Genomic DNA, 69436 nt, shown 5'->3' with positions numbered 1-69436 from the left:
CTGAACCTTCAAGATATTTGAATATCGTCCAATCTGTAAAGTAAAATGTACATAATTAATAGATGGGCTAGTAGGTAGATAGGTAAATATATAGGTAGATAGGTTCGTAGATAGATAGATAGATAGGTCTGTGTCTGTGGAGTCTGGTAATCATGGATAGTTCTGCAGGGAAGAATAGACTTAGATGTATAAGCAGGAGATGGAAAAACAAACAGACAATCATAATTTCAGAGATACTAAGATCTGAATTTATCCAAAGAATATGCATGGACGAACAAAATTATATGTTTACAAAATAGTGAATGTTTGACATTTTCGTCACTTCCGAATACATTTTCAGACGCTGAGCACGTAAAAGCAAAATTAAAAGTACGTATTCGGCATTATTTTCACTTAAAAGTATCCGTTGCAACATTTTTGATGCACTAATTTGCTCATTAATGAGCACTCTTAACTGGACAATGCTCATATCATCGAAACTGGCCACTTTAGTTCTAGTGCATTCTAGTACCTTATTATCATCATGGCTGGGATCCAACTCCTTTTTTTTTGTCATTTCCTCTTCTTTCGATGCATCGGCCCCTGATCGCTTTAGTCTTAAATGTAATCTGAACCTTTGCCTTAAACTGAGATCATCAATCTGCATTGACTTTCGCAAAATCTCTGTCTGCCTCGGACTGGTCTTAGGGTAAGATTTTCTCCTTCTGTTGTCGTCATCTGATGTTCCACTGCCATTCCTTGAAATGCTAATCGGTGTTAGCAAAAGATGATGGGGACTTTGTGGCGTTTGATTTTCCTCCAAACTCATCATTGCTTTATATATCGTACCATTGCTACTACTTTTCCCGTATATTTTAACGTAGATTCCATCTAAGGTGTTAGATGTTGTCCAGGATAGTATTAAGGGTGGTGCTTCTGTTTGCACCAAATATTTAGCTCAGCACATCAGAAAATCTCTTTCATTTGCAAGGGGATTAAGAAGAGTGGGGACATACAATGTAAATTGGCAAAATATAGAGTCCTTATCTGCATTTATTATCGCCTTGTTTTGTGTCAGGTGTAATAAATTGCCATCGTTAAATAACTGAGTGAAGGGTTTAATATGTTTTTTATACAACACATAGCTCGCTGTTTCTGGAGGTAAAAACGAAAATAATTTCATAAAGGATATAAATTAAGCATTTTTAAAACAAATTATATCGTTTGTACCACTGGTGGGTCTCTTATCGTTGAATTAAACATGTCGAAATGTACTCATGATCGTTAAAACGAAATGTGGGAAGTAAAAATAACTTGTTGAACATACATCGTGTTTGTCCATAATAATATTGAATCTATACTACTGAGATAAATACTTTTTACATATAAAATACTATTTCTATCATCATTCGGGCACGCACGGTCTCCGTGTAGACCCTCAAAGTAAACATCGTGTTTTTTGAAAAGGAAGCTTCATCGCTTCATTTTATTTGATTAGAATTTTAATAATAAACACTTCATCAAAATGAAAATATCCATATACAAAATCCATGCTGTGTTACAAAAGATTATTTTACCGTAAAATGGGATTAGTCTGGATTTCAATGAAGCCTCGCATCACTGAACAATCATTTCAAAAGCACATGCATGTCCATGAATATCTTATTACATTAACTTTCTGATACAATGACAGTGTTCATAGTCAGAAGCAATTTCACCCGAGTACAAAATACACAATTTTCCATAAGTTGGGTAAGGCAAGGATTTCCACTGAATTCTGATTTGAATGGCAACACATAATTTTTTTTTAATAGAGTAGTCTTTTAATCATTTAAATTATGGTATAACAAGTTTACCTTGAGTCCTGTAACAATTATCCATCTTTTTGCCAGGCATATATTTATTTATGTTCATAAATTGAATTAATTTATCAAGATATATTAGCAACGTGTAACCGCATGTCCAGCCAACAAATAACGCTAGCGCATTCTACGTTCGTGCAGAATTTAAAAAACTAGCCAGCGTTACTTTTTTCTCCCTGCTTTTGTAAATGAACGATTCACGTCTGACTGGACACAAATTTACCCATGCTTTGTATATGGTAGTAATAAAAAATACCAGTCAAAGGTTGGCAAGTTTGTAACTCTTTTTCTTCATAAAAATGGAATCAACCTACCGTCGTGTGTCTCTGCTTTGGTATTAATTAAATTAAATATTTAGTGCAAATTAGACAGTAATTAAAATTATTTACCAAACCGCTGTAACAAGCACTTGGACTGATTAAAAGCGCATCATGTGCCACAGAAAAATTTGATGTTATTGGTTCATAAAATCAGAATGGAAATAAAAATGTATTCATGCACATTTATTGTGTGTTGTGACAGTATTTGTAAACAATGGAGAATATTGTTTTGATTTTTATTTTTTTAATACTTTTATTATTATAGTTATTTCTAATTATACAGTTTCACTTAATATTTTACGGGAATCATGAAGTCGTAAAGTTTGAAAATTGATTACACGCTATACATAAAACTCTAAACATAACCTGTCGTCACTTCTCCGTGGCAATTCATGCAGAGCGTAAAAATATTTCAAACGTTATGACTGTATTAATCATGTAAAATGTGAAGCTTAGTCCTTAATAGATAGCAACTACACATATGCATTTTAAGTGTATGTAATAAGTTTTATATTTCCCATTACATTTTTTAAATGTTTTTCAATTACACCTATTACAGTGTCGTTTTTCAATTGTTATTGGACACTGAAATCACTGAAGACGGTATTGGATTGATGCTTTACGGCAAAGCAACATAACTAGGTTATTTAGTGCCGAGGCAATTGGAGTAAACTGCCATGCTCAAGAGCACAGTACGGTACTGAATCAGGCTCGTCCGATGGCAGGATTTTAACCCGCACCATTTCGGTCTTGAGTCCGGCATGCTAACCACCAAGCCACCGCATCTCGCGTGAAAACGGCTATAAATTTTTTAACTACGGCCTCGCAGTCTTTGGCAGCCAATGACTATTGTTATTATTGATCTTGTAATTAGATTTGTAAGTAAGGCATAAGTTAAAGAAAAAATAGCAGTTTGGACTCGAATCCAAGACCACTGGTTTCAGAGATAAGCTGTTGCATTCAGTCACCTAATCCCAACGGTTATCTCTGATTACACATACTAGGGAATATGTACTTACTGTTTGTGTTTCCACAAGTGCTGCACGTAGTCTTTTAATTTTCTATTTGTGCTCCAGATGCAGTTAAACTGCATTCACGGATTGTCAAGTTTGCGCAATGGAACTAATATTGCTCCAACTAAAGGAATGTTATTGGAGCGTACAAAAGTTTGTCTTTTACGGGTTGTCATATACGCGTAGCGGTGATAAAAATAACATATTTCCGCTGAATATCATTATTGCGGTTTTATTAGATGTTTACTCGTTGCAAAAATGTTTACATTATTACCATGACAATCGGTATTTTAGAAAGTCCCTCGTATAAATGCACAGTTGCACCATGACCGGTTGCGACCAATCGGACTTTAAATTAATGATGTGGGCTTAACGCCATTTTTCAGCATATGATATGTCATAGATGACGGCCAGTATATATGGTGGATGAAGGACCCGGGAAATGCCCGGTTGGAACCATTGGCCTACGGTAGCTGGCAAGCTTTCTCACACACCCATGTTAACCGAGCCCACACTTGAATATTTTGCTTAGCCTGTTTGAATACTAATACAACATAGATTGAGTACAACTTGACTACTGTATTTTATAGCCTGTTGGACTCCTATTACAGTACAGACTGAGTACAATTTGAATATTTTGCATAGCCTGTTTGAATACTAATACAGCACAGATTGAGTACAACTTGACTACTGTATTCTATAGCCTGTTGGATTCCTATTACATCACAGACTGAGTACAATTTGAATATTTTGTATAGCTTATTTGATTACTAATACAACGCAGATTGAGTACAACTTGACTATTCTTTAGCCTGTTGGATTCCTATTACAACTCAGACTGAGCAAAACTTGATTATTTTGTATAACCTATTTGATTCCTAATACAACACAGACTGAGTACAAATTGAGTATTTTGTATAGCCTATTTGATTCCTAATACAACACAGATTGAGTAGAACTTGACTATTCCATAGCCTTTTTGGATTCCTATTACAATACAAGTTGAACATAACTTAAGTATTTTATATAGCCTTTTTGGATTCCTAATACAACACAGACTGAGTACAAACTGAGTATTTTGTAATAGCCTATTTGATTCCTAATACAACACAGACTGAGTACAACTTGACTATTCCATAGCCTTTTTGGATTCCTATTACAACACAAGTTGAACATAACTTAAGTATTTTATATAGCCTTTTTGGATTCCTATTACAACACAAGTTGAACATAACTTAAGTATTTTATATAGCCTGCTGGATTCTTATTACAGCACAGATTGAGTATAATTTATGTATTCTATATATCCTGTTGGATTCTTATTAAAACTCAGACTGAGTACAACTTAGGCATCTTGTATAGCCTTTTTGGATTCCTATTACAACTACAACTTGAGTTTTCTGAATAGCCCGTTGAATTCCTATTACAACTCAAATTATTCACTTTTAATTAAAATCCATCAGCCCTTAACACGTTTACTACCGCAGACGTATGTGATGTGTATACGTAATTACACCTGAAAGTTTTATTTTTTGGATGCATTGACTACATTAAGTATTTTTTGTTATCAAGATCTAAATTTGACTTTATTTTACTGACGTTGGAGTTGTCAAATACTCCAAGGTTAACATGGGATGAGTACTATTCCCAACACAGAAAAATGAACATCAAAGAAGTTTGATGCTGTTGATATGAAGTGAGAGTCGGCAGTCGAACGAAGGGGACATAACCTACGAATCAGTCAAAATGGAAATGACCTACGTAAAGCAGAGTTCCAACCGCTATGCAAAACATGTACAGCTAGGAAGAAACTTTAAACTGATGGGACAAAAATATAAAAATTCCTGGTTAGTTAAACATGTAAATGAAACAACGACTATGCGAATTTTGAAGGTTTCCTTTAGCAAGTGTACTTAGATAAAACCGAGAGAAAAAATATGCAGTTATAGGAATTAGATACACAGACCAAAATAACGTTTACTCGTTTAAATTAATGAATTGGACAATTGATAATAATTGCTTCCTAGAAGATTCGGCTGTGGTCATTTAAATTTACATTTGTGCAGATGTGCACAATGACAATTAAATAGAAAAACCAATTTAAATACCATTATGTTAGCTTAATTAAATGATTAAATACTTTTATGAGCTACAGTATTCGAGCATGTTGAATAAATGGTACTAATAACTCCGAAGAGGATTTCTTTTATAGTAAGTTTAGATCTACCTTGATACAGACATACACAAAGACAGATAAGTAAAAAAAGAACACTCAGTCCATTATGACAGTTTAATTAAATATTTCGCAAATTAATAGCGATAATATCTGAGCATATAACTAAATTACTACAAATCTAAAGTGTACAAGCTATGGCTTACTTCATTTTTTTGCCAGATAGTCACCAATCTTGAAGGCAGTCAAGTAAATTAGAATCTCTCCCAAAAGTAGCTTTATCTTTGACATACATAATGCGTCCATCTTTTTCCTTTGAACTGAAACTGTCGACTTCTTATGTTCCAGTCCTAGCTATTAGTAAGCATTATTGGGTTATTGTATTTTCGACGACTAATATAAAACTAACGATATCAATAATGATAGATTATTGTGTTGTACCCTTTAATAGTTGTGGTATATAATATATAGATTATACTGTTTGTACTGTTGGATAATATGGCCTCAATCGAAGTGTGTCGTGGAACTCGCAAACTCACCCCGTCCTGCTTCGGTCTCGCTTACATTGTCCAACAAATTCTCACTTATTATGACGCAAAACTACACAAAATGGCGATTTTATCGGTTTATGCACAAAATTTGTCTAAATTTGTTAGAACAGTGATAACGATAATGCATTTGAGAATTGGAGATTGTTAACGATGGCTTTAACGCGCATGTTGCCGGTGAAATCAGATTGGGAACAATAAAACCAGAATTAAGTTATCTGAAACCTCAAATATGTTTTAAAGACTGAAATTACAATAAACCAAAATAACCTTCTGAACATAAAATGTTTCTTTTCCGAATGTGTTCTCTTTAAATCAAACAAACCTTGTCTCAGTAAACGAAACCCCTCAACTCTGAACACCAAACGAAAGTTTCGTTCGAAAATTATATTTTACAACGAACCACTAAAACTGTTTTTAAAAAGTCGAAAGCTACGCAGGGTATGATAAAACACAACATAAGACACCCACAGATTTAATGGAATCCTGATAAGCACATATCTCTGTTTTAAACATTGAAGGGCCATGGATACTTTCTCAAAACATATGAACATTTGCTAGTATGTTAGGTGATAAAAGACAGTATAAGCAAACCAAGTGTAGCCATCCGTTAAAAGAACACTGCAAGATGAAAGATAGGCGAGTGTCCCTGGAAGCATGCAAGAAGCAGCTCCCTGATAAGAATGTTTACTCTAAACAAATAAAAAGTGAATTTTTTTTTATCTTGGTGTGAAGAAAAGAGTTTATTTAAATTATTTTTTTCACTTTGATTTTTAAAAATAAATGTAAATCCTGTTTATTTTTACTAAACATATTTTATCGCCTGAAAATAAGCGTCTGGGTTCACGAAATCCTGGCCCGTAATACTTATTTGATCACATCGCCTAAATGTAAATCAAGAATAAAGACTGTTACTTCTAAACCCACGAAAAGGCGGCGCCTACAACTACGAAAGGTATTGAATCGTAGTCTATTGGTGAATCATGATAATATAATCCAAAATTATCTTGAATGAATTCAAAATAAATTCCGAGATAATGATATAGTCCGAATATAATAATGATCACTTTGTAATTCCAGTGAATAATATTTTGAATAAACAAATCCACCCAAACTAAAAACTGAATACAACAATAAGACTGATTCCATTTCAATTGTTCAAGTAGGAATTTGTAATTTTTCAACTAAACAAAAATTATATTAAAATAAAACACAAGAACACAGACATGTTGTTGGCTAGTTTCCTTTCTAAAACATTAAACGTTGTCAACAACTTTATCAATTTCCAAGTGGAAAACTAATGTCCTAGTAATGTCATAGACTCAGATTCAAATAAACATGTTTATTTCCAGTAATAATAATCTGAATATTTATTACATAGTCATAGAGAAATATTTAATATGTATTATGTTGTTTACAAAATAGATGTCACTAGTCAGGTTAACCACTAACTTTATTTGGGACTAAGGTCAGTTTACAAAATACTCCCCTCATATATATATACACACACACACACACACACACACACACACACACACACATATATATATCTTCAACCTTTGTGTCAACTATCCAAGAGATACCTCTGCGTATTGCATTATTCAATGCCCAATCAGTAGGACCACCGGAAAAGCGCACATAAATAGTTAATTTTATCAACAGTCAGAATATCGACGTCTTTTTACGGACAGAAACATGACTAAAAACATTAGGTGATGATCCCAAGTGCGCGGACCTAACACCCACCGGTTACTCAATCAAGTCGTACCGCCGCCACTCACGCGGAGGTGGAATTGCTGTCATCACAAATAACTCCATGATCAAACGTCTTAACCACACAACAATTTTCAATTTCTACTACACATCGTTTGAACTAGTCCAAACCACACTTACACTGGAACAAAGGTCATTCCATTTTTTCTACCTATACCGTCCTCTTCCTAGTAGAAAAAAAATAAGCTGATTGAATCTCTCTTTTTGGAGCAGTTTCCGAATCTCCTGAAGTATAGACATTCAATAGGTGGCAACCTGATTATTCTTGGAGATTTCAACTTTCACTTTGACTGTCCCGGAAACCCAAACACATCAAAACTCCTAGATTCCATTAATGTTTTCAACCTCAGACAGTCAGTTAACCAACCCACCCATAAAAATGGTCACATTTTAGACTGGATTCTTCATAGACCTGATAATAATATTCTGCGTTCCTCCCTGGTATCCCACGAACTTGCATCAGATCACCTCTGCATTATATGCCATCTTGACGTTCCAGTCCCTAACCCTCTACCTTTATTTGCTACTAAGAGAAACCTCCGTTCATTTCTCGACAAACATGCCCCAGCCACCAAGTGCAGAATATCAATTCAAAAGTGTTCTCCATGGTATAGCAGCGTTAATGACCAGCTTCGCACTGCTAAAAGATACCGCCGTAAAGCTGAGAGGCTTTGACTTTCCACCAGACTCACTATTCATAAGCAAATCTATGAAGCTGCTAAGAAAAACGTCACAAACATAGTCCATGCAGCGAAATTAGCCCACTGCAGTACTAAGACATGGAAAGTTTCAGCTGAAAAAGGTCTTCGAGATTACTAACAAGCTAATGTCAAGGAACAACTGTACACCACTTCCAACTACCTTCTCTCTAGTCGACCTTCCGGGCCTGTTTGCAAATTTCTTCCGTGACAAAGTACAAACCATTAGAGATAAGCTTGACAACACAATTTCAATTGACTCGTAGTCACCATACAGCTGGGATACAGAATTTCAGCGCAACCATTAGCAGCATTTGAACCTGTCTCTAGGGATTTAGTACGTACAATCGTTATGAAGAGTGCACCAAATTCATGTGAACTTGATCCAATTCCAACATCACTGCTGCTTGAGTGCTTAGATCCAGTATTGCCTTCACTAACTGATGTTATTAACACCTGTCTCTCATCCGGAGAATTCCCATAATTTTTCAGAACTGCCATTATAAAGCCTCTGCTGAAGAAACCAACACTCGACCAAAACGATTTAAAGAACTACCGCCAAGTTTCTAACCTCCCATTCATATCAAAAATCTTTGAAAAAGTTGTTCTATCCCAACTTGTATCTCATCTGAATTCAAACAGTCTTCTTAGCAATGTACAATCTGCATATCGCCCTTGCCACAGTACTGAACTACTCTTCTAAATGTAGTTAATGACATTCTCTCTGCTTTTGATAGCGGAAAGATTACAGTTCTCACCTTCCTTGATTTGTCTGCAGCATTTGAAACAATAGACCATGATATATTACTTCAGCATGTATTTGACATTCATGATGCAGCCTTAATGTGGTTCAAGTCCTGCTTGGTCAACAGAACACAAATTGTGTCTGCAAATGGAATACACTCCAGCCCAGTTAATATATGTAGTGGTGTTCCACGGGGGTGGGGGTGGGTGGGGTTTGGACCTGTTATCTTCATTATATACACTCAGCCGCTCTCAAGTGTCATAGATCATCATCCAGTGTCTCACCAACTGTACGCTGATGACACCCAAATATACAAATCTAGCCACCTAACTGAAGTTGATGCTACCATCCAAGGTGTAGAGACGTATATTTCTGATGTGAAATCATGGATGACATGTAACAAGCTGCAGATGAATGGTGATAAACTGAAGCCATTCTGATCACAACACAAAGACTTTCTCCGTCACATCCTTCACCTCAAAAAATAAATAACAGTAACACCAACATTAAATTCACACAGTCAGTACGAAACCTAGGTGTCATTCTGGACAGTAATCTCACGCTGCACCAACATGTCATGAGCATATGCAAGGCTGCATATCCTGAGCTGAGACGCATCAGCTCCATTCGCAAAAATCCTTCAGCTGATGCCATTAAAACTCTTGTGTGTTCATTAGGACATTAAAGACTGGACTATTGTAACTCAGTTCTGTCTGGTTCTTCTCAATGTCTACTCCAGAAACTTCAAAAGGTTCAAAACCTCTGCTCGGATCATCCTTAGAGTACCACGATCAGAGCACACTTTCCCCTGCTCGATACCATACACTGGCTATCCATTCGATCCATAATCAAACACAAAATTTGTTCTCTGTGCTACGTTTCACTGACGGACTCTGGTCCAACATACCTATCTGACCTCACCCATGTGTACACACCAGCAAGATACTTACACTCCTCTTCTGACAATCTTATACTCATTATTCCCACTACGAAAACGAAGTCATATGGACAACGTTCTTTTGCATACCAGGGCCCAGCAACGTGGACAAAATTGCCCACTGAACTTAGACACAAAGACACAGTGATCTCATTCAAGAGTGCTCTTAAAACTCACTCATTTCGACTGCAAGAACAAACTTAAAGACCTAATAATGTTCCCTGCCTTAAATATTTTCAGCATGATTTTATGTTTTCTAATTTCATGGTGTTTGTTTTTGTAATAATATCATTATATATGTCTTTTATATTATAGGTGTTGTCTAATGTTGTAAAGCGCTTAGAACTTCTAAAGATTAGGCGCTATACAAAGTCCTCATTATTATTATTATTATTATTATTATTATATAAATAAACGTTCTGTTGGCTGGATGCAAGACTTTCTCATCCTATTGCTCGGAGCAGTACTTCAATAGATGCACCAGTCACAATTCTGGTTGCCTCATATTTTATGAGTTCTCTTTTCTCGAGTAATGTGCATTTGTCTCAAACCACGTTATCATATTCGAGAATGGGTCGTACAAAAAACGTAAATATAATTTCTACAGATTTCTTGTCAAGCTGGGATTTGAGTCGATGAATTACATTCATTCTTGGCCATGCCTTTTGTTTATACCGTCTATTTATTTTTGCCATCAGCGGTCATTTGAGACTATAACTCATTTTCAGCTTATGAAGGAGTCATTTATGCCACACTCAGTCAAAAGTTTTTTTTTATGTCGAAAACAAATTTTTAATTTCCATCCCGGAATATATTGCTTTGTAGAACGTATCATAGAGGACTATTAATTGATTAATTGAAACGGTTTGCTTAATTACATGGAAAATCCGGCTTTTAACCTTATTACACTCTGTTGATCCTCGTTGAATTCTAAACTAATTCATTAATGTTCATAGGCGTGACTATTCCAATAATCAAGATATAAAGTCGATATTTAATTATGCCAGAAGGCACCATACTGGGGTTATCCAGGTAATCAGAGACGAACTGAATGCACTCCCTTTCTCTGTCGGTCACTTCGCACTGTCATAACTCTCTGATGAAAATGCAGGAGATGTGCACGTTTTATTCAAGTCTGTATTGCTTCCATATTTTTGTATTTATTAACTTTATTCACGCTATATTTATTAAGATGTCTACTGATTAAGACAAACGAGTGAGCTTAAGGATTCTACATTTTTTTCAAGAGGTAAATCAAATCTTTTTCAAACATAATTTTACAAAATCCATTCAAGAGTGACTTTCTAAAATTGCAAATTTAGAAACAGCTATTTTTGTTTCAGGAAAACAAATGCTATTATTGCCATGTTGTTTATTTTTAAATTTAATTTTATTGGTTAGTGTGAGTATGTTAAATCATATTTCACAAACATGGTCAAAAGAATGAACAAGAATAGAACATGTTATTCTTACATGCTTAAAGTGTGTGGTCGTACATCATTCACAGCACGTGCCAGATTTCGTGTCTTAATGACTGTATGCAGGATCAATTAGACTGGCTCATCCTTCACATTATGTTTCGTATTTTATAATACCTTGTATTCGATAATTTGCAACTAAAACTTCAGCGAGCGCGTTTACTCGCACATTCAAAACTAGTGCACACACACACACACACACAATAGACCTGGCAGCATTAACACGACTGTGACCAGAAGATCCGGTTACTTTTCACAATTGCAGCACCCTCGAATAGAAAATAGATAAATTACTGTGTTAGATAAATTGCGTTAAAGACTGAGTTCTCCGAAACTAGATAAATTACTGTGTTAGATAAATTGCGTTAAAGACTGAGTTCTCCCAAACTAGATTAATTACTGTGTTAGATAAATTGCTTTAAAGACTGAGTTCTCCCAAACTAGATGAATTACTGTGTTAGATAAATTGCGTTAAAGACTGAGTTCTCCGAAACTAGATAAATTACTGTGTTAGATAAATTGCTTTAAAGACTGAGTTCTCCCAAACTAGATAAATTACTGTGTTAGATAAATTGAGTTACAGACTGAGTTCTCCCAACCTACCCGGTAGCTAAATTACTGTGTTAGATAAATTGAATTAAAGACAGTTCTTTGGCAGTACTACTTATTTCCCATTATTTGATTATTATTTGATTTATTGTTTTGAAAAATAACTCTTGGATGAGCTGATGGTTTTCTTCCTTTCTAAAGACTTCATAATGCTTGCATGTTCTACTTCAAACTTACTTGTGGTCATTCCGGTGTGTGTATTAAAAGAGAATGCTCTCAAATCTCAGGGACATCTTTACAATAAACATTTACAATATCGTTTAGTCTTCTTTTGGGATATTGCTTGTCCGAAAACCTGCTCTTGAAGATGAATTTTTGAAAGCTTTTGAAATGTTTCCTATTGAACTTCATATTTAAAAAAGCAGACAAGAAATTATGAGTATCTATCATTACCTCGTGATGAAGTTAGTTAAGTACATATGAAAACTTCAAGTGTTTGTTTTAATTTTCTACGCTCACTCTCTGCAGTTACTAGGGTTTAAAGTGCGGTAATGTAAATATGATATCAGTTTCATTTCGTGCCACATTTTATCTTTAGTTTCTTTAGTTAATGACTAACCCCTGATATGCCTTTGTTCACGATTTATAACTGCATGAATAAGGGTGGCGCACTGCATACATAACCAGTGTCTTATAAACGTATCACTACGTTACAAACTTTAGATGAGTGCTTTTGTGTCCTAACTGTGTTAAAAATCCATGTGTCAAGGTCTGAGCTTGATGGTCACATCCAAACACAAAATGATCCTTATTATCTTTATTCTAAGAGATTGCATGCTATATTATATTCCAGCTCACGCTGAAATAGCTAAGCGCAAAACATATTTATTTTATTCTTTATCACCTTCTGAATAATGAAAGTTGGGTGTGGATGAAAATGTTGCACGTCACTTATTTTTGTACATGGGTATTCGTATTTTTAATGAAAAGTATCCATCAAACGATAATGCGACTACTTCTAAAACATAAATAATTGTTGAGTTTAAAATGTCATGGGTTGATGAGAAATCTTTATCTTTTCACGACTTTTTAATGACACCTTTCTCAAGTACGAATAGAAACCAGTTAACTTGACACATTTTATAAACATTTAATGTACCAATATAAAGAAATGTCCCATGATAATAGGCCAACCTGTAAAGGCAATTTCGTCGGCAATTAGGTAGAGATCGAACTTATGCAGGGAACGTTATCTACAATGTTGAGAAAAGACATGGTAATGTTGGGGAATAATTATCTATTCGAACGAAACACGACTCCCTTTGTAAAACAAAATGCAAACCATCAAAACCCTTCTGTATTTTTAGCTTAGATTTAGTCTGGTCCACCGCACAGCTGTGAACTGTGTCCGCTACTGGTCAATAAATAATGATAATGATTACTTTAAAGGAGGCAAATAAAATGTTCCAATTAGAGATCACCTATCCTCTTGAAATTTCATTATACCTTATAAAGGAAGAAACAAATATCTTTGTGTGGCTATAAATGTGTATCTTACAGGCACTAAAGTGGTCAAACAAATTGCAATTTAAATAAAAGTCACACCTTTTGATGGTAATTTTAAAATTGAACTCCGTGCTTATGTGCACATTAGTATTGAAATGAAAATGTCAATCAAGTCATTGTGATGGTTTATTTAAAATATTTTAGCAGTCAAAAATAGCAATAAAAATCGGTTACACGACGAAAATCACAACAAATAAAATGAATACGAGATTACAAACCTCATTGCTTTTTGCATCTCCAGATAGTCATCGTGTTTGGCGGCAATTAATTTGATTAGAAACTTTTCACAAAGTTGTAAATACTGTTGAAATGTCTAATGTGGTCCTTTCCTTTCAATCAAAATGGAACATGTCCACATATTAACCCTCCAGGTGGCATATTCGTGCTATCGACTTCTTTCATTCCATGTGTTAGAATTTTGCAAAGCTTTCCGAAGCATAAATCAGTCTAGAAATCCAAAAGTACACATACTGTACCTAGGGACAGACAAGAATGATGAATACGTTAAAGCGGTCGCTCTGGAGTCTTGTCCCTCATTATTCGTAGTGAATACTAAAGGTGGCCATTTCACTAGTCCTTCAAGCGATGTACTACTAATATATCAAAATTTGGTAAGCGTAATAGTAATAATTTACTTCGTACATCTTTTTCCGTTCGTTCGTCTGTCTGGTGTAAACTTTAAAATTAAACTTTTCAAAATGTTTCTATCAGCAGTTTAAAAATGTACGTTATCATTATGTGTGGAGGGAGTTGGGGAATATCATACTTGTACAACCTGTCAAACTCTATTATCATGAGAAAGTGCTACATAATGGAAGGCAAGACGTTCAATTTTGAATTTTAATTCCAAAGCGCTTCGATGGAGCGTAAGAGGAAATGACGTAATATTATAGTTAACGGTTATGAAATAATCAAGGACTTGTTTTAGCCACATTGATTAGAAACATGTTTCATTTTTGCGTTCTGTACATCGTCTCTTTTCGATTAGAGACGATTCTCGGTCTGTGTTTGGTCCAAAGTGCAGTTACGACCGAGCATTGTTCTCGGTTACAATAACGTTGCAAGATGGCAGGAAGCATCTCACTCATTTATTCTCTCTCTCTCTCTCTCTCTCTCTCTCTCTCTCTCTCTCTCTCTCTCTCACACACACACACACACACACACACACCCACCAAGGAACAACACATTCTGGGGTTAAGAACACAATCTGGGATAAGATCTTACTCAAGATAAAGATAAATTAAACTGCATTTTTTGCATTGGTTATATAAGACAGAAGTGCACAAATGTTTGTATACGTGACTAATGTGCTACTGATGTTAAGATGCCCACATTATAATTTCATACATCTAACATGTGTTATAAATCGTCATGACGTCACAAATGAGGCATCCGAATAATTTTGATCTTTTTCTCCCCAAGGTTTACAAAAGATAAATTATTCCACAAGTTTCATAAATTCCAGTTGACACGAATACTCATGCAAGATTCTTTATACTACAATTAGCCTTATATACTTAAAATAATTTTAAGTTTTGGCGCATTTTCAATTATGGTACAGAGCACAAAGTCTATCTATCTACATACTGATCGGTTAATTAACTAAAACTGCGTTTGTTTTTATTGCTAGCTTTGTGCCGTAATTGTACTGGACTTTTAACGCACCAACACATGTTTGATTTAAGGCAAGGATAGTTAGAATTCATGGATGTCCGTTCAAGTGTTTTTTTTTCTTCTTTTCTTTTCTTAATTTTAAGCAGGCAAGTTTCATTGCTCCTTTTGGTGATACTTGCCTTTTGTAAAGTCATATTTATTCTAAGAAATAATAATAATAATAATAATAATAATAATAATAATAATAATAATAATATTAACATTCGTTGAGTTTACTTACACTTCCGGATCGTAAATTTATAATGGATCCTCTTCTGTCAGTCCTAGGTTTATTTAAAACATCGCTATATATTTTGTTGAAGTCCGGTTGAAGAGAATATCTTTTACGTAGATTTGGTCCTCTTTTGTCAGCCTTTATTTCATTCGAAAAATCCCTATTTCTACTACTAAAGTCCAGCGTCAAAGAATATCTTTTGTTTGAGTAAACTCCTCGTATACCAAAAACGTCAACACTGGAAGCATTGCTTTTTTTCTTGCTGAGGTGTGGCGACATTGACTTCGGTATTCTCGAACTAGAAACTTTTGTCAGAGATTCGTCATCTTTAAAAGCCACACTTTTTCGTCCGCATGGAATTGGTACCCATTTCGTTTCATTGGTCTCCCGTACCATTGATATTCTTCTGCTTGCTTTCAAAGCGGGTCCATCTCCACCAGCATACATTGGCGTATAATGGTTTACTTCCGATGAAAGTTATACTGTTTACATATTCTTCTCAAACAAACTGTTTGAGTTTGAAAGTTCAACTCTAGTTGACAATTTACCTTGTTACGAACTAATGCAATTTGTTTGCGAGGACATTACCACTGTCAAGCTACGTTGTCACAATATCACATTGTCTGCTATCTGGTTACTCTGTAAACTGGTTGTTCAAAAGCCTTTTCTTAAAGTTATACTTTCGTTGAAAGGAACATACCTTATGCACTTGAAAAGATATACGTTGAGAGCGACCATGAACATATTCAGACAAAATGCATGAAATTATGATAATCTGTATTTGAGTTTTATTAAGATAATAAATTGCTGATATTATCATAGATTCCTACTCACATTCTCTATAATTGTTATCAATTTTCGGTAAGTAAATGAAATATAACCTGAGTTTCAATAAACACTTCAATTAACAGGTAACCTCATTCATTGAATAGTTACATAGGTAACCCTGAATACGATTTATGATTTATGACTGCTTGAAAGAGGGAGGGAGTCACATACATATGGCATTGTCTTGTAAACGTTGCCAAAGGCGTCCGGAGGAGCAGGGTGGGTAGATTAAAGCATGTGTCAGCCCCCCTCCCAATTTGTAAAAGCTCCGTTGTGCAATAAATAAATATATCCCTTTAATTTGGTTTACCCCCCTCACCCCGTGTTATGGCTTCCTCCCCCCACCCCTCCGGGAAAAATGTATGTGGACGCAAACGAACGCAGCCTGTAGTTTATACATCATCTACAATGTTCATGTGCTCATTGCACCGCTTCGGTGGCCTAGTGGTAAGAGCATCCGCCTCGAATGCGGGAGATCTTTGGTTCGATCCTCGGCCGAGTCAAACCAAAGACATAAAAATGGTAATAACAGTTGCCTCGATTACAAAATGTTAGGACTGGTCAGCCTGGAGTCAGGATAATATGACTGGGTGGGACATCGTGCTACACGTCTGCGGCGTGATGCCCCAGTGCTAGACATCACTATAAACTGCCACACTGCAGACATTGTAGCGATATTACTTAAACCTGTTAAGGCTACGTTATAAATCCAAATCACACACACACACACACACACACACACACACACACATGTGCTCATAGTGTGTCACAAATATCATCATTGAATTGTTAAGCATGATCATCATATCCTTAACACATGCAAATGTGGTCGTGTAATGTTTAGACTTTACACGACACACACACACACACACACACACACACACACACACACAGAGGCAGACTGACTTATTACACAGCTTAGCTCAACAGGGAACATGAAAATAATCCAAAGACTCAATTTACTTGCACGCTCCAAAACCTATCTACGGTTAGTAGAAGCAGACCTTTATTAAATTTAATAAAGTCTGTTATAACATATATTTACACATGGCTACGTTTAATACCAATATATACTCAACCTCCCACCAAGATGTATTGTAGCTGCTTATTCAAATTAATCTCATTTATTGCATACCTTGTGTCATCCGATATCATCGATAGACACTTGATTAGTATATTGCATGCGATTTTCACAACGTGTTTGTTGTTGTTGCTTTTTTATTTTTGGGAAATGACATAGAGCTAGTTCAAAAACTACATCTGAACTGAGTATATAATGTACAATAATGTATACCCACCCTTAAATCTCTAGAGAAAATGTATTTTCTTAGGCATGAATTACAGAAAAACTTAGATACGATAATTTAACAGAAATAGATAATAATGATCGACTAGCAAAGAAACAGTCATCTCTTTCATAAAAGTTAGTCAGCATACCAATGACCCTCTCCCTAGCAATTAATAGTAGGGATGGACTGGTACCTGACCCCGGTCGGATCTTTAACTACCCGGCCCGGCCTGGTATTAAGATAAAAATTTGATCTTGTAGGGTCGCCTCCTCTCACTCATCCCCGTGTTCATTATAAAAACAAAACAAAACAAACGAAACAAAAACATTTTTTTTTATGGTTGACAAAAATGTGGGTGAGAGAGGAGGTTAGGAAACATGACAAAATGGGAGTGGAGAAATCCGACAAGCCTTGAAGTTTCCTGCCGTGCACCCGTCCATACTTAATAGTCATAACAATGTTGCTAAGTTTATGGAGTTATCATCGATCTCTGATCCTAACGGCTTACATTCCTCAAAGTTCTGACTGTTTAATTAGGAAAAATGAATCTCCACTAAGAATTGGTACAATTGAATATTTACGGAACTAAAATGGTGAAAACGTCATTATGGACATTTTTAATGTAATAATAGACTCCTGGGACGGGTATTATGAATCCAGGTCTATACTGACGAACAAAATTACATTGAAAATGAATACATCAGCCAAGTCATTATAATTGTTTAATGGAGCAATGTAATAGTTTGCGATATGCGACTACAAGGTACAAAAAATGCGTGCATTAAAACCAGACTGGTATTTTATTGTTAATCGATGTTGAGAAACTCTAGCAGAAGTCGCCTTTTTTCAATATACATCCTTTCGATGGCAAAAAGTCTTATGTCCTACTTTTACAGGTTAAATTACGTCATATTCCTTCTTAAATGTCTTTCCTAATGAGCAATAAAGGTCAGCAAGTTTTATTCTTGTATCATCTGCTATGCTTATGAAACAGAAGATATTAGCTATACAAAGTTTTATAGATCTACCCATTTGATTCATTTTAACGACACTTTTTCCTCATTTTATTGGTGAATTAATATGGAATATCACACATTAAGCATATCACGTATTGACTGAAAGGTCAATGACAAAGGTCACAAAACTGAAGACGGGGCGACAGTCATTTAAACTCTAAATGTTAAAATGTATTCCCCCTTCCCCAACCACCCTCCAAAAACAAAGAAACAAAGAAACAAAACAAACAAATGGTCTGAGAGTTCTGAGAAGGTGAATCAATTTCCTTTTCTCTTCTGGTTTCGACGTTCCAGTTTTGATTGTGGCATATGCACATGATTGTTGTAACCAATACGTTTCCTATGTTTCAAGCACTTAAACGCTGGGTCACCCTTTTCTAGAAACGCATAATTTATTAACGCCATTGTGTTTGTAATTGTTTTACGTTGTGTCGTTGTCTTTGAGAATGGAATCCATAGATCTTTCAAGCTCATGTCCAGTTTCTCAAACTTGCTGCACCATGCTTGTTCATGCTTGTTTCCTCCGTCACAGAGAGAGAGAGAGAGAGAGAGAGGTTCGTATCATTACTTGCAATTAACTTATATATTTATACGAACGATATACATATGTGAGGCTATCCCATTTCTCCAATTCATTTCAGACCATTTTGCCACGCTACAGCTCGACATGGCCATGATCGCGCCCGCTTCAATATGCAAGTAAATCGCATTGAAAGGAATACTGCCCTCTTACTGGTCGACTGAAGACTGAAGACCAGGTTAACAGCAGGCGCAGTACATCGTTTTCGGTCAACCATTAGGAGGGTATTATATAATTCATCTCTCTGCACTTGCATAGTAAGCGGGCGCAATCATGGCCATGGTGAATGATAGCGTGGGAAAATGGTCTGGCATTCCTTAATGTTGAAAACGTAAGTCAAACTTTGTGTAAGCATAAAAATTCGAATGCTTGAGCTAAAGATTGGTAAATTGTAAGGAAACTATACTAGCCCCCGTGCATATTTATGGACACTACGAGGTCGAAACAGCACTATGTAATTTTATTAGAATGTCCACCCTCCGGCCGTCATGGATTGGGCCAATATGTGGTCTTACGAAAATTAAATTAAAAAACGTCAATATGATTAACATTTGGGGCCACGATTGGGTCCTAGGAGAATTTAACAGCAGCAAAGTACTTTGGGGTCCAATGAAAATTGACATTGTTTGTCACTATAGGGAAGGGGAATTTAATGTTATAAACCTGTATAGGTTTAACATTGTAGGCCCATTTGATCTCAATGGAAATTTCATGTTAAAAATGTCAGTAGGTTTAACAATCTGTACCACTATTTGGTCTAATGGGAATGGAGTAACGTGGGCTGATGATATAAAGCCACTGGTGTGCCCATACTCTTAATATGGAAAGTTCCTTTGGCTCAGTGAAATTCTAAATGGCTGCAGTATTGAGGTTTTGTAATTGAAACAGGTCTACTTGAACACGGTAGAGCACATATATTTAACATTATTGCCGTAATAAAAGTCCAAAATCGAAATGGAAAATAGCTTTACTAAAGTGAAAGATAATAAAATTACTACTAAAAATAAGAAAACAAAATTATAAAATATTTTTTTTATTAACACGGCAAAGACTAATATGTAAATTGCGAAACGGACACGAATGCAGCTGAGTTATAAAAAAATGGGATCGGAATATTCTATTAAAATAAAAGTAAAAGAGTAAAAGTATTTTTTTTAATCAGAAAATGACGCAGTATGTAAAGGAATCTACGAAAATTCCAGAATATTATAGTTTAAAAAAAAATGGCACAGACTTAAGCAATGCTAAAATTCCTACCACATGCTTTAAGGATTTTACATGTATAACCATTACTTTTATTAAGACAATTTTTTTTTAAAAAGCAATAAAACAAGAACAATTTTACCATCATATTCCCAAGGAGGGAAAAAGATGCAGTCGTTTAGTGATAGCCCGATATATCAAACCCCAAATCTGTGTTGATACTGATGGACAATATGTGAATCTGATGTCACCTGTTCATTCAAATGTGGAATTTTGCTGCATGCAAATCTTTCTGGAACAAACCTGCGTACAATTTAGACACATACCGGTAATTCAAAATGCCTACAGGACAGAGGGTTGTGCTATTCCACGTAGATTTACAAGTCACCAAACAAAGCATTTGCTCCGGAAATATAATGTACATGCCGCCAAAAGAATCCTTCAGACAAGGGTGGCTCCAAAGCCTTGAACAATACTAGTAAGTGTATAAAATATACACCGATGTGTGCAGCCAAAATTGAATGCAGATTTTTGCATGCTTTAATGAATAGGTGATATCAGTCCCTAAACCAGCAGTAAATATCATCACGGGTTAGGGGCTGATTTATCGGCCTAGTTAAGTGATTCCGCATCACCATACCCTCAGACGAGATTGGAACTTCTTTTTCTTTGAAACTTCCTGGATATAAGAGATCAAGCGTAAACGGCTATGCTATACTTTTATCTGAAATTTTAAAGGAAATGAGTTGCGTTCTCTCTAACAAATCTAGATCGCCAAGTTCCAACAATTTGACAAGTCACGGTGTAAATAACTGTTAAATAATATGGACATTCCCATGCAAAGTCCCCACTGGAGCCCCGCAATGTCCCGCCAGAAACGGTTCAACAGCTGTCAAAACTGGTCTTGAGAAACTTTCAGTTATCCAGCCGGTGATATCTTCTGTGATGCAAAATTTTATAACTGCACAATAACTGTGAATCATATATATGGGTCTGTTGCCTGCGTACGTCGAATAATTAGTGTCATCAACAGTGATCGTAGTGAAAATGTGTGACTTTGTTTTCCACGCTTCATACATTCAACTGATATTCATGCGCATATTAACTGATCGAAATGTAATTCAGTTTTTGATTTAATATTAAGTTCATATTAGAAAAATTTTATCAGTTACCTTTAGGGGTTTAATTAAGTTATCTGAAAATGTATAGATATATAAAAAATATATATATATCATTGCGATCATAATTATAGTGATTGCTTGATCACGCCTTTTTGTCAGTATCATATAATCCGGATCATGACTCAATGTTTGGCTTCGCGTCTTGTGGTGATCCGGAGTTTCTGATGGACATAGGACACAATTAATTTTACTATATGTTCTCTACATTTGTTTCTCAGTACTGACCTTTCCACTGTGTGACAATCGATACAAATCATATGTTAATCTAAAATACCTTCAAAGATGACTTCAAGGTGAAGTTCTCGTCAAAGGTTGACCTGCTCTATTTTTAGATGCTGGACTGTCAACATAGGAGCATGTAAACAGAACACAGATTTCACTTCCGGATCATCACCAAGGCCTTATTACTCACTGTGCACTGTCGCCGAAATGCACACAGACAACAACACCCGGAGCTCATATTATCAAGAATAAACAGTTACCTTTAAATCCCTACCAAAAATGCATATATAAAACTTTTCTATCACCACCAAAATGAGAGAGGAAAAAATGTTCTAAAAATAGACTAGAACTGGAAGTATTAATTGTGACGTAATTCCTGATGCTGACAACTCGAAGGGATCGATCAATCAAGATCGAAAAACTATGATAATGATATAAATTTACATACTTGTATTGAATTTTAGCACTTGTATTGTTATGCTCTTACTATTATGCTTTGGTTAATATTTAATGTTTACACCTATTTGTACGTTTTTGTCTTCATAAAGTTGTTGTGCAATTCTTTTTATATACATTTTTTCCAACTTTACCTTTACTGGGCATCATATAGCCACTATTGTGCTAAAATGACGTCAAACGCTACATACATGGATACATACATACATACATACATACATACATACATACATACCTGAAGCCGAATTTAGTGGAGACAATAAAAAGTGCTAATTTTTCCATAACTGATTAGGAAATTACTGAAGCTAAATCAAAACCTGGAATACGATAGAAAAAATAATTCTAAAATTACTGAACTGATATTATTTTTTGCTGAGATAAAAAGTATCCCTGAATATTTTATTAAAATGACCTAGATTAAAAGTAATATTAAAATTACGAAGTTGATGTGAAATATAGCTCACAATAAAATAAATTTTAATGATCATTTTATTTCATTTTAAACTTGCGTAAAAATTATCATATTTAGAAACATAAACAATGGTCGACAAATTATTAAAAATTGTTAAAAAATGTGTCAAAATTTGACAATTTAAATTTGTTTGAACAAAATGTAAAAGTTTAACAAAATTTGCAAAGCTTTACAAAAATATTAAAAGCATTACCATATTTAAAATGTTTACAAAGTTAAATAAATCTGAAAAAATCAACAAATTTTAAAAGTATTACAAATGTTTACAAATAATAAAAACAGAATTGAAGGATATATAAATTATTTAAAGTAAAATTAATAACCTTGCATGAAAAGTAATTAAAATATAATTTAAAGACATGCAGCGACACTTAAAGCAAATCAAAACATAAATAAATTAAAATAAACGTAATATGAAAGTTAAATAATACGATTTCGAAAAATAAGCAAATCTGAATTTTATATAAAAAAATTGGGATATTTCAAACATAAATATCAGGAAACAGATCAATTAAACACAAAAAGCATATTTTGAGAATTCGCAAAAAATAAACATTTTAATGATTTTTTTCCCTCATTTTTTTAATTTTAAACATTTTATAACTTGTATTAGTATTGCTTAGTTATTACTACTTGTTTTAAATTTTGATGCCTCTTTAATATTATATTTTCTAATTAAATTCTTTTTCAATACTTTGAGAAATATATTTTTAAATTTATATTGATACATTTAATAAAAAGAACAGAAAGAAATAAAAGATTGATAATTAATAAAAAATAAAAAGAATGTAATATTGTCTTGCAAACACAAAAGAATAAATGTCAGTATTGTGTTTTGTTTGTTTATTTTGTTGCTGTTGTTTTTTATGCGTTTTTGTTATTATTAGTTTCCAGAATGATGTAAAGATGATATGAATAATTAACCATGCCCCACCATATGGAAATATATGAGTTGCACACTAGACGCATGCTCGATATGGTAATGTGTTAGAAAAAGAAAAACACGCTGATACAGGATACCGAATGTTGTGTATCAAGCGCGAACTTTAATTTCGCCTAAAAAGTGAATACTTATTACCGGATAGAGTGACGAACAAAGAATCGGTTTTCGGCGTTTCTTTAATCAATACTGCAAAACTTAATTACTTCCCTTTAGCACACCATGGCGGAGAGTGAACAAGTTATCAACGCCTTGAAGAAAGTTTTCTTCACTTTTGCAACCTGTAATGTTCCCATAAAAGATGACAGTTATCTGCTAAAGTTAACTGATTTTTTGGATACCTTTTGTAAGTTATTCACAGATGTGACATGTATATTTGAAATGTTATTTACTTCTAAACGCCTATCAATGGCTTAGGACGGTTGTACAAAAGACGTTATTCATTTTCGAGGACAGGATGTCTAATATGTTTATATCACATGTGACCCACGCAATTTTAATGCACCCCCCCCCCCATATCATGAAGAAGTAAAAAAAAAACCAAAAACGTGTTTTTACGTCTGACATCGTTCCAGCCCATGAAGGTTCTCAGCTATAAGATGTGGCTCATTTGTTAAGAGATATGTTTCTGTTCATCAAGTCATTGTTTAGTTTTCAGTTTGAGAATTTAGGTATATACAAACGTAATTTTGTGCTTACCATTCATTTGAATCAACTCTCGAAATGCTATTCCACTGAAATATTACCAGTGTCTTGGAGAGAAAAAACCTATTGATTAATGTTAATTATTTCTTATTATTTTTCATTTAAAGTGGTCTTTGAATACTTGGTGGTGAACTGATCTATTTTTTGTTTAAGTCTCTCTCTTCTCTATATTGTAAACTTACCTTCTAGCAAAGTAAAAAAGTCTCCTCAAAAAGCAGCAACACCATATTACATAAATGTTAAAATAATAATTTTATGAATGTACCTCAAATATCATGATTTGCATAGAAAATGTTTTATCCTGATTATTTTGTGTTTTAAAATAAAAAAGAAGCAAAAAAGTACACATTTTTGGACCAGTCACATTGGAGGATATTCACAAAAAACACTATTCAAGTTGAATTATGATGACAAAGCAAAAACAAAATAATTTCATATTTTTCTTTACATCACTGGAATATCATAATGCTACTGTGTATTAAATTCAGCTCTTTCAGATGTGATAGAAATAGTTCACAGGTTAAAATGAAAGCAAAGATAGTGCATATTTATTGACCTAAATACATTTAAGTGAAGAAATGCGTTAAATTTTTTAATTTCAAATATTAGAAAAGATATGCTGAGATAGCCACTAGTTTGTTGTGCATTGTGTGAGGGGGTTATCTTGTAGGTTACATTATTATTTGTGTGATTTGGTTCCTCTTATTTATTATTAAAATCTGAAAAAATTGAATGTGGCTCAAGTCATATTGCTTTCTCAGTTGGTTAACCCTTTACCTCATAGAGCATAGTTACAATGTGCAGCGCACTGTAAATAGAATACCTGTTACCTGTTTGACTCCATACGCATAGGCCTGCCTGTTAACTGTTAAGCAAATTAGTGTATGTTACGTTTGACAAGTAAAGTCTGATTGTTATAGCTGTGTAATTATTTTTCACGGAATAATTTTTTATGTGCTTTAAAATCTTGAGAAAACTTGTTCACCTTCATGTCAGTGAGACTGCGTGACCAACCGTAGCTGCCATTTCTCATAGTTGAAATTTACAAGTTTTTTGTCCGCGTCTACATCACTAAGTCATCTGAATTTGATAATTTATAAAAACAAATTGCTGCCTACATCAATATCAGAGCCTTTGCCTAAGTTATTGAAGCTTTCATGGCTGTGATTATAATCGTAAAAACTTCGTAAATACTGAATGAAATCCGCGACCTTCATTTTGGAGAGTGGAGATTATGAACCAGTTACTTTAAATAGCAGATATCAACCAGAGCATAAACAGTGACCACATGATCTGACGTAATTGTCGTTTGCAGAAATGGATGTAGTATTTAATAGGGGGTTTTCCCCGAAGGTGGCGCTACAAAAACCAGCTTAAAATGGCTGATGTTTACAGCAGACATCAAAAGGCGTTTCCATGCGAATGGAGTAGAGATGTCAACAGTCGCTTCCGTGCAAATGGAGTAGAGGTGTCCAAAGGCGCTTGCATGAGGTAAAAGGTTAAGAACTGACCCAAAAATCTTGTGTGGCTCAAGATATATGGATTTCTCAACTCATTGATAACTGTCCCAAAAATCTAGTGTTGCTCAAAACTTATTGTTTTTTCAGGGCATTAAAAACTGGTCCAGAAATCATATAACTCTTGAGCTTGGGATTTGTGATCAGCCGGGTAACTTTACATTTGTAACATCATTTTTGATTGTTTGAGAATGATGCTCCAGCTCAGACTCCAGCTCAGAAGTTTTGAGATTTCCAGGCCTGATCAACAAAATAAAAACAGCAGGAGAGATGCTTTTTATGCCAAGTTTTTGAAATCTTATTTTATGTTACCTGTTGTAACTTCTAAGGCATCATTGCTACCAGTATGTCACTTTTTGAAATCTTATTTTATGTTACCTGTTGTAACTTCTAAGGCATCATTGCTACCAGTATGTCACTTTTTGAAATCTTATTTTATGTTACCTGTTGTAACTTCTAAGGCATCATTGCTACCAGTATGTCACTTTTTGAAATCTTATTTTATGTTACCTGTTGTAACTTCTAAGGCATCATTGCTACCAGTATGTCACTTTTTGAAATCTTATTTTATGTTACCTGTTGTAACTTCTAAGGCATCATTGCTACCAGTATGTCACTTTTTGAAATCTTATTTTATTTTTACCTGTTGTAACTTCTAAGGCATCATTGCTACCAGTATGTCACTTTTTGAAATCTTATTTTATTTTTACCTGTTGTAACTTCTAAGGCATCATTGCTACCAGAGCAGAATAAAAATCACCAGTATTTCAACTTTTGTTCACATTTTCAGTATTTTCACTTTAACAGTATTGGAAATTAGAATTACTGTAACAGAAATAATGTGTTCATAGTTTTGCTTGGTCTTAATTTTAAAGTTGAACTTGATTTTTAATTTTCATTTTTAAAATAATTTATCTTTTTTAACTCTTATTTTCAGTACTTGATGGAAAAATAGTGACAGAATGTGGTATTCTAGATTTTCTAGAGACAGTAACTCAAAGACTGTTAGATTGTGACACAAATGTAGCTGTTCTCTGTCTTCGAATCACTGGCATCCTTGCTGCAAGAGGGACGCTATTCACACAACTGAGGCCATTCCTTACAAAAATTCTCATACAAGCTCATGAAAGAATTATGAAGGAATGGGAGACAACTGTTTGTCCAGACTTAGCAGGTGCTCTTTACCATACTTACAGCAGACTCCTCACCATTAATGAAGGATACCAATGGATTTGTCAGAGAGGAAAAGGTACATGTTTTTATTTAAAACTTTGCAAGAATTTTATGTGGAAACTATAGATAAGATGAATAATAATTCATTTTGATCAAGAAGGGGTAAAAATATGTTTTCATCTCAGCTTTGGTAATTTTATTTGCATGTATTGTGAGTAAAATTATACTTGCTGCCAACTGAGATTGCATTGTGTTTTGAATGAAAATGTAACATTGTTTTGCATAGAAATAATTTACTATATATTTATAATGGTACACACATTTTTTATGATAAAACAAGCTCCTTTTCATACTGGCACTGTTAGCAGCAGTGGCATTTTGATTTGGCCATGTACACCCGGTCATCTGTCCACCAGTCCAGCTGTCTCAAGAAGTTTGTTAGCATGATTGCAAAATACACTCAGTGTACATGAATGAAATTTGATAGGCTTATATGTTTCTAAATATAGATGACTAGATTAGATTTTCAGACACATCATTTTTTTATATATACATATTTTCAACTTTATGGATCATGACTTTTGCATGAAAATGCTGTTAGCATGATAAAACCAAAAATCTACTAAAGAACATTTGGTGGCCCCACCTTTTCAGGTCTTCATGAGGGGCACATATTATACAAACACAGATCTAGTTTTGCAACAGATTTTAGCAAAATAATGTATAGTAATCAGGGCTCCAAGCTGCAAGTAAATTACTCAAAATTTCAACCAAAAGTTGTATTAAATTGGTGAATACATTTTATAGAATGGTTGCTGGCTGGTGTCAACCATTCCTCAAAAGCTCAAGCGTATTGATATCAATCACAGGGGATGACATCATTCTTTACATTGTACCTATCAGTCATTATGAAAAGGTCCTTCCTTATCATTTATTTTTTTTATGTATGTAGGATACATGTATTATAAAAAAACTACAAGGGAGGATATTTCTTATGTGATCTATTTAAGAAGCAATGCTGATATTTCAAGCTACATTTTACAACCAAATGTTTTCAAATGGCAACTTTATTTTTAAGTTGGTAGCCATTACAGTGACCAATATATTAGATCTGCTTGTAGCCTTGTTAATAAAGCCATCCCCCTCTTTCCAATAATTGTGGCTGACACTTTTTGCATGTCATGGGAGTCATATCCCTCTTTCTACTAATTGTTTTGGCCGACACTCTGGGCATGTCATGGGAGAAATAATGTACAGTGTGACCCCACTATAACACGGTAGCTGCGAGCCATAGAACCCGACCATGTTATAGACCGAACCGTGTTATAATCAACCAGGCCAGTTAGCTGAAGAAAATGATGCATATACCCAAACAATGTGCAGGAGGGGGTAGGCAATAAATGGGGGCAGTAAAATACATGCTTCATCGGCACAGTTACCATCTTAAATCAATGCATATTAAACGAGAAATACACCTGTAGTGAAAACAGAGAAGGCATATATAATTGTTAACTTTATTTAGAGAACCACCAATTTGTACATATACATGAATACTGTTTATATATACCTGTCTAATCTATAACATGAACAGAGTATCATTACTGTATACTTACCCATAAATCTCATACATTGAATCCACATAACAAGTGATTCCATCGAAAATATGCACACACAGAGATTTAAAATATTCAGTTATTTTGTCACAGGTCATATTGGTCTGAATTCAGTGGAAAAATAGCACAATCACATAATGAATGATGAAGCACATTTACTTTTCAGTACGTTCCAAGTTAGTAAAAGGTTGTGTTTTAAGCCGTCATTGGTAGCGTTCATAATCATAAACTTTTTCCCTGCAAAAATGAATCTTTCACAGCACAGTTAACATGTTCCAGTCATGTTTGAAAATGCAAAAATCCATCTGATTCCATTACTTTTATTTAAGTTTGGTCCTGACTTCCTTTGAAGAAAAATTCTTTGTTTTTATTGAAGACTGTAGTTGGCTTTCTTTGATAAAGGATGCATGCATTATTGAAGTCACCACTAAAGGACAGCTTTAGAGAACCAAAAAAATGCCCATTTTTTATTTTGGTGGCAATATCAAATAATTGTATTGCATGATTGAGACTGATTTTTTCCCATTTGCTGAGAATGTTTTCATAACAATCGGTGCTTCAAAGGTAATCTGTTTCCTTTGAAATTTCAGCCATCTATTTCAAAAGGAATTGGCCATCATTTTTGGTCTATTCTAGTAACTGTTCCTCCCTGCCTATTGAATAAATCAATAAGTAAGATGTGTTTTTATTTCTTTTTTTAATATTTGTGGTAGCAGCGTGATGCTGCCTTCCACACATGCATTAGAAATTGAACAAAGGGTCAATGAAAGATAGAGACGAAGGTGTTCTGGTTTGTTACAGAAAATGTGAGTGTTCTGAAGGATTTAATTCTCAGTGAAAAGAAGAGGAATTTTACTTACCATCCACATACAAATGTCAGTCTATGTAAATATATTAATTACTAGCAAGTGGCTGAAAATCCGAAAAAAGATAGATTACGAGATAATGCCTCATCTGGTTGACCTCCATTACCAGAAATGTCAACAATAAAGTGGATATCTCACAACATACAGTACTCATGCTAGATGTCAAGATAAGTGGATTATGATATAACAATGCAGTGGTTAGATGGTTTGTCAATATGGACAAAGAATTTGTTTATGTAAAAATAGATAAATTTCAGTGCATTTTATATCAAGTTTGTGGCTTCCTTTCATGGGGCCTCTCCACTCCAAACCAGTTAAGCAGCCAACAATGTTGCCAATAAAAAAAACATTGCCAGATGGTATATTTTGCCACCAATAAGGGAAACAAATCCAAGTTTACTACATTGGCAAAGCCCTACGCGACCCCAAAATAAACTTTTTACACGTTATTTTTCGTACTTTTAAGAAGAAAAAACTACTTTTTTGTGTACAAGAAAAAACCTAAAATTTCAGGAGCCACGCTTTGATCGTCTTTTATTATTCATATGCGATCTCTTCCCCAAAATGATAATAAACTTTTTACAATTTTTTTTCCTCATACTTTTAAGAAAGATTTTTTTCTTCATATATGAGAAAAATACATGTACATGAAATTTTTGGATCCACACCATGACCATGTTATATTCGAATTCGTGTTATAAAGGAGCATGCTGTAGTGGGGTCACACTATTAAAATGGCAGATGAAATTTGACGAGAAGCAGAAATGCCTAATGTAGGCCTGAAATTTCCTTTTTTTCTCTTATGGAAATTTTAGATGTGATACAATTCTTTCCACTACAGCAATCAAGATAGGTCATTATTATTACTATCCATGTTGTTAAAATTACAGTATTAAAAGAATGTTGTAAAGTTAATTTGAGCAGATTATAAAGTTGATGATACGGCTTTTAAAGATAACAGCAAAAATATGACCAACATCTATCTGGAAATGGAGAAATAATTTCTGGGTCAGTTCTGTACTGGAAGTCTTAATCTTTCTGAAAATTGAGAAATAGTTTCTGGGCCTATGCTATACTGGAGAACTAATTTCTGGGTCAGTGCTGTACTTGAAGATTTACTCTTTCTGAAAATCGAGACAGTTTCTGGATCCATGCTATACTGGAAGACATACTCTTTCTTCTGGAAATGGAGAAATAGTTTCTGTCTGGGTCAGTACCATGCTTGAAGGCTCACTCTTTGTGTCTATCATGATCATTGATACAGTTCATGTTCAAACACTGTTTGTCTTTCAGATATTGTCAGTACTGCCTGGGACCTTTTACAGAGGGAAAGCAGCTTCTTTCTAACACAGGTGGTGACCAAATTTTTAGAGACCCTTTGGGTAGTGGGATCAGTTAGTGAAGATGGACAAAATGCTGAAAATTGGATGATGTTTCACATTGAAAAGATACAATCCATCCTTGGAGATTTCACAGAGAGTATCTATAGAGGCCAGACAGTTAAATGTTCCTTATTACAGCCAGCTTTGGATTTGATATATACATGCTCACAGTCTAATTTTCCACATGATAGAGAACTGGTAAAGAACATTATAAAGTTAGTTTCAGAAACAGAAGGACATGTCTTCTCCACAGCAGTTAGGATATTGAGTATGTTGGTGGCTCAGAGGTAGGTATTTGCTACTGTATTAGGTACCTCAGTGCATCTTGCATGACGTGTAAAAAATTTGGTTGACATACCTTGAACAATTTGAGAGTTGTATTCTGGAAACAAAATTCTTTACTATTAGTCGGTTAGATGGATATGTTAATAGCTGTACAGTATTATATACACAAAGTATCAGGTATATTATATATGTACCTCTTGGACCCATTACCCCATCCTGGGATGGGACCCAGTGGCCAAAGTCCCAGGGACTTGATAGCATCATCCACAGGCAATATGATATAGGGGTAAGAATTGTGTAGGGATAGATGGGTGTAGTATTGTTTCCCACTATGGTGTGCTTTCATTGTCAGCATTTGAAAGGATCTGTACCATCAGCTGGGGTTAATCGCACTGGTCTTTTATTAGACTGCATGGTTGACCTATACCTGTCATTAATTAACATACTTTTATAGTCAGTACACCAGACTTATTATGCATTAAGATGGCTACTTGATATGTGAACTGGTAGTTTCATGATCCAAAAAGGATTATGCAGTGAATATAATTGCAGTTTACTGTTTTAGCACAGAATGTAGTATATGTTCTTGTAATTATAGAATGTGCTAATGTAATTTGCTTGCAGACAAAGTATTACTTCTTAAGGTAGTCAGAGGTCAACCAGATGATATGTTTCACTTGCAGATTCCAAATGCTACCACTGTCTTTACAACATGGAGCCCTATCATATGTATATCCCATTATGATACTGATGCCCAAATCCTGCTAGAGTCAAGGAGTAAAATATGTACAATGCCTTTTCATCATTTTTATTCGTTATATTTATTTCATTTACCCTGATCCATTAACTATTCAGATTTTGAATATAACATCAATACATACTTTCTTTCTTCATGTACCACTTTATTTGTGTGTTATGTTTATGGATGAGGCTATAATGCCAAGAAGTAGGACATTTTGATTTAGTTTGTTTTGTTTTTCTTAAAATGTTAATAATACCTGAATGACCCTATGTACTTCATATGTGACACATTGTATTGTTACGTACTTTCCTTATTCATTTTATCTTATCCCAGGGTCTTGCCCCTAGATTGGGGGATGGAGTAAAATTTTGTTCTCTTTGATATATCTACAGTAAATCTTGGGGTAATGTCATGAGTGTCTGGTTGATAGCAAGATCTAAGATGAGTTAAACTATGCATGTATTAATCAGGTGGTCTGATCTCTGGCTGACTTTGTTATCAAATAAATTTTCCAAACATATTTAGTGTCCTTTGTAAGTTTGCATTTACATAGTTATATATAGTGAAATTCATAGATGATGACTTTTTTTATTCTGTTTTATTACAGAAATGAAAATATTGAGGTTTCCATGCTGGTGAAGCTATCAAAAACCATCTTCTTCAATGGAAATATTCTAAAGTCTATGGAATTGGCAGCACAGCTATACCCACAGTAAATATATTTGCCTTCCTTTAATGAATATTTCCAGTTTATTCTGATGACATAAAACTTAATTATTTCCTTGAACTATTTATATGTCCACATTAATTTATTTGAAATTCTTCAGGCAGATGGTAAAGATGTGGAATTATGTCTTTACCCCGTCTCAATAAATGGGTGACATTTTGGTTTTGTGCTGGCCAACTATTTTCTGTAGGTCTGACCAGCTATCCATCTCAGTCTTTTGTAAGCAAGATAGCTCAGACATTGTTAAGACAATTTAATAAAGTTTAATACTGAGATAAACTCTAGCGAGTCACATGACACAATTTGAATTTATTGGACCTCAACTTTTATGGGGGGGGGGGGAGACTTGATTGATTTTCAGGCCATCACAGACATTTTGCAGTTTTTAGATGTTTGCAAACTTTTTGACAAAAACCCTTTTTAGTACAGTTTAGCAAACGTCATAGATGGCATTTGATTTTCATGCCATCATATCATGTTTTAAAAGTTTTCTTTATTGTTTGGATTTTGGGGACTTTTTTTGGGGTCTGCAATGTTTTGCAAGCAAAGCTAATTTTCTTTTTCTTTTGTCTTTTTTTTGTTGCTCATTGGTCGAAGATTTCAACTTGTATGCCCCACCTTTTGACACCTTTCAATATATCCAGATTTTCATAAAGCTAAAGCCTTCTGTATGCTGTTTGAATTGACTGAACTAGTTTTGATCATTTGGGATATCATAATCCAGATTTCAAAATCATGGTCTTTCTGTATCATACTCCAAACCTGATTTAGTTTATTCACATTGCTAAATGTTTCCTTTCTTTCTAAAACTGCCAGTGTCACAAAATGACATCAATTTTTATGGTGTAGGAGGTGTGTGGTTTGTGTGAAGACATATCTCCTCTACTTGAAATCTGTATGAATATAGTTTAAGACAGTTTTATCACATGGCTGCTGTGCTATTTAGGTTTATGTCCAAAATAATTCTGAGACATCACATAAGGCAAAGGTGTAATGATAGCAGCAACAAACAGCTCTAAAAGTTCTATTACAAGTTGAAAGTATAGAGTGCTCTGAACGAATTCCAGTGGTGTTCAGAATAAATTCCAATCTTAAATGTGCTGATGTGCCATTGGTCTTAAATGTGCTGATGTGCTAACATCTTGCTGTATCACAGTGATATAATCCAGAATGTTCTTGGATGAATTCCCAATAATTCCAAAATAGTGACATAGTCCTCAAGTCACTGAAACCTTTCTAATTCCAATGAATAATTTATAAGTAAAAAATCCTCTCAAATTACAACTGAACACAACTAAAAGACTGATTTCACTAGATATATGCTTAAAAAAAAGAATAAATGATTATGTTTATCAGATTGTTATATAAAAACCTAAGACACAATCATAGGACCATGATGAGGGGCAAACGTTCATTTCCAGAACATTCTAAACTATAAACAAGATCAGGTCTTTTATTTAAATTTTAGTGAAGAACATGACAAATATCAGGTAGACCAGGTTTTTACAACAGGAAAACCAATGTCCTAAACATGGATACAAGTAAACATGTTTACCTACAAGTGATAATTATCTTAAAATATAATCTACAATTGTAGATGAAAATTAGCTATGTTATATTTTGTTTACAAAGTGACCCTTATAATCTATAATTATAGAGAAAAAGATTAAACACACAATATAGATATACATAACAATATTTAAATGATATTTCTTTTGAAAATCAAGGTGACAGAATCTGCAAGGACACAGGATTTTCCATAAAAATATTTTGTTGCTGTATAATGAACATGATGGTGCAAGAATATGTATAAACTTCAGTTGTAATAATGGAGTGATATATTGTTTGTAATTCAAACAAAACTTCAATTTTTGTCAAAGCAATACTGAATATACTCACTTATAAGTCGTCAAACTGCAAATTGCACACACCACAATCTGTCATCACATAAAATGAAAGCAGATCATGGTACTTGTTGTTTGCAGTTTGCGTGGAGCAGTCAGAATCAACATTTTGCTTCACTTATATTTAAATCTACCATACTCTTTTTTTTGTATTGATAAACACTAATCTTTTTTGCCTTTTTTCTTCTTATATAGTTGCCCAAAGGCAGACGCTGATGAACTCGAAAACATACTTCTTTTACCTATAGAGTTTGCTGTAGGTAGCTTCCAGCCTGACAAGAGCTCTGATTTCCATGTTCTGTTAACAGTTATGTCTAAATGTTCACTGTGTAGTCGGACACTCTGTCAGGCCTTGGGCTGGCTGGTCGATGTAAAAAAGGTGGGTGTATTTCAACCAATGGGACAGCTAGAAAATAGAAAGTCTCTTTATATGCATGTGGCTATTTCAGTGTGGTCATTTCTATGGGTCAGTCGACTCAGATAAAACCCGGTCATGTCATTATAGAAACCACACAATGATGCATTGACACATATCAGCAATATCAGTTTTTTGTGATGATATATCACTGCTCTGTTTCAGGTTATTCATGAATGATATAGCACTTAATGCTGTTAAATGACATTGTAAAATATTTGGCACTTTGAATGCATGAAATTAATGGATTTGCTGTATGAATTGTTACAGTTCAACTCAGTGTTTGTACATTGATCCGACTGTCCATCTCCTTATACTGGTGTTTCTAATATCACCAGATTTTGTACACTGATTGTCCATGTAATAACAATCTGCAAGAGAGGAATGATTTTGGCCTCCTTCCCTGGTCACGGTGTCATTTTTGAATAGCTTTTTGGTTTTCTTAACTTTATACTGGATGGGAGGGGTGGAACAAGAGATATGTACAGAAAGCATGGGGATTTGTCATGGTAGCCATAGACTTAGGGCCAGTTAAGTTTTCTCTTGGTAAGATTAGCTTTTACTCTGAAATACAAATTATTCAAGTGAATGTGCAAAGATAGTAATTGTGATGACAAGGAGGCTTCTATCGTAACTTCATTTGGTTTAGTTTGCTGCTTTACAGCACACAAACACAAATAGGTTATATAGTGCTGAGGCAGTTGGAGTCAGATGCCTAGCCCAAGGACACATCATGATAGCTGACCCAGACTGGTTGGATGGCAGGATTCATACCAGCACCATTTTGGTCATGAGTCCAGCATGCTAACCACTGAGTCACCATGGCTCCTATAATAACTTGGTAATGATATTGCAACGAGCCCAAGGTGTGTATCACAATATGCATTTTACTGAACACTGTATGGTAATACATAATTGAATCATGACATCAGAGGCTATACATAGCCCCGGCCATTATCTTCAACCCTACTTTCTTTAAATCCCACATCATGAGATGCAAGTATCCTGTTGTAATCATGTTTCTTCTTCAGATGCATTACTTGATTATAATATAGAAGAACACCCACTGCCTTTAGAATCCAGTCTCCTAAGCTAAAAGGACATTCACTGCTTTTGGGTTATTTTAGCAACAAAAGTGCTTCAGGGTTTTCTTCTTGACAAGGCAGACATTAGATGAGAGTAGTCTTCAATATTTTCACTCATTCAGCATGCATTTACACAAGGACTTTTAAATACTGCCCACTTTGTAGCTTTCTATCAGCTCAAACAGTTCCTAGAGCTTTCTCACCTCAATGATGTATCTTCATTTATTTTCTGTCTTCATCTCTGTTTGCATCATAGACAAGTAGTTTCCACTAAAGTTGTCCAATTTTGTTGTTTGATGGTGCAAAAGATGATGCAGTCTTTTCCATCACAGGCTTCCCACATTGTTACAGTCCCACCACAGCACACTACTACATCCAGCACATGCCATAACATCACACTACTACATAAAAGCTCATGCCATAACAGTACACTGTTACATCCAGCACATGCCATAACAGCACACTGCTACATCCAGCACATGCCATAACAGCACACTGCTACATCCAGCACATGCCAAAACAGTACACTACTACATCCAGCACATGCCTTAACAGTACACTGCTACGTCCAGCACATGCCATAAAAGCACACTACTACATCCAGCACATGCCATAACGGCACACTGCTACATCCAGCACATGCCATAACAGTACACTACTACATCCAGCACATGCCATAACAGTACACTGCTACATCCAGCACATGCCATAACAGCACACTGCTACATCCAGCACATGCCTTAACAGTACACTGCTACTTCCAGCACATGCCATAACAGCACACTGCTACATCCAGCACATGCCATAACAGTACACTGCTACATCCAGCACATGCCATAACAGCACACTGCTACATCCAGCACATGCCATAACAGTACACTGCTACTTCCAGCACATGCCATAACAGTACACTGCTACATCCAGCACATGCCATAACAGTACACTACTACATCCAGCACATGCCATAACAGCACACTACTACATCCAGCACATGCCATAACAGTATACTGCTACATCCAGCACATGCCATAACGGTACACTACTACATCCAGCACATGCCATAACAGCACACTGCTACATCCAGCACATGCCTTAACAGTACACTGCTACATCCAGCACATGCCATAACAGCACACTGCTACATCCAGCACATGCCATAACAGCACACTGCTACATCCAGCACATGCCATAACAGTACACTGCTACTTCCAGCACATGCCATAACAGTATACTGCTACATCCAGCACATGCCATAACAGTACACTGCTACATCCAGCACATGCCATAACATCACACTGCTACATCCAGCACATGCCATAATGGCACACTACTACATCCAGCACATGCCATAACAGCACACTACTACATCCAGCACATGCCATAACAGCACACTGCTACATCCAGCACATGCCATAACATCACACTGCTACATCCAGCACATGCCATAACAGCACACTACTACATCTAGCACATGCCTTAACAGCACACTACTACATCTAGCACATGCCATAACATCACACTGCTACATCCAGCACATGCCATAACAGCACACTGCTACATCCAGCACATGCCATAACAGCACACTACTACATCCAGCACATGCCATAACAGTACACTGCTACATCTAGCACATGCCATAACAGCACACTGCTACATCCAGCACATGCCATAACAGTATACTGCTACATCCAGCACACGGTTCGAGTCTAAGATTCAGCCAATGTGGGCATGTGAGAAAGCTTGCCAGTAGCTTCTTGTGGGTCGGTGGTTCTTTCCGGGGTTTTCCGGGTTCTTCCTCCACCATTAATACTGGCCGCCATGTATAGCCTATCGTGTGCTGAAAAATGGTGTTAAACCCCACAACAACAACAACTACATCCAGCACATGCCATAACAGCACACTACTACCTCCAGCACGTGCCATAACAGCACGCTACTACCTCCAGCACATGCCATAACAGCACACTGCTACATCTAGCACATGCCATAACAGCACAGACTACCAAGCCAGTACTGATATATGACAGTCCAACTGGACCCATCTTGGATATTTCATCACCACAAGCAGACTCCAGTATTGGTCATCATTCCCAGGATAGCCGGTACCGTAGATTGGGACTATATGTCAGCCAGTCCTAAACTATGTCCAGTGCAGTTCAGGTACAGCTTTAACCTGTATGTTTTACTGCCAGAACTGAGTACAGTGATGCGTTTTCTCAGACACCAGTCTTGGACACAATACAGCATTTTGCACATGGTGATGCCAGTTTCAGTCATGGAGAATCAGCATATTATAGTATTGAATGCATTGATTTGGCACAAGGGAGGTCTGTCACCAGTCCTTTAACCTAGTTCTTACTACTGTGAATCAGCACACCTAGTATCCAGCTCATTCATGTTCACCATCCCCAACAACCTGCTTTGCCATCTTGGTCAATGCTTCCTTTGCAGGAGTCTTTTGTACCACCCTTTTCTGTATGGTTTATAAGGACAATCTAACAAACACATCTTTCTTGATCCGATGATGTCCTGAGAAGGCACAGCCTTCCATGCATTGATTAAAGAAATCTTTTGGCTTCTGCCTCTACAGTTTTGTCCTCCTGCTGCTGCTCCTTCTTTGGCCTCTAACAGACTCTCAGTGTCTTTTTATGTCTTTACCTAGAAACCCTTCTTTCAAACAGCTTCCACAGTCAGGTCAAGTCGCTGACATTCTACATTATTGTAAAAGGCAGCTCTAAGTACCCAAGCATTAACAGGCCTTTCTGGCCACAAGCAAACTAAGTTCCCATAGAGTGTAGTGGTAATATTCTGCAAAATTACCACATATTTGCGGTAAGATGGGCAAAAACATACAGCCTGTGGATGATTTGCTTCAGATGTCAGCAAGGAAATGAAAAAGGCTTTAGGTTCCAGCCTACTGCTGCATGCAAATTTGCCCATACCAAGGTTTCTTATGAAACAACTTACATAACTTTATGTCTGGTAAATATTTTAGCCAGTCAGGAACCGTCCAGCAGGCTGATTCTGTGCCTTGTAAAATATTAAGTTTTTTGTGACCTAAAATGAAAGTTTTCTTTGATATTATTATAACTAATTATAACCATCAGTGTTTATTCTTCAAACTCACAATTACCATTTTGAATAATCTTGATGTACGACAGATGCTTATGTAAGAGGTGTGTATGTACAATAGTTTTTATAGGGAAGGGGTGTAAATCTTGCTACACCTTCTTCCCAGACTCAAAGTTTCATCACCTTTAAGAAACCATGCAGACCTTTTTGACAATATTGGAATCTTAAGTTTAAAATTTTGTCATTTATCACATAAAGCTGTTCTTCTGATCAGTTGTGTCATTGTGCCTTAAGTGAGGACATCCTCTGGTAACGAAATCAGGCAAACAGTTTTGACAATGAATAAAAATTAGGTAAAAAAATCAGAGAAAAATATTGCCTAAATTATTTGCTAAGATACAGTAGCAAAATACCAAATTTAAAATAATACTAATATAACTGATTTAGTGGTATTATTTTTTCCAGGATTATTTGCCCAGCTTGACAAAACCTGGAAAAATGTAATATTTTTTAAACTGAACCAGAACCTTTTCCTTCCCTTACCATTAATAACTACAATAATATAGTTCCACTTTTAACAGTTAAGAATTATTAGTCATAGATATGTGTGCATGAATTTATTACAGATAAATGTTTTCTGGGTCATGCTTTGTGCTGCTGGCAAAATTACATTATAAGCAAATCGTTGAGCAATCCTACTAAATCTGTTTTTAAAATCCAACATGATTAATAATTGTGATGCCAGTAAAAATCTCTAATATTTGAACAGCAGACTACGTAGTGGGTAAAAATTACACAACAGACCACATAGTGGGTAAAAATTACACAACAGACCACATAGTGGGTAAAAATTACACAACAGACCACATAGTGGGTAAAAATTACACAACAGACCACATAGTGGGTAAAAAATTACACAACATACCACTTATTCTTAAACACTAAAAACAATTCACCCTAATTTGTTGCTAAAATGTGTGAGAATGTGGCTTGTGTTATCAACAGGCAGCCCAACCTTCACACTTGATTGCCTAGCTGATTCTGTTAAGCTTCATCTCATGGAAAGAGATTCATTCCCATCTGTGTCCTTGCTGCTAAAAGACCATGCATCACAAGGCCATTTTCAGATTGCAGTCTTTGTCTTCCAGCCTCTATTACATAGTCAGATGGAGATAGTCAGAAAACAGGCCACCAAGAAACCAATATCATGCCAGTCAAGTGACCCAGAACACAGCCTTTGTTCCCCAAGAAGGACCAGAATTGTCCGAAGGTTCCCTTTGACACATGGGAGATGAGAAAACCTTCCTCAGACCCTGCTCCTCAGTGAGGGTTCATTTTCCCTGAGCAAATGACATGGAGTGAGAATGACTGGCTTTAATTCATCTTTCCTACCCAGCAGCCTTCCTGCAGAAAACAATGCCATGTCTGTGCCATCCTTTTCCATTACCTCCAATGGTGATGTCCTTCATCACTACCCTGTCCTGACAACCGGGGACTTGTTGTAGTAACATACACTTACTATGATTTTACCCCATAACTTTTGCATGAGCTCAGCTCTCTCCACCAAGTCCTTCAGGTGCATCAGCATGTATTGGTCACTTATGTTGTTTGTCAGAGATCTTGACTTTCATAAGAATCACTGATGGAGTTGCCTCTCTCTTCAGAACCTCCACATCCATGACACTTGCTGACTTGATGACATCCTCCAAAAGCACTGGGTGAGCAGCATTTTCTGTCAGGACAGGAAATCATTTTTTTTCAATCTTGAATTTTCTTGGGATTCCTTTTTAACTTGGATAAATCTCCTTTCATCCCTGCTCTTGAGTCATTTGTTCAAGGGATTCGAAACCCCTTAAAGTTTTCCTCTCCAAATAATGTCATATGTGGATCATGCGTACCCCACCACAGTTTCATTTGAGCCAAGTTCATTCCCTTCAGAAGAGTTTCACAGATATGAGCCTTCTGGAGACAAAGGCCATAGTGAATACCTTAGGATTGTGACAGTCATTATTTAGAAGGGCACTCTCCATCTTTTTGGACATCTTGACTGTTGTCATTTACTTAAGAAGGCTATGGAGAACCAAGTCTTATGACCTGTTGTCTCATTGGGGATTTCTCAAGGTTGTGATCATGTCAATGAATCAGCACTCAAGTTGGCCACACCCCAGAAATGCTGACGTTCCAAACAAACTCACTGTGTTGACAAAATCAGCTGCCTCTTTATGACATGGTTGTGAGCCAGGTTCCTAACCCTTGTCTTGCCAGTCCCAGATCCAAACTTCTGGGCAGGAAATACCTTTTCCCATATTTGAATAGTCTCAGTGCATGCATGTTTCCACATACCCATTTGATTCCCAGGTGTTGCAAAAACTGATAATCTGAGTGCCAATGAATCCTGATTGTTAACTTCAAGTGGGGGAAAAGTCTTGCAACAGAGTTCTGTCTTTTCATCTTCTGAGACATTCATGTGCACGTTCTCCACCTGAACTATAAGATCCTGAACCATCCTATCTGACCCATTTCAAATATGCCTTCATACAAAACCCATCTCTGAACAAGTTATGGGTAGAATTTGTTGGGCAGGTAGATCACTTGTTCAAAACTCTATGAAAGGAAATGGGAGAGTTTTCTACCCATATTTTAAGCAGAGATACATCTCGGCATTCAAAGTCTCCATACCACAAGTAGCTGACTTTGTCCCATGGTTTTTAAGGAAAATAAGACTACTATTCCTTGATCTCTGACACTTGTGTGTGATCATGGAAGGGGTGGCATAGGCCATAACAAAGACCTCATTGACCAAGCCAGTTGTAATTTGTCTTGACCAAAGGCATATGTGATTTATCCAAACAGAACCTGCCATGGGTTCTGGCATGATTGAAATGTCACCTTTTAAAGCACCATATAGATTCTCTTATAATCACCTTTCATGCAAGCTCTGCTTCCTGGTTACTCTTGTCTATAGCAGGCAGAATCAGTGACAGCCACATATTATCAGCTGATTCAAACTCTGTACAGTTCCACCAGGATGGTCCATTTTATTTCATGATGACTCCTGCTTTTGTCACTAAAAATATACTCCTGCTCATGAGAAAACAGTCTTTTGTCTTGAAATCATTTTCTTTTTGGACTTTTCCACCCAGGGCATCTACCATGGTACTGAAGTGGTAATTCACCCTAATTTGCTGCTACAGTGGGTGAGAATGTGGCTTGTGTACTCAACAAGGCAGATGTAAAGCAGACTGATCCAATTGGAGAATGGATATCTTGTTTGTTTTTATCACATAAGGAAGAGGCTTATTTCAGTGTGGGTCCTGTCGTCCTTGATCCATGGGGTTATCAACTCAGTCAACAAGAATCTAACCCAGGGCCAGATGAATTTCTTATGAATATAGGCTTATGAGGTTAGGGCAGTTGTCACTAAGACATATTTCAGCAGTATAACATGAACTAACCATAGCCTGTATGACACATAAGACTTGAAGCTGCATCACAGAGCCAAGGCCAGCTCTTGGGTGAGGGGATGTAACTCTGCCTCTTACCATTTCTATGAACATATTATGATCTGGTAAATATTTTAGAAGAAACTTAATTTATTCCAGCAATTGCTTTCCTGCATTGTCCATTTTTCTGTCTATTCACATTGTCAGAAAGTCACATATATTTGTTGTAGATGAAGCTCCACACTTTCATTATGATATGATCTAGTGGCTAGTGGAGGTCTTTCACTTTCATTTTGAATAATTTTTAACCACTTATAATGTCAATAATTATGCTTATATTTTGTGTGTGTGTGATGTATGTAGATTTTTATATCTACTATGTTGGTACTTCTAATAACTTAGCACTGTTTTGATCCAACTAAAAAAAAAAATCTTGTCATTGACATATATTTATATTGTCCACTGTTTTTCATAGACAGTCAGGGACTTTAAATTTGGCTTATCCATCAGTCTTTCCATCTATGTGTTCTCTTTTAATTTTCTTCACAATAACTTCCTTAATTGTTTATGGTTTTTAACCAGATCTGGTCTGGGCCGAAATAATGATGAAATTCTGGCTGAGTTTGATTATCAGAAATTTAAATAATCATTTATCAGAGTTACAGCAAACAGTTGTTGGATCGACTAGATTCATTTCTGCTCAATAACTTAATTTTAATTTGATTTCAACCAGGCTTGGTGTGCAGCTTGATCGAGTTCAGTTGTCTCTGTTCTCATTTGTTTAGAAGCATTATAAGCCATGCTTCCTAGAGTCATAGCCCATGGTTACTAAAGTTATAGCCCATGGTTACTAAAGTTATAGCCCATGGTTACTAGAGTTACAGTCCATGGTTACAAAAAGTTATAGCCCATGGTTATTAGTTATAACCCATGATTACCAGACTTGCCCACTTTTGCATCTGCACAGTAACTGCCTTTATTATTATTGGATTTAAACTAAATGTTCCAGGGAGATTGATATTAGTAAGGACAATGAAAAGCATTGGACATTAATTTCAGGATTTTGCTTGTTAGGATCAACTTTATGACACATCTTAATTGGAGTAAAAAAAAAATTTAAATAATTATTTTAATATTTTTTGAATTTTCTTTCTCATCATTTCAGTACATCTGAACTTTCTATCTTTGAAGACTTAAAGTAAGAACACTAAGAAGTCTTGAAATGGGGAGGATGGATATGAAGTATATTTTAATAAATCATTTCTGTTTTACTTACATATTTCTAACGGGATTTTATTCCTTTTTTTTCTCAGTCAGCTTTTGAGCAGGTTCTGAAGCTTTTAAAGTGTACCTATGACAGTGGTCAGTTTGAGACAGTCCCAAGATCTGTACAAAGAACACTCCTCAAAAACAGGAAACTGCAACAGAAATGTGTCATGTATTTCCTCAGTCATGGTGGTGAGTGAATTTTTATGCAAATGAGAACTTATATATTTTATTTAACTTGCCGAGATATTTGCATGTGCCTGTAAATAAGATGAAATTTGCTGACTAGGCTTCAGAATTTTTGCTAAACACTTTTGACTGTTTATTGTTGATTTTTGTCTAAAATCGATACCTTTTCAGCTATTTTTCAGACAAATTTATCTTTCACACTCTTAGTGTTTTGTGTCACAGCTCATTTTCTTCTTAGGATTAATTTAGATATTTAAATGAGACAGGTATTTATGCATCCCCCATAAGGTAGAGCATGCGTTATGACATTGACCATCCATAACCATTTCTTTTTGTGCACAATTACTCAAGTTTTCTACCATTTATATTTACCAAACTTTGTGGATGTGTGGACTTGGGGTAAGAAAGAAACCCTATCAGTGTTTTAGTTAGTGGTCAAAGTCACTGTGATTAAAAGAATATAAATGGTTTCTGTATAATAGAATTAGTTCTACATCATACACACCTGGACCATACTTTGTGAATGGTTGCACTTAAGGTAAGGAACACCCCTATTGATTTCATGTCCAAAGGTCAAAGTCATTGTGACAAAACAAAGATACATAGTTTCTGCATAATGAAATTAATTCTACACTATATACCTGGACCAGACTTTGTGAATGGTTGGCACTTTATGTAAGGAACAACCCAGTTGATTTCTGGTCAAAAGGTAAATGGCCAAAATCAGTGTGACTAAAGAAGAAAAATGGTTTCTGGACAATGACATTAGTTATACATGATGTACCTGGACCAAATATTGCAGATGGCATAGTTCCTATTCAGTAACATTAGTTCTGCATCACAGATCTGGACCAAATGTTGTTGACTGCTTGTGGTGAGGAAAAACCTAATGATTTTTGGGACAATTAAAGACAGCATGGGGCCATTGTGTGCCATTCATCATACTCCTGCTTTTTTTCCCTACATAATTATTTCTGAAACTTATATTTCAGGGCACTGGCAATATATCAGACAGTCCTCAGAATGAATTCAGCAAGATCTCCTCGAACAGATCATTAATTCATTGTCACATCTATTTAGATCCATCTTAATAAATCAGCAGAAAAAAATTACTTCTGTCAGTTTAGTCCTCCCACAATTACAACAATACATTGCATAGATTGCAACAATACTCTGCATAAGCATACCTGTCAACTTTTCGAAAGGCAAGTAGGGAGATTGAATAAAAAATAGGGAGATTGGGACCTAAAATCGGGAGGTTTTATGCTGCATTTTTTAAATGCCAGTTTCAATAAACATTGACCAATCTTTCAGGTCCAGTATGCATGAAATTATCAAAGGAGGTATCAGGGGTGTCCACAGAAACTTTTCTGGGGGGCAGGGGGCAAACATGTAGTGGTCAGCAATTCAATTTGAAGGATGTTGGCCTAATCATGGTTCAAGGTAAAATGGGGGGGGGTCACCCATGGGATACACATCTTCTCCCTGTGATGTGCCTTATTTTCACCCACGATGTGCGCTCTTCTCATATTATGGTCAGCTGTGGCCAAACTAGTTAAGGTTAGTCTTAAGCAGGCAAGCAAGGAAGCCAGTGTGACTTATTATTAGTTAATCCTTATCACTGCATTTGTCATGTGAAAAGGATGGCCCCTCCAGCATACTTCACAGAAACCATGTTCTACAGTGTGTGTCTGTAAGCACCAGCAGTTGATTGGCAAATAAACGATGCCCTATTTAGTTGTAACTTATGATGACTATGACTTCATTTTAACAGTTCAAATCTGCAGTCACATGTTAATGTATATATGGCAACTTTTATTCCCACGTTTTATATCCCACCATATTTCTTTAGGGTCAGCTTGTAAGACTTGTAACACTGTTTACCAAATAAAATATTTATTCAGAATTAGTTCTTTTGGGGAACATATACTGCATGGTATATTTTTTCATTCCTTCTTTTAATTTAATTATGGTAATTAAAGTTGATGTATATGGTATAGGAATGCCAGGTGTTTACTGCTGTAAGTTTCTTTGTGGGAATGGAGATGCTATTGTGCTTATCAAGAAAAATACACAGCATTCATTGTGATCATGGATTGAAACTAATTGGTGAGAATTTTATTGTTGTGGTTTATCTTTTTACTGTAGTAATTTTGTAGGAGTTAAAACATTTCTGAAATTTACATGAATAATGTTTAAACTTAACAATTTATTTACTGAAGAAAAAGAGCACTTTGTATTGTGATATTAATTATTTTGTCACAACAATCTTCACAGGTGATAAAATAAAACATAGCTTCTGTGGATTGCATACAATGTATCTTTTTATATATGATTTCTTGGAGAAGAGAAAATTGACGGACATGATGTAATAATTGGGAGTTATCTGCAAAAACTTCGGAGATATAGTGAAATCAGGAGGTAGGTGTGAAACAGCCCCAAAAATAGGGAGGTATTTTTCTTCCAGTGTGAGAGTTCACAGGTATGCATAAGGTCCATTCTGGTATCAAACATCTGTATGGAACAGCAATTGGGTAAAGTTGATGAAAATAGTGGGGAGTGAGTGTACAAGATCAAAAATTATCATATTCAAAATAGTCCTTTTCAAGTTTTTGTTTCACACACATTCATTTTATAACATAGATGCTGATCAAATGTTGTTGTTGTTGTTGTTGTTGTGGGGTTTAACGCCATTTTTCAGCACACGATAGGCTATACGTGGCGGCCAGTATTAATGGTGGAGGAAGAACCCGGGAAAACACCAGAAAGAACCACCGACCCACGAGAAGCTACTGGCAAGCTTTCTCACATACCCACATTGGCTGAATCCTAGACTCGAACCGCCGCAGGATCAAATATTGTTAAAACTTGATATGAATGTTAAAAACACTGACATTTTGCTTCACCCCATTTGTACAAAGTCAAAGTATTATGGCACTATTAAAAGTAGGCTACAGTAAAAAAAATCAGCAACTGTTTCCATAACAGAAATGATCTGTTCATACATGAGTTAGATGAAATATTATATAAAATGATCAATTTTATTAATAATTGACCTGAATACATCCATTGAGTCATAATTTCCTTCCGATTGAGCTTCAGAATTGCAGCTTTTTCTTGTTCAAGGATCATGTGTGAATATTCAGTGGGAATTCAGTAGATAACTGTAATTTCGGGCATTTATGATCATCAAATTGTCACCAAAATTGACTACAGAGCATAAAACTTCTTTTTCTTACTTTCTACCTTCCTCTTTGAAGAGAACACTGACACAAAATCAACATTTTGTTTGATTATTAATGTATTGTATGGAGAGAAAATAGTGTTGTGGGTTTCAGGTGAAATCCAGGCAGTGTGAAGTGAACTTTACTTTTGAGGCATGTTAAGGCAAAGTGACATATTCACGGGCAGTTATTTTAACTGAATTGTCCTCTTGCATCTACCATGCTATGTACATAATTCACGACAACAAACTATGTTAATTAAGATGATACCCATGTATGTTGACACATGACCGGAAACACAAAAGCATGAGAGGAGAATGTGATCTCAAAAACTTTCCCACATGGTTGTCTGACCTTTTCTACTCTAAGAATTTCTTTTTGGGCTTGTATCAGGCTAGTTACATTAGAGATGTTTAAGGCTCATGTGACCTGGTTTCATCAGGTGGATGACATTACACAGTTTGAAAGTATAATTAGTGCATTGGTCACAGGATCCGGGCTAATGTTATCTGATGATTGGGTTTATTTATTGAGATCAATATGCTTCAGGTCAGATGTATCTGCATTGATAGTTATGTGGTAGGTACACTTGTCCAGAGTTCAGGAGTTAAGAGATTCAAGTCCCAGTCTGGTCACAAATTGTCCCCAGTGATATTTTGTGAAATTCAAGGGATCAAACACAGAAAAAAACTGTCAAATGTATCTTGGCTTTGACTTTCAGTTGCATTGGGTAGGTCTCTGTGGTATAGATAATATATACGTAGGGTCATTTCTAAATAAATAAAGCAAATATGTCACAGGAATTGATCATGTGGTAGAGTATCCTTTGTAAATTTAGCAGGGTTCTGGGCACAAGCCCTGGGTCCAGATGCAATATTTCCTCAGTGTTAGACTCATAGACATAAAATCCTGTCAGACTCCAAATGGGAAATATGTCACAAACATGATATGTCTTCAGGGCAGGGAAATATGTCATATACATGATACGTCTTCAGGGCAAGGGAATATGCTATAGACATGATGATATGTCTTCAATGGGAGGGGAATATGTCATAGACATGATATGTCTTTAGGGCAAGGGAATATGTCATAGACATGATATGTCTTCAGGGCAGGGAAATATGTCATATACATGATACGTCTTCAGGGCAAGGGAATATGCTATAGACATGATGATATGTCTTCAGTGGGAGGGGAATATGTCATAGACATGATGATACATCTTCAGGGCAAGGGAATATGTCATAGACATGATTATATGTCTTCATTGGGATGGGGAATATGTCATAGACATGATATGTCTTTAGGGCAAGGGAATATGTTATAGACATGATGTTGTGCCTTCAGGGCATGGGAATATGTCATATGATGATACGTCTTCAAGACGGGAATATGTCATAGACATAATATGTCTTCAGGGCAGGGGAATATGTCATAGGCATAATATGTCTTCAGGGCAGGGGAATATGTCATACATGGTATGTCTTTAGGGCAAGGGAATATGTTATAGACATGATGTTGTGTCTTAAGGGCATGGGAATATGTCATATATGATGATATGTTTTCAAGATGGGAATATGTCATAGACATGATGATATGTCTTCAGGGCAGGGGAATATGTCATATACATGATATGTCTTCAGGGCAAGGGAATATGCTATAGACTTGATGATATGACTTTAATGGGAGGGGAAAATGCCATAGGCATGATATGTTTTCAAGGCAAGGGAATATGTCATATACATCATTTTGTCTTCAGGGAAAGGGAATTGGTCATAGACATGATGATATGTTTTCAGGGCAGGGGAAAATGCCATAGACATGATGATATGTTTTCAGGGAAAGGGAATATGTCATATACATGATTTTGTTGTCAGGGCAAGGGAATTGGTCATAGACATGATGATATGTCTTCAGAGGAGGGGAATAAGTTATAGACACAGATTGGGTACTTTGGCTTTGATAGTTCAAGTGGATGTTTATTTGTATGACATATTTATATTGTGTGCTCCCCCACTCTGGCTACCAGATATTAAGGAAGAAATTTTGTGTTTGGACCAGAACTGTAACCCATGGCCTACCTAATGGTGTTCAACCACATAGGGCTATCTGAATGAAAGGCTAGTCTTGCTTGAGTCCCACCACTGGCACCAGCAATATCACAGGGAAAATATGTGCAGCTTGACTGGGACTCCAGTCCAGGACCTAACTTGAGATGGATGCTATACAAATAGAGCTACCTGATCTGAGCTCATTCACTCTGTCTGTTCCTATGAAATATTCACTCAGCTTCTTGAAAACATGTCCTCAAATCTCCATTATTCATCTACCTTTAGAACCAGAAAGTCAAGACAGATCAATATTTGTTTATTCTTACTTGGGTCACCAAATGATAGTGGAAAACATATGACTGGACCCCTGGTCCAAGCCCTGCTTGAACCCAGTAGTTCCCAAATTCAAGATGAGCAATTCTACACTTGAGTTATCTGAGCCAAAACACTCAGTCCTTTCCAACAACAAATGTAAATAGTAACAGCTGTATTGGTGGCATATGTTTACATTATCAGAAATGTACATGATACAGCTTGCAGTTATCTGAATTACTGTCATTATTGTAGAGTCACCTTCACCTTGGCATCCGTCCATCTACGGGAGACGATGGCATAGCTCCAAAGTATGCTTTTGCTTATCCTTCTTTTTATTATTGTAGAGTAGCAACCTGAAATTGTGAGCAAGCTCAGTGTAGTGTATATACTCCAACTGGAAATAAATTGTGTAATGGCCATTATCAGAAATTATGGAAATATGGTGATGGCTACATTTATTTTTATGGGCATTTGTCAGAGTGTTCAACAGATTGATAGAGCATTGACATCTGTCTTTGAGCATTAATAAAAAAGAGATAATGAAGAAAGCAGATCATGTTTTTGTTTGCACAGTGTTAAGACATGATATAATTTCAATTATTTACAAACAGAGGTTTTCTTAAGAGTGCTTGTAAAACAAATGCAGCAACAAATAATGGGGATTAAATATATAGCCCACATAAAAAAGTGAAATTCTTTGATCTGAATGGTTGGAATAGATTAACAGTATGCTTTTCAAGGAAATATGAAACCAGAACTGTAATTGTTTAGTCACCAGAAATGAATAACTTCACTAGTTAAATATGGCAGAGAAGTTACGGCCCTTGATTACCTGACCTACTGACTAAAGTTTCCACAACATAACTTTACAAGGAATGCTGGATTGCCAATCCAAAAAAATTATTTGAATGAAAGGTATGTTTTAAAAAAAATAATTTTGCTTTATAATTAAGCCAGAATGAAAAATAATTTTCAAAATCAGTTTTTAAAGTAATTTTGTTTGTCCTGGGGAATTTAATAACACTAGAAATTGCTGTTATTATTTTTATTATTGTTGTTTGTTTTTAACAACCCAAAGTTCTTTTTATGCTACACGATAGGAAAAATATGAGACAAATCATTATATCTTCCACAACTCCTATCAGTAACTCTTTACTGAATTTAATAACTACACAAAAATTTACACTGATGGGTCAAAGGATGAGGAAACTGCTGCTGCAACCTTTGTTAGTGGAAATCACACAGATCAGAGCAGTTAACCTTGCCTTGAAATATGTTGAAAACAAATAGATTTCAAACTTCTTCATCTTCTCTGATTCACTATTATTGCTTAAGTCACTATACAATTATAGGAAGCTGGAAAATCCATTACTGGATGATATTCTCATGAAACATTCCTAGTTGTGTACATCCCACAATATAGTAGATTGTTGGTTACCCAGTCATGTTGGTATTAATGGTAATGAAAAAGCAGATTCCATTGATAAAATGGCTCTATCTCTTCAACTGTCTGAATTTAAAATACCAAACACTAAATTTAAACCTCGAATAAAAAATTCCTTACTTAGTAAGTGGCAGGCATCATGGAATGATGCAGTGAATAACAAAACTACACATAATCAAACCAACCCTGGGCTCCTTCCTACAGAACTGTCTTTAGGGATGAGGTGCTCATTGCAAGAAGTAGAATTGGTCATATTTATATAACCCATTCCTACATACTAAAGGTGAAGACCCCCACGTGATTGCATTTCTTGCAATAAACCAGGCGCATTGGTGCACTTTGTGATAGATTATTTCAGTCTCCAACCTACATGCGATCATTACTACAGTGTTCAACACATGAAGGAACATTTGGATACAATAAATATGTCTTGCATCTGAAACTTCTTGAAGGAAATAAACATCTATTCCAAATTAAAACTTATATGCTATCACCAAATATTTTTACATAACATATGTACTGTTGTTCATCCTAAATACCATTTTTAAAAAATCTAATTATCCATTGACATGCACCATTTATATTATCAGGAAGCTCCATATATTACCCTCACCATCTCATTATTTTGCTTTTAATTGTTTGATTTTATGATCACTGGTTGATAATGAACCTTTTATCAACAGTAAATAATCTTGCATGTCACTTTTTCTATGCCATTAAATAACCTTTCAGTGATGGTGTGCTGTAAAATCACAATCAGTTGTTGCTGTTGTTAGTATTATTAATCCCTGACATCATTATCATTATCATTCACTTCAGGAATGATTAAACAAAACTTTTCTTACTGTAAAAAATGAAAAATTCCTAGGTGTAGTATTATTTTGCGGAACCCATGTTATAGCATGGTTTCATAGTGCATCACTGTTTTGTGGAACCCATGTCATTGGCCATTTCATTGGATTAACATTATTTTGTGGAACCCATGTCATAGCATGGTTTCTTGGATTACATTGTTCTGTGGAACCCATGTCATAGCACAGTTTTTTGGATTGCCATTGATTTGTGGAAACTATGTCATAGCATGTTTTTTTGATTGATATTGTTTTGTGCAACCCATGTCATAAGACATTTTCTTGAATTGTTTTGTGGAACCCATGTCTTAGCACAGTTTACAGTTTGTGGAACTCATGTCATAGTATGGTTTCTTGGATTGACTTTGTCCTGTGGAACATGCCATAGCATGGTTTCTTTGACACTGATTTGTGGAACCCATGTCATGTATAGAGGATCTCATATGGGTAATGATTTAATGCTGAATTTATTCAATGAGTTTCATAAATTTAATATTAAATCATTACTCATTTGAGATTCTGTTTTTCACAATGATCTTATTTTAGTGGAGATAGTTTAGAGAGAAACAAGAAGAAATAATTTTGTTCATTCTGACTCAGCTACTGCTGCACCTTTCATTTGTTGTGTGTAAAAATAGTACCACACTCTAGTACAACTTTTGTGCAGTTCGAAAACCGTGTAATTTAAAATAGATTTAGAAAGAAATTAGAATTCAAAGAGCATCTGTCATTCTAAATCATCTGTCCTTCCAAATCAATAGAACATTTTACTCAGACACCATCATTCTTCAGCACAGAATGTCCAGTGGAAGTTCCATGTGATGTAATTTAGCTTGATAGGCTAGACAATCAGTCATTCAATATCTACAGCTAAAGCGTGTCAGTTTCACTACTTAGCATTCCAGTTGTTGGATATTCTTGTGAAGAGATGCTCACTGGATCCTGAAATTCTAGATTTACTGTAATGCATTTGTGACAGGATATTGTTTGCTTTAATTGATTTGGAACAGTAGACTACAGTAGACATAGACAAATTTGATTTAGAGTCTGAATTGCATGACATAAGAGACATTAGATCATTTGAGCTATTGTATTGCATAAAAATGCTGGGGTTGGATAATGTTCTGTCAGTTTGGAGACTGGATTATGTCCACATTCTTCTGTGAACAGAGGTGAGTTTATTTACTTCTATAAGTTAGCATTTAAACTACTCTTTTATGTAGGGTCCATTCCATGTTACAGGTATACAACTCAACCCTACCCCAACACCAGATATTAATTGACCTATACCCTTCCTTTTAGTTGTTTTTGTTGTTTGTGTTTGGGATTTAACACATTTTTCAGTGCATGATAGGCTATACATGGTGTAAGGAGCCTCTGTAGGGGTAAATTCACTATATTCAGACAGACATGCCTATTTTCCACCATTCCGTTTGAGTAATCAATTTGAAAACAGCCAGCAAAATGTTTATAGTAATAGCAGAAACAAAGTTCCAGAAGGAAAGTAAGGAAAATTTTCCCATGATTGCAGTCAATCAGAATAGAGAATACTGCACAAGAATTTCATAGGCATATTGGACCAATCGGAATCACATCAAGTGATATGTTAACATTTTGTCCTATCAAAATGTATACCGATTATGTGAAAACAGTTTTCTTGGGTTGACATTGCTTTGTGGAACCCTTATGATAATTTCAGGATTACTTTGTATCATTATGAATGTTCTTATAAACTTAAATAAAGTCATTCTGTAACTTTTTTCTTTATACAGGGATGGCAGACACCATCGAACAGAGAGCCTTTGTGCATTGTTTGATTGACTTAGTCAAAGATACATCACTGGATACAGTTGTAAGTAATTTCATATTCATCTGTATGTGCATTCATTTGAGGTTGACAATTTTGTGCTGATGTATGTTAAGAACATGGATACAGTATATAATTATCCAATGGAGTTATCAAGAACATGGATACAGTATATAATTATCCAATGGAGTTATCAAGAACATGGATACAGTATATAATTATCCAATGGAGTTATCAAGAACATGGATACAGTATATAATTATCCAATGGAGTTATTAAGAACATGGATACAGTATATAATTATCCAATGGAGTTATCAAAAACATGGATACAATATATAATTATCCAATGGAGTTATCAAGAACATGGATACAGTATATAATTATCCAGTGGAGTTATCAAGAACATGGACACAGTATATAATTATCCAATGGAGTTATCAGAATTAGAATCTAAAACGCAGACATACATAAGCAGTATTAAAGTTCATAATTCTCCTGTATGACTGGCTTATGTCCATGACTTAACTTCAAATTTACCAGTATTGTGTTAGTCCCTTTATATATCAGTTATACTCACAATACAAGCAGACCATTCAAGAAATAGGCAGTATGTAAGATTTTGTTGTTTCCAAACTGTGCAGATGCATATGGTGATGAAGACGCTGTGAGATATTTTACAAGTGTTATATTTTAAATTACTGAAAATACAGTAAAACCTGTTTTGAGTGACCTCTGTTATGAGCAACCACTTGTCATTTACAACCCACAATCACCATGCACAGATTGATTTATTGTATAAACAGTCATCATCAGCCACCTGCAGACCACGACCAGTGACAACAATTTTCTGGCCAAAAAAAAAAAATACATTTGATACTGGTATGAATGACAGTTTTGTAAAAACCAATGAATACCACTGATGTTATTTAATCCTTTGTATCGGTGACTATTCTGTAGACAAAAGGCAAATTGTTTGAAAACAACACTGCACTGCATCGCAAAAAAAACCAGAAAAATACCACAGACCTTTATTATATCCTTCAAAGCCATGACCATTTATGGGCTTGTTTATGCTAAGAAAACAAAAGAAAGAAAATAACAATTGAGTCAGACTACTGGTATCTAAAATCTACATGTGATGATGGTACCTGTCATATGCTTAAGACCGTAAACCAGTATGAAGTACATGTCAAAAATTGCCATTGTAGTGCTGAAGCACTGCAAATCCCCATTATGATTAACTACTGAATCATCAAAAGGAATAGTCACAAATGTGCCTTGTCATTCAAAAGTTTGTATTGTTTATTTACCTTTTTCTGACAAATGGCACAACTGCAGTTACTTCACACACACACACATACACAAACACACACACACACATTGATCTTCATCAGTTCACCGTGGTGCAGCCTGTTGACATCCTTTGTTTATTGAGTTAATCTCCTTATGTCATCAGTGAATTAAGTATTTTGGTTGTGTATTTGAATAAGTTCATTTTGTTTTTGGATAGGTGAGTTCTTTCGTTTAATTTCAATAATTGGTAGAAATATATTCCAGATTTATTTAAAGCCTGATCAAAACCATTACAGTGAAATTTACACACAGGAGCTTATCAAAACCATTACAGTGAAATTTACACACAGGAGCTTATCAAAACCGTTACAGTGAAAGTTATGCATAGGAGCTAATCAAAACCGTTACAGTGAAATTTACACACAGGCTCAAATATAAACCATTAAAGAAAAATTTACACACAGGCTCAAATAAAAACTTTTGCAGTGAAATTTACTCACAGAAGCAAATCAAAACCATTAGTGAAAATTGCTCACAGGACCACATCAAAACTGTTACAGTAAAATGTACTCACAGGACCACATCAAAACCGTTACATTCAAATTTACATTCAGGAGCAAATCAAAACCGTTACAGTGAAATGTACACACAGGAGCTTATCAAATTCATTACAGTGAAATTTACACACAGGAGCAAATCAAAACCATTAGTGAAATTAACACACATGATCAAATCAAAACCGTTACAGTGAAATTTACAAACAGGATCAAATTAAAACCATTACAGTGAAGTTTACTCACAGGATCAAATCAAAACCATTACAGTAAAATTTACACACAGGATCAAAGCAAAACCATTACAGTGAAATTTACAAACAGGATCAAATTAAAACCATTACAGTGAAATTTACACACAGGATCAAATCAAAACCATTACAGTGAAATTTTCAATCAAGATCAAATTAAAACCGTTACAGTGAAATTTACAATCAGGATCAAATTAAAACCATAAAGGTAAAATTTACACACAGGATCTTTAAGTGTTATCATACCTAACTATGCAGTTCTTGTGCTAAGTGTGAAGTGAGTCTGAAATATATGTACATGTCAAGTTAACTAATGGACAGGATAAATAAATATTACCTTAGTTAATTTTGCAGTTCCTGTATGTTTACGTGATCTTCAGATATAAATGTAAATGTTTTATGATAGATTTGTATCTTTATTGCTATACATAATTACTTTGAGATAAAATTATTGCAATATTTTAACAAGAATTTTGAATAACGAATATAAATGAATGTACAGCATATGTGCATATTTTCCCTTCTTTAACCTGTTGGTTTTTGACCTTGAAAACTGGGGCCCAAGTGGGAGAGTGGTCTCAAACATTCACCTTTACCAACCACTGCCATTCCACCTCATTCCACGTGGAATTGAGTGTCAGGCTCAGTCAGTATGGGTATGTGAGAAAGCGTGCCAGTAGCTTCCTATGAGTTGGTGGATCTTAACAGGGTTTTTTCAGGTTCTTCAGTTTTTAATCATGTACCATCACCAAAGTTTGTGGGTGGCTTATCTGTTTGGGTAAGAAAGAAGCCTTTTAATTTGGGCTCAAAAGTAAAAAGTCAGGGTCATTGTGACTCAGAGAAAATGGGGTCTTAGCACAAAATACCATTTTTTCTAGAGTAAGTTCCCAGACCATACTTTATGGATGGCTACCAGTTTATGTAATAAAGAAACCAATTATTCCTTAAAACCAAGCACTGGAATTTGAACAAATGTGGCATAAAGTATCTTGGCATGAAAATGTTTGTAAGCTTCCTGGAATGTGGAGCATTCAGATTTTTACACATGATGCCGATCTGCCTTATAGTATGGCAGCCATCAATAAAAGTGTAAAACTTTTAAAAGACTACAGAATTTTATCCAAATTTTTAGCAAAAATTGCTGTCAATGCTAAAAACAGAAATGCCTCTGAATGACTAGTTCTCAAAATCCACTTAAAAGAATTTGACTATTGCTGACAGAAAGCATTAGTGAATAAAAGTTATTAAATTTTTTTACAAATAATGCTGATCCCCAATAAATTATGACCACCATTATTAAAAATAGACAGAAAATGACTTCTTGAAAAAACTGCCAAACAGAATTTTCTAAATTCCAATTTTTGGTTGGTTGGTTGTTATGGCTTTAATGCCATTTTTTCAGCGTATGATAGGCAATGCATGGCAGCCAGTATATTTGGTGGAAGAAGAACCGGGAAACCCATGTGAAGAACCACCGACCCACAGGAAGCTACTGGCAAGCTTCTCACATACCCATATAAGCCAAGCCTGAGACAGAGGTGAGACGCCAGTTACTTGTAAAGGCAAGTGCCTTAGACCACTCATCCAGCCAGGGTCCTGACAGCATTTAGGCATGAAGGTCTTATAAATGTGTACCTATGATGCAAATCCACTATCAAATATAACCCTAATGCCATGACCAACAATAGAAAATCCTTAAACAACTTCATCTCCTAAACTGCTGAACAGAATTTGACCCAATTTGGAACCAGATTCAACAAAATACGTCGTGACAAGGAGACCTCTACTGGTTGTATAAATAATGCAATTTTGCTGTAAAATCTGCCTGCATTTTTAAACATAAAAAGAAAAAAGTAAAATAACTAAGTCCTAAAAAAGTCCTGCTCCACAGAATATGACTCATGATTGAAAGAATTATAATGTGAAGGTCATTAAGGTTTGTACAGTGGATGCTATTCAATACAGCCTGTTTCCATAAAAGTTTGTACAGTGGATGCTGTTCAATACAGCCTGTTTCCATAAAAGTTTGTACAGTGGATACTGTTCAATACAGCCTGTTTCCATAAAAAATAAGAAAAGTTTTAAATGGCTTCGTGGTCAGCAGAAGTTTACCAAATTTCACATAAAGGATTCTGGCTAAAGGCTTGTAAAGTCTGTACAAAACAATACTGATCCGTCATCAAATTTAGCCGCATTTACTATAAAATCTATGCCACAAGACATTGTATTAACTGAGATTTATTGGCTGACTGCTTTCACATTTGGCTTTTAGGTGGATGTCAGCCAGGTGAGTTATAGGACTGTTTGCCTTTCCTGGCTGGAATAAACCATGAATTTACATATCCAATTTCCAGTAATCCATCTTTGGAAAAAAAAATTAGGTTGTTTGCCTTTCCTGGCTGGAATAAACCATGAATTTACATACTCAATTTCCAGTAATCCATCTTTGGAAAAAATAAATAGGTTGTTTGCCTTTCCTGTCTGGAATAGGTCATGAATTTACATACCCAGTTACCAACAAATCATGCGAATAAATAAATATGACTGTTTGCATACCGAGTTACCAATAATCCATCTTTGGAAAAAGTAAATACAACTCTTTTCCTAGCAGATGCATAGCCACGAATATAAAAATAAATAAAATTATAATTTTTAGAAATTAATTCACAGTATTATTAAATGTTCATGCTCATGTTTTTCAATATTTTAAAAGCTTTTTTGTCACCCAGATTTAAATTTCATACCATTTTCTGTTTTCAGCTACACTATATCCAAAAAATGTTAAATAGCTTGGTAAATATGTTATAATCATTGCAGATTCATTCAGACTTCAAATATTTATGTCCTTGAAAAATTCAAGTTAAATATTTATTGAATATGATAAAACCATTAACATACTTTGTAATTATTTTTTTGTTTAACAAGGCACCGCTCAATGAAGACAATGGAACCAAATAGTAATCATGGTATTTTTGTGTCTGTTCATCCATCTTGGCATCTGTCTGTCCATCATCATGTTGGTAACTGGATGTTTACTTTACTGAGAATTATTCAAATTAGCCAAACTTGGCATCCTACTTTATTGATGAAACCTTGAAGTATTCAATTTTCATACTTGTTCGTCATCATTTAGATGAGTTAATGCCTCTGATTGCCTGTCTTCCTAATTTCTGTTTCTGCAGCTTAACTTTACCAAGGATTGTTGAATTTCAACCAGATTTTGGATTAATGATGACGAGACTTTCTATGAATTTATTTCCAGCATTCTGTGACCTTATTGGCATGAATGCTAATGCTACTGCTTGATTGCTCATCCTACAGACTTTAGTAGCAGTACTTGATCCAGGTTTTTTGCAGTTTAACCATATTGGACATGTTGCTACATTGATGAATTAGTTTCATTTCAAGGTTCCACATTCAATTATGATATTTGCAGCATTGTTGAAGTGATGATTTTTTTCAATTTTAAATTTGGCATGCAGAATTATTTTAATAAGACCTTGAATTGTTTGAATTTTAGCAGTATAAAACTGGTATATATATATGTGTGTGTTATGACCCCAGGATTTCAACCATATCTGGCATAGAGCTTTATATGATGAGACTTTGAAATGAAAATTTTTATTTGCAGTATTCCACATTATCATTTAGAGGAGTTATGGCCCTGATTGCCCCCCATACTGACTTTGGTTTCAGTGGCATTACTTTACCAGGGATTGTTGGATTTGAACCGAACTTGATGAGACCTTGCATTCCTCTTTCATTTGGAGCAGTCGTGGCCAATGAATACCCATTCTTTTAACTTTATTTCCCAACACATGTTCCTCCTCTGTTTACGGTCATGCTGAGAAAATTGTAGCTGTCAGGGTCAAAACTCCAGTATCCTTGCAATTCATTTACTTTTAGAACTTAGTCTTTCACAACTTGTCATTCCTTTGCAGTGCATTCAGTCACACTGAATGACAATTGGTATTGTATTCCATTCTTGCATATTCATGTCATGGTAATTGGTTTGAGTGAGTACTGTATTTCCTTTTTGTGCTTTTAGACTTTTGAGAAGTGTACAGCAGGACTCCAGTATTTTTTCCACCATGTACTAGATGATCAGGAAAGTATGGAATCTATGGCCACAGAATTAGCCACAGCAGTGCAACGTAACCTGTGTGGGATTCATTGGGAAACCAGGGACTCAACACTTGAATTTCTGATGAAAGTTCTTGAGGAAAAAAAAAGTTAGTGGCAAAAAGAAAACCAGGATTTTTTGTTAACTCCTTTGGCCCCAATCCCGCCTGTAGGTGTGATGAGGCTGTACCCTATTTCCGACCTCTGCAGCATCAAGGTCATTTAAGATACACCAAAGTGGGTGGTATTACAATAAAGTGGAAAGATACAGCTCTGCAGTGATACTAAAAAATCTGGGAGTTTTAGTTGCACTACAAAACACAGAGGGAAAAACCTAATTTTTTGGACCCATTTTTTTTTCCACCCAAAATTCACTTGTGGTCGGGATGTGATTTTGTGCTGGATTTTAGACCTTTTAGCCTCAGATCTAAGGCAGAGCAGTCTGGACTGCACACAGACAGGTGAACCTTTGCAAAACCTAGGATAAGGTGGGCATATGGAATAAAGAGTGGTCTCCATACGAAAATGATGGGTCCATTAAGCAAAAAAAACCCACAAAATATACTCCAATTTACCCTTATGCTCATGTGCAAGCAAAATAACCAATGAAAAACAATGTTTCTAATACAACTAGGCATTAGTCTCATAGAAAATCTGTTGAAAGCCGATGTATAATGATGTATTCAGAAATAACCCTCAAAATGTCTTTCCTACTTCTGTGTTATTTATCTATAACTCTAAATCAAATGCAGCACTCCTTCACTTTAAGATCCTTCTTTACAATGCTATCCCTCTTACAGTGTGACTATGGTCACAAGCCTCATTTCATTAAGTGGTAATGCAATTTTCTGCACATGTATATTACTTCATTATAAGGTGATATACTCTTTATAATGAGGGAATTATGTATCATGTACATTATTATAAGGTGGTATACTCTATGGCTCCCATTGACAGCTTTATAATGAGGGAAGTATGTATCATGTACATTATTATAAGTTGGTATACTCTGTGGCTCCCATGGACAGCATTATAATGGGAGAGTACTGTAGCTATCATATACTTTGTTATATGGTGGTATACTCTGTAGCTCCAATGGAGAGTGTTATAATGAGTACTATATAAATGAAAGAAAAAACTTTTCAGGTATGATTGCTGATATGCCACTCCATGAATGTGGAAGGACATGTATTTTGTTACCTTTTCTTGTCATTCCATCTGTCCATCTGGTGTAGTGTTTTTACCTATGTCATTCCATCTATCCATCTGGTGTAGTGTTTTTACGCATGTAATTGCATCTGTCCATCTGGTGTAGTGTTTTTACCTATGTCATTCCATCTATCCATCTGGTGTAGTGTTTTTACCTATGTCATTCCATCTATCCATCTGGTATAGTGTGAACATATTTCTGATTCGTATTGAACAGAGTTAACATCCATTTTTTCTAGATCAACCGAAAGTTTTCCAGTGGGTGACAGATTATCAACTCCATATCCATATCTGGCAGTGTATACATGACCAGGAGAGTTACATTAGAGGGACAGCAATCAAGACCCTTGCTGTCATGGTATCAGTCCCATTTGTGTGGGACTCCTTGATCAAGCAGGTACAGCTGACACAGGTACTACGTAAAAGATATTTGCTTGTATCGAGTGAATACAGGATATATTTCATTGAGTGGATGAAAATACTTAACATTTATACCCATGAGATGTCCATTAAACAGAACAATAAATTATAATTGTATTTTATGTGCAAATTTGTTGGTTAGCTAAAGTGTATAAATGATTGAAGTAGCAGATTTCTTACAGTATCCGACGAGATAATGTCAGTTGCTTATCATTTATGCTCTGTTGTATTTTGTGTATATTTGCATAGTTAATATCAGTAGTAACATAATTCTCTTTCCTAATTCATGGTGGGGGGGGGGGGAAATTAAGTATATTGTGGGATTTGAACCTGGTACTCCTGTGTGGTAGGTCACCATTCTTACTTCTGGACCAAGCAAGTGACATCATAGTAAATGAAAAGTGTTGATCATTATGTCGTTGACATCCATTGACTGCAGTGAAAAAATAATTTTGATAAATCACTTTTTAGAATGATTTCCTCGGAAAATGGACTAATTCATGGACTAGCTTAAATTAAAGGGTATTTGATATTCTAAAGAAAACTTTTTAAAAGTGGTTGTCTTCTCTTGAGGCACCTTTTACCTTTTACTCTGACTTGAAATCATAATTTTAAAAAATGACAGCTGTGGCTTTTCTTTACTTTGGTGGCCATATTAAATGATATCTGTGTAGTGATCTTTAAAGATATTTAATAAATATTGCACATTCCTGCAGAAATAATCAGTATAATACCCTGTGCAGAAAATGGTTTCATAAGGTGTGATATTTATGATTTGTAACCTGAATGGCTCTCTTGAATGACAACCAGTGCTGACAGTTTGAAGTGACTCACATAATGTTCATGAACATGTGACCTATTCCCCGACACATCCTGTCAGTCAGGGGTACATATAGCAAATATGGATGCTATTTCCAAATAAATAAGTACAATAAAATATAGTAAAACTGCATACAGATATTTCATTTATATACATCATACAATTGTGAAGTCAAAAACGGGAATCTGTTGAAAGAATCACATTAAATCCGATTCTTCCATTCTAGGATAAAGCAAAATAATCCCTAATTGCCAATGGCTTACTCATTCATTGGCCAAGTCTTTGAAGTTTGTTTTGCTCTGCAGGGGATATTTAATGGGAGGTACATCGTCTGAAATATTAAAGAAATAGATTATCATGCTCTTAATAAGGGAAATACACTGCAGAGTAAATCCTTAAATGCAGTAAAATTTCTCCATGAACAATGACATGATTGAAAAATAAATCAACAAAATGAACTGTTCTCTCCAAATTTAAATGAGGAGTCCCATCCCAGTTTAAAGATTTTTCTTGAAATATTTTACCCTTGTGAAAGAAATTACATGCTAAGCATGTAATTTGATATATTTAAATTTGGACATAAATAACTCTTCCAAATTTTTATATATACAGATTTCTAAAATCTTTATTTATATAAGTGGTCACTTTTTGGGTGTGGGAATGATAGAGAACAAATTAATTAATGAATTAAGCAAGTCAACGTATACAGGGTCAAATTTCATGTGTTGATTAACCCTCTAGATTATTTAAATCTACATGATAAACAGTATAATCAGACTCGGACATCTTTCCAGACTGAACAATACCAGTAGAACATATGACTATGTATGTACTCAGTGATTTAAAATCTGTGGGAACAGGTTTACACATTTATTTAAAAACTGAAACAAGGTATAAAATTAAAATGTTAATTCTTTTACCAAAGAGATAGTTTTAGCTTTGATAGAGTGATCAATAACTGCCCAGAAAATCAACAGTAAGTGTAAAGCACCGTATTAAAATGAAAATCTAAAATACTACGCTGATGAAGCTGAAAACCTTGAGATGATCATGCCCTGCGGTTCTGACACCTGAACTTAAACTTTGACAAGTTCCTGTGATCTCACTTGGAAACAACTGCATATATATAAAAGATAACAAAGGCAATTATTATATGGACTACAAAGATTTTAATTTCATCAAATCGACATTCAAAATTATAATTTTATTTTTAGTTGGCCAACTACAGAAACAATTAATCCTGGCTGATCACCTCAATGTTAAGTTTTCAGACAGTTTTGATAGAAATTATTCTTTGTTTTTGGACATCAGATAATTATTTTTTGACATATGAACACAAGGGTAGAAATGGCAGTTCCGAATTATTTTGTATATGTAATTGAAGCTTAAATTAAAGTACATGGTTTTATACTGTTAAGAGATTTCTTATGGAGAAGAAATCATCAAAAGATGTGCTCAGAAATTGTGCAAAATATTTGATGTCATAGACATAGCTATCGAATAAAATAGAAATAGAACAAGAGGTAAGCTTTCCATTGAATTCTAAGAGTTATAGCTGTTCACATTGCTTTAAGTGGATTATGTTACGTATATTTGATTTAATTTATATTTGATTTAATCGTTGTTTGGTTTAATTTGATTGTGGGTTTTGGAATCTTTTTATTTTCTTTACATGTCAGTGTAATGTAATTTTGTTTACTAGGCCTATTGGTTAGAGCGTCTGCTTTGGATGCAGGAGGTTGTGGGCTTGATCCCCGGCCAAGTCATACCAAAGACTTACAAAAATGGTACTAACAGCTGCTGCGCTTGGCAATCAGCATCAAGAGGTTAGTGTTAGGACTGGTCGGCCTGGTCTCAAGATAATGTGACTGGGTGGGACATCATACAACATGTCTGTGGCATGATGCCCCAGTGCTAGACATCACTATAAACTGCCACACTGCAGACATCATAGCGATATGACTGAAATTTTTTTAAAGCTACGTTAAAAATGCAAATCACATCACAACACACTAGGAATTTTATATTTACCAGAAAATTCAGTTTGACCTGAATCTTTCCATAAATGCCTAATAATAGAAACACTGTTTCTATTTTTGACTTAGTTCCTGGCCTTGATTGTGGGTCACATTGATTGGAGTAAATTGATTGGTTCTTATCAAGGACATACAGGGGCTACATGATCTTTATATATATATAATCATGTAATCCTCTTTTTCAAAATTAGGCATTTCCAAAATTGCAAAATACGTAGCATTAATAGTGATGTTTAGAGAGAGATCTCAGAATTTTAGGCTTATAAACACTTGATGTCAGGTTTTCTTCTGTTATAGCCAGCTTTTGAGTTATATGTTAATTTTTCTTAAGATTATTTGGATTCTAAAAGATTAATTCGTTTCTCTGGAAATAGTATTGTGTTCATACAGAATTCTTGAACAAAGACATTTCTTAAAAATTTTATTTGGATTTCCAACACTGGATGATTAATTATTGTGTGTCTACAAGGAACTGTAGACTTCAGCACAGTACAGGTTACAGCATACATCATCACCTTCCATCTTGGATTCTTGGTCGGGACTTAAACTTGAAATCATTAGAACATTTTATTATTAGGACTTCTAAAGTATTATTCGTGGATTATTCTTGGATTATTTTTGGATTTGATTCTTAAAACTGTAATTTCTTTGTTTTTTCATTTTGACAGTATTTTTTCCAGGGAAATAAATTATTTTTGTTTGTTAAATTTTTCAAAGCTTGTAGTTTTCACTCTTTCTTATGCAGCTGTTTATTTGAGCCAAAACACATAACATAAGAATTAGGGTTGCTGTTATTTGTTCCACTGATTTCTCTTAACAAACGGCATTGATCCAGATATCCTAGTACATTATGTAGTGGCAGATCTGGGTCTGTGCAGTTTGCAGATGGACTTGACTGATAGATGTTATGCATTTCATAACATTTGGCCTCTAATTTTTAGCTCTGCTGGTCTTAGACCAGGAAAAGCATATGGCATATTCTTTTGTTCATATATATTGTCCATCTGACCATTAATACAAGTTTGTTATCACTACTCCTCCAAATTTACTTGTAGGATTGATATAAAACATTACACACACATTTGTCCCAATGTCCAATTGGTCATTATGAAAATGGTGTCAGCCGTACATCCAATATGGCTGCCATGATAATTGTCTTGAAAATCTTGCTATCACTACTCTCCTTGAATGGATTACATCAGAATACTTATAATGATATATACTATGTCTTAAATGAAAATAGTGCCAGTCTCACATCCAATATGTCCAACATGGCAACAAAAAAGTTGAAAATTTTGTTATCCCAGAAAAATATGAGCAGTTAAAAGGAAGAAGTAATCTTGAATTCCTGGAAATTCTTTTTGCCCAGTAGAGTATCACTCGCTGTGAGGGATTCTCTTCTATCCTACAACAAGCAGAAACTAAGTTTAATTTTCAAAGTAATGTCTACCTTTTAATATTAGCTACCGTGAAAACAATACATCTTATTTTCACTCATTTATCCTGTGTTTCTTCCAGTGTCTTTGGAAAAACATTAATTTAAAATGATAGCAACAAAGTTAAAGACTAAACTTATTAAACTGTTCTTGAATGCACATAAAATTGTTTTATATATCTGACCTAAATTTGAAATCAATTTCAGCCAATAATAACACAGGAAGTACTTAACTGCCAAAAGAGTCATGCTTAGATAATTTGGCTATGAAATTCATGCAGCTTGAATGCCAAAAGAAATCAAATTTAAGTCCCTCAAGTATGTAATAATATACATAAAGCTGCAGTGAATCAGCATTTATATACATTATTTTTAAACTCCAAACTCCAAAATTATTTTTAAAAACTGTACTATTTGACATGCTTTTCTTGTATGAATTTGGAATTGCATCGATATTATTTTCAGTTTCTACAATGAACAAAAATGTCAATAGGATAAGTTTTCAATACTTTTGCAACAAGGTTTCATCACTAAAGTAAAATCCAATATTCCAGTGGTGATACTTTTGGAACATGTAACATTATGATAGCTTTTACATGGTCTATCAAGTCAAAAGCAGAGTTCCATTTTGTTTTTGAGTTTATCAGTTAAGAACATGGTAATGTTTTTACCAGAATTTCTCTTGACATTTGTTTGACAGTATTTAAAATAAAACAATTAGATATTAGACACTTTATTGCAGCTTTAAACAACCCAAACTTTGAATCATCATTTAGAAATTCATCTGAATCACAATGGTGTAATTTACCCACATATTCAATCTCATTATGCAAATGTACTTATATGCATGGCATGATTGGGCAGACGTATACTGAATTAAAGGATGAAAAATGATATATCTGCTGTTCCAAAACAGTTCAGTTTTTTTTTTATCTGAAAATTATATTTCAGTATTATATTCCTGACAGTTATGGTGAGCATCATCCAAACTCTGTTAGTAGTAACATTTGTTGAAATAGATTTAGCGTTTATCTGATGACTCATATTTTCATTGTATGGGTTTTCGTTTTCGTTTGATTTTGATTTGAATTGTATGAGATCAGCATAAGATCAGAAAGATGTGAAAAAAATCAATTTAAAAGCTATTTTTTGTTTGTTTTTAGTATTCATTATTTTCTTCATTCCATTTTTCATTCTTTTCACATTTTATTCCTGGGTCATCTTTGAGGACCATATGAAGAATTTCCTGTTCTTTGCATCTATATAGGGACAAAACAGTGCCATTATATTAATGTTGAAACCCCACTCAACAGCCCTTATAAAACTATTGTACTGGCTGATGAAAAATAATGTTGACCATTCAAATTGCAAGTGCATTTATCTTATAACCTTATCTTATAATTGTAGAAGCTATTTTTAGTTTTGACTATAGTTGACATGGCATTTGACAGAAAGGGTTTCATTACTTTGTTGCACCTTTTTCAGGAAGATGTCATTGAGAAGATTTTGTCCATATTGGAAAGTGATACAGAAGCATTTGCTCGCAGATCAGCAGCAGAGTTCATTGTCAGTTTATATAAAGATGAAAAGTTGTTTAAGTTGACAGAAATCTTAACAGATAAGGTTTTCAGTACTATGAAGACAGCCATCAAGGACTTTGATTGGGAAGTTAAACTGACTGTTCTTCAGTTCTGGGAGGACATTCTTCAGAAGCAGTTGGGTCTTCAAAGATCTGATGATCCTGTTCCCCCATATCTTCCTCCTTCAATCGTAATAAGACAGCCAGTATCAGACCCCTCAGCAGGTTCTTCCATGTGTGCTTCAGATCTGACCAAATATGAGCTACAGAGAAGTTTTGAATGTCTTTGGAGGTGGGGATGTTGGGACACTCTCATGTATGCTATTGATGACTATGATATAAAAGTGGTGGAGAAATCCTGCCAGACTATACAAAACCTAATTAACACAAAGGGAAAGGAACTCAGAGAACTAGAGGAAAATCTGGAAGAAAAGAATATCAATCATTGTGCACCAAATACAAGACAGAAATTAGAAGGAGCAAATGGATGCTGTTCTGAAAAGCAGGAATGGTATCAAATGAAAGTGACTCTTCAAACCTTACTCAAGTTCAAGGCATCAGATCATAAAGATTGTTTTCAAACAACTGACATGTATGACAAAAATCCACTCGATCTTCTACAAGATATTTTATTGTCATGCACATCTACTGAGGAGGAAGAAAATGCTATTGATTGCTATTAAAAAAGCAAGTCGTTATCCCCAAACCTTTTCAAAGTCCATTGGGGATATTGTGATAAACTACTTATAACTGTCCATTACATCTTCACCTAACCACTTGATAAAAATTTCACAAAACTGTGTAGATATGTTGCCCATATAGCTAGTCTGCAAGAAGGGTGTCATTATCGGTTCCTTCATGGGAGGGATCAGAGGTAAAATGTACAAAACCTTTTGCTAGAATGAAATATTTAAATATTTTCTGACCAAACTTCATGAATGCTGCCAGAAGGGTGAAGATGCATCATATATGTTACGGATCTTGCGTACATTGGAGTGCAGAAAGATGGAGGTTTTTTTATAGAGGATTTACAGTTGTCAACCACTGCAGTTCAGTGTTAAACACAGAATTAAACAAAGAATAAGTAGTCTTTGTTTGGTGTCCTCTGCCACTTGCCACAACCTTTAATTGAAGACCTTCCATGTTTAGATTGATAGCAAGCTGATTTTTGGTACTTTTACATTTAGCTTTACTTATTTACATCAGTTTCATTTAATTTCTTCTCACCATTTTCTTAGAGAAAAGATGGATATAAATGAGATTTTGAAAATATCTTAACAATAATAATATACTGATCATGTAACTACTTTTCTTTCTGTAAAGCTGACAGGGTTATAGCTCTTGTTTTATACTAGAAGACTGCCTTGGTCACTTCTGGTCTGTCCTCTCTTAGCCATGTCACTTTTTACTCACTCTGTAATTTTCTGTTTTTACCCATCTTCTTAGTGAATCAGTTTAGAGAGCAGTTACTTGGCTGAGCTTTTTCTTTAATACGGTTGTGAGAGAGCACTAGTGTCTGTGTGTAAGAGTCCACAAAATGAAGAAAGCTGTTTTTTGTATTAAAAAATGTATTAAATTAAAAATTAACTGAACAAGATTTGTTCCCTGCTGAAATCACGGACTCGCGTGATTAAATACAGTTGTTCCACATTGAAATAGTCCTTGTTGCAAGGAACGTTTGAGGACTGACATACTTTTATAACTTTACGACAAGTCTATTAGAATTATAACTCATACTCTATGATGTTTAAATACTCTGTAATTCATAATATTCAGTTCAAGAGCTAATTGAATGAATATGACTTATAGAATACCGTTTTATCCATCTCCATTTGCAAAAGCATCAAAAGCGAGGCCCATACCTGATTAATAAAGCCCTGATACTTATCAATAAAAAAATGTTTTATTGATCATGTATACAAA

At 35.1% G+C, this 69436-nt stretch overlaps 2 protein-coding genes across 2 annotated transcripts in view; one reads left to right on the top strand and one right to left on the bottom strand.

Moving 5' to 3' along the window:
- The window catches only part of LOC149802320 (uncharacterized), a 55789-nt gene extending 54854 nt beyond the window's left edge, over positions 1 to 935 (bottom strand). Inside the window, exons 1-2 of the mRNA XM_089951502.1 lie at positions 512 to 935; positions 1 to 33 (exon numbers count right to left, since the gene is read on the bottom strand). The exon at positions 1 to 33 is cut by the window's left edge and continues 57 nt beyond it. Of these exons, the coding sequence (XP_089807628.1) occupies positions 1 to 33; positions 512 to 811 (333 nt within the window). The 5' untranslated portion in view covers positions 812 to 935. The remainder of the gene's footprint in view (positions 34 to 511) is intronic.
- A 23003-nt stretch (positions 936 to 23938) lies between these two features.
- Positions 23939 to 69108, top strand: LOC149802319 (uncharacterized). Its single transcript, XM_089951533.1, has 10 exons — positions 23939 to 24062; positions 26876 to 27187; positions 30884 to 31259; positions 32607 to 32711; positions 34826 to 35009; positions 43959 to 44103; positions 53758 to 53837; positions 59941 to 60124; positions 61463 to 61635; positions 67420 to 69108. The coding sequence occupies exons 1-10, from the start codon at positions 23939 to 23941 to the stop codon at positions 68194 to 68196; spliced, it is 2460 nt and encodes an 819-aa protein (XP_089807659.1). The 3' UTR covers positions 68197 to 69108.
- The last annotated feature ends 328 nt before the right edge of the window (positions 69109 to 69436 follow it).

This window comes from Sinohyriopsis cumingii, chromosome 3, assembly GCF_028554795.1.
Source record: "Sinohyriopsis cumingii isolate HCF-2022 chromosome 3, ASM2855479v2, whole genome shotgun sequence".
NCBI lineage: Eukaryota > Metazoa > Mollusca > Bivalvia > Unionida > Unionidae > Sinohyriopsis > Sinohyriopsis cumingii.
The sequence above is the reverse complement of the archived record's forward strand: the minus strand, read 5'-3'. Positions and strand labels throughout refer to the sequence as shown.

Coding starts and splice junctions, on each gene's coding strand:
- LOC149802319 (XM_089951533.1), top strand. CDS start 23,939: ATGGCGGAGAGTGAACAAGTTATCAACGCCTTGAAGAAAGTTTTCTTC. Junction 44,104..53,757: donor GTATTTCCTCAGTCATGGTG/GTGAGTGAATTT, acceptor TTCTTTATACAG/GGATGGCAGACACCATCGAA. Junction 60,125..61,462: donor AGTTCTTGAGGAAAAAAAAA/GTTAGTGGCAAA, acceptor CATTTTTTCTAG/ATCAACCGAAAGTTTTCCAG.